This window comes from Cibotium barometz, chromosome 42 (genome assembly GCF_041138505.1).
Source record: "Cibotium barometz isolate CiBa-2024 chromosome 42, ASM4113850v1, whole genome shotgun sequence".
NCBI classification, from domain to species: Eukaryota; Viridiplantae; Streptophyta; class Polypodiopsida; order Cyatheales; family Cibotiaceae; genus Cibotium; species Cibotium barometz.
Genome location: NC_141087.1, coordinates 2382520 through 2449092, shown reverse-complemented (window position 1 = coordinate 2449092; position 66573 = coordinate 2382520). Strand labels below are relative to the sequence as shown.

At 42.2% G+C, this 66573-nt stretch overlaps 1 protein-coding gene across 2 annotated transcripts; it reads right to left on the bottom strand.

Annotated features, from left to right (window-relative positions):
• Positions 1-11394: 11394 nt before the first annotated feature.
• On the bottom strand, positions 11395-51374 carry TRM9 (RNA-binding (RRM/RBD/RNP motifs) family protein). 2 transcript variants are annotated; one of them, XM_086780596.1, is made up of 7 exons: positions 51032-51374; positions 50577-50672; positions 50401-50487; positions 50119-50250; positions 49650-50015; positions 12788-12853; positions 11395-11744 (listed from the first exon to the last, which is right to left on the bottom strand). In XM_086780596.1, exons 1-7 carry the CDS (start codon positions 51326-51328, stop codon positions 11655-11657), a joined length of 1134 nt encoding a protein of 377 aa, XP_086636722.1. In that variant the 5' UTR covers positions 51329-51374; the 3' UTR covers positions 11395-11654. The 2 variants fall into 2 exon arrangements, with proteins under 2 accessions (XP_086636722.1, XP_086636723.1); XM_086780597.1 differs by lacking the exon at positions 12788-12853.
• Between the last annotated feature and the right edge of the window lie 15199 nt (positions 51375-66573).

Here is a 66573-nt window from a genome sequence, read left to right as displayed (position 1 = left end):
CAACAAGTTTTCTTTGCAAGGAAATGAGCAAAAGCAATAAAAGAATGAGAGATTGACCACTAGAATGAGAGATTGACCACTTACTTTAGATTTGCAACAAAACTGGAATCTTCACACTTTCTTGATAAACTTTGCACCAAGATTGGCACAACAACCACCAATATCTTGCAAACTGTCAAGAATCTAAAGAAACTAGGGTTTATGAATAGATTTAGCAAGAAGAAATGCTAATCTAAGTAAATCTTGCATTAATGATAAAGATTAGAGTTTTAAAATCTATTATAAATCTATGCTCAAAATTAAGGTTTTTTTATCAAGATTATTAAGTAAATATTAATCAAAACAAGCTCAAAATCTAACTTCTACAAACTATTATTAATCCTAATTCAAAAATGATTAATCTAATCAACTTTAATCATAGATCAACGATCAAGAACACACAAAGAAATGACTATTCAAAATGTGTAGAAACCTTAATCTAAAAATGATTAAGTACTCTAATCACTCTCAAATCAAAATACCAAGATTAAAGCCAAGAGCTTTGATACCAATGTAATGAAGGGATCTAACCAAACTGAGATATGGGAATGGATCTAAGCCATATTCATGAGAAGCCATATTCATGAGAAGCCATAATCTGTTATGGGAGATTAACATGAATCCAAATAAATGATCGCAACAATATAAAATACATAATCCAAAATCCAAATCCAGAAATGATTAAGTGCTCTAATCACTCTCAAATCAAAATACCAAGAGTAAAACTAAGAGCTCTAATACCAATGTAATGAAGGGATCTAACCAAGCAGAGATATGGGAATGGATCTAAGCCATATCCCCCATGAGAAGCCATGTGTTAATCTATTGAGGGAGATTAGCATGAACCCAAATAAATGATCGCAACAATATAAAATACCAAGTATAAATAAAATAAAAAATTGCTCATCAAGACACAAGATTGGGTCCAATTTTCCCCCACATAAGATAAGCCCACGCTTCCTCTTGTGTTCTTAAATATATTTCTTGAGATAACTTTTAGGGCTCAAAATAATATGCTTTACAAATATGTTGACTTTTTCAAGAATAGCTTGCTTTAAAAATAGCTCGCTTGAGTGTGCAAGCTAAACTACTTAAAAAATAGATGTGAATCTAAAACCATATAGCTATGTACATATTTTTAAAAATAAAATATGCACAAGAGAGATTTCACATGTTCCAAATAATATATACATCATCAATAATTATGGATAGTGCCCAAAATGAATTAATAGCGCCTGTTGACACAAAATCGAATATTATTTGTCGATACTCAAAATCTTTCATCTCAAAATATTCCTGACAACCACCAACTTGCCTCCCTTATTCAATCCAATAATCTGCACTTACATCAACTAATCCAATCAATTCATAAATTAAATTAAAAATATGAACACCCATGCAAAACTCGTATCATCAAGACAATGCAACCAATACTCCCACGCATGTACAAATACACTTCCATGCACATAAAGTAAGCTATCGTCGCTCAGATTTAGAAAGACGTCCCAATCTAAACCTGTTTTAGGAGAATTCATAAAAGTGAAAAACGTGGGAATATATATTCCATGGATTAACTCAAATCCATAAATGTGAGAGTATATATTCTATGAATTAACTCCTCATAACATGCCCTTGGGGTAACAAGCAACTATCCTCAATTGTCATAAAATCATAAATAATTATCATAGGCTATAGTATCATTGTAAGATGCAATCAAGGATGGATAGGGCGAGGGCATGATCAAGTAGCCATTGAGAATCTTCGATGGGTGTCATTTATACTTGACCAAATATTGATGATAAACATTATCTTTTCTTGCTGTTATCTGCTCACGGTCTAAAATAATTTCTGGTTCTATGATTTCAAAATCTTTGTCTAATATTGGAAGGTCATTATATACTAGGGCCTCTAAATGGTTTTAGCAGACTAAGTTGGAAAGAGTTATGAATGCCAATGTGATAAAATATCTAGACGACAAGCATTTTTATTAATTTTTGTTAGAATCTTGAATGTGCCATAAACTCTAGGGACTAATTTCACTACGGGGTGTCTGTACACTTCTGAGCCTTCTTTTTTCTACACGAAACCAAACATGATCACCTTATTGGAAATAAATTGGCTTACATTTCTTATTTTCTTGGTATATTATGTTTGGGATTAGCTATAACTTCATGTATTGTTGTAGTATACGAGTATTGTCTCTAGTGAAATTATCATCTGCTGTAAGAAAAATGTGTGAAAGTCGAGAAGCAGATGGCAGTAATTTCTTACCATACACTTCAAAAAGAGATTTTCTTATAGCTAAGTGTGGTGTATTATTGTGAGAAAATTGTAGCAAATGGAGATGTTAGTCCTAATTAGCTGGTGTGGAGATTATGCAAAACCTTAATAAATCTAAAATGGTATTGTTGATTGCTTTGGTTTGGCCATTGCTTTCAGGATGGAATGCAAATGTTAAATCAATTTTAGATCCTAGATTTGTGAATAAGGAAACCCATTACGTTAGGCCAATAAAAATCATCTATAATGATGCCTCTATAACTAATGTAAGGAGGATTGCGCAATTCTTCTAGAAGCAGTTGTCTAAATGGAAGAGTTATGCATAAATGTTTTTGAAAGAAAAGGAATCCATCATGATATAAATAATTGTCAATAGGCAAATAATTGTTAGAATTCACTTTTAACCATGTATCATGAAACTCAGGATCATTCTCATATGTATCACGCATAGCAACAAAAGAATGTATGTGAAGAATAGAAGTATTTGCAATGGAAGGACATCTACTTAGTACATCAGCTAAAAATATTTTCTTTTTCTGGTTGATATTGAATTAGAGTATCAAAAGTTTGAATAAATGATGCCCATTTAATGTGACGATTAGATATTAAAGGTTGGGTAAGTAGATGTCGTATACTTTATTAGTCTGTTTTAATGAAAAACTCATAACTTATTAAATAATGTTTCCACATACAAAGTGTGAGAACAACAGCAAGTTCTTTATCATAAGTACTATATTTAAATTTGAAGGGTTGCGATTTTCATACACGAGGATGACCATCCTACATAAGGATTGCATCAATATCGAATCCACTGGCATCAGTGACAACAAAGAAGAAAGATCTAGAAAATTCAAGTAATTGAAGGACATGGGTATGTGTCAAAGTATACTTAAGCATGTCCAAGGATTTTTGTTGGCATTTACCCTAATAGAAGACAGTTTGCTTACGAAGAAGCATAGTCAAAGGTAATGCAATCAAAGAAAAATTACAAACAAATTTTCTGTAATAATTGTAAAAACCTACAAAAGAACGAACTTTGATAATATTCTTTGGAGTAGGCCAAGCTTAAGAGTATGGAACATTTTGGGATCTACTCTAGTACCTTCAATTGAGATAATCTGACCTAAATATTCAATTTCCTTTTGGAAAAAACTTTTCTTTGGATTAGCATATAATGGATTTTCTTTCAAAGGTTTGAAGATAAAGGCTAGATGTTATTTATATTATCCTTCATTTTGACTGAAATCAAGAATGTCATCAAAGGAAACAATGTCAAAGTGTTCGTGTTTTAAAAAAATATGGTTTATCATTCTACTAAATGTTGCAGGTACATTAGTAAGACCAAAAGGTATAACAATAAATTCATAGTGTTTAAATAGAGTTTGAAAAGTAGTCTTATATATAATTAGATCTATGCATATGAACTTAATGATGTCTAGATTTCAAATCTATCTTACTAAGTACACATACACTAGAAGTTTATCTAACATGAGGAATAGGATACGTGTTTTATCTTCTTCAAAGCTCTATAATTAATGCACATGTGGTATAGGTTTTATTCTTTTTGTAAACTAAGAGTACTGGGCCACCAAAACTACTAGGTCCTATGAGTCCGCGGTGTAAAAGTTATTCTATTTATCGTTGAATTTCTTTTTGTTAAATTTGATTTTGTCTATAAGGAGCCTTATGAGGTGGTTAACTACCTGGAAGAATCTCAATAGTATGGTCTTCAGGATGAGATGTAGGTAGTCTTAGGGGTTGGTCATCAACAAAAGAGTCTTTGAACTAACCTAGGAAAAGTTGTTGATTAGGTGACAAATAGTCGCTTTAATTTCATTCACATATATCATGTAAGCTTTGTCTTGTTTCCTTAAAGCATATTTGGCTTGAGTGTGTGATAGTAGCGGTAAAAGTTCATGTGTGGTATCACTGTGAAGAGTCAAAGTTTCATTTTGATGTGTGATCCATATTGTATATGTGTCATAATCAATTTGAGGATTGAATTAATGATGAAAGGGCATGCCTAAGATGATCAATGGCATGTAGTGGTGTAGTTAAGAAATCTCTTTTCTCTTTATAAGGACCAATTGCAATCTGTAGTTGCCTAATTTCCTTAGTACAATGGTTTGGCAGTCTTCCAACATTGAGTAGCAAAATGGCATAGTTGGTTACACTTGTAACATGTAGGGCAAGGTTTTTTTACAGTATTAGTGTTGTGACTAATATGCTTGGGTTAAGACACATTGCTTTGATCATTAATAGTCTTTAGATTTTGATTGGAATTTGTGCATGCATTACTAGGTGCTACCCAAGGCTTTCTATTTACATTAAAATTGTTAAAAGAGAATGGTCTAGTAGGAGCACAATAATGACAAGGAAAGGATTATCGATTGTTATTGAAACCTGAGGTTTTTCAATTATTGGATAAAGAGGTATTGAATTGACAAGGGGGTTTGTGCAAACCTCTTTTGCATTCTACATCATAAGCTAAATAAATAGCTTCATTAAGTGAAGTAAGTTTGTCAACTATTGGACAAAGAGGTATTGAATTGACGAGGGGTCTTTTGCATTGTGCATCATGAGCTAAAGAAATAGCTTCATCAGGTGAAGTAGTTTTAAATATGTTTATCTCTGCTTGAATAGTCTCTTTGAGTCTTAATTCATATGACATTGTACTGTATGTTCATGTACTTTTTCAAGCATACAGAGTTAAAGTAGAGTTTGTCAAAATTTATCTATGTATTGTGGTATTGCCTCATGATTGGACATAGTCAAAGTGTACCATGCACAACATTCTTTAAGTAAACTAGGGTGGCAAAAAGCTTGGCTTCACTTTATGTTGAAATTCCACCTAAGGAGTTGGTCTGTCATGGCTTTTACGAAGAACATTCCACCATAACGATGTACGGTCAACCATGTGGTTGGCAACACATATTATCTTATCTCTTTCTAAAAAGGTCTCCTTAGAAAAATAATCATGCAATTGACTTAACCATGAAAGCACAAGACGAGCATCCTTTTTTCCATCAAATTTAATAAAAGAGAGTATGACAACTAATCTTATTGTTCTTTTTGTTTGTTGAACATCAAAAGTAGCTTTCATATTCTTGGTGATGCGTGCATCTTCAGAAGGAGGAGTAGAGACTTCATTACCATTGAGTCATTGTTCGAGAGATGAGGCGTTTTTGTTGTTCATCTTGAAATAGTTACTCAAGAAGTTGAATACAATCTTTAAAAGTTGGTGGTCAAAGTGGAGAATTAGTAAATCTACCATCTCCTACATTAGCATCTTCATTAGTAGTGTTTGGTTGATAGGTTGGTTAAAATCGACACCCGAATCCATGGGTTTAAGATGAAGAGGCTTAAGTTGGTTGGGTTAGGTGGCTAGAAATGTCCTCAATTGATTGCAAAAACTCTCAAAAAATTTACATTTTTAAAGATTTTTTAAGGTAATTTTCTAGAAATTTTCAAGAATTTCCCGGCTCAAAAGGGTATTTTGGGGTAAAAGAATGAGCTATAGAAGGATAAAAATAAATTTAAAACTCTAGAAAATTACGAGATTTAGGAGAAATTTGCAGAGGTTTGTCTAAAGGGATGAGAGTAGATATTTTTTTTTAAAGTTTGAAAACTTAGAGAGGCTGGAAGGTTTTTAAAGTAAAGCTTATATAACTTTAAGCTTAGAGAGGCTCGAAATTTTTAAAGTAAATCTGCTGAGGTTTGTCTAAAGGGCTGAGAGGAGAGATTTTTTTTAAAAAAAGTTTGAAAACTTAGAGAGGCTCGAAGGTTTTTAAAGTAAAGCTTATATAACTTTAGGCTTTAAATAATATAAAGCTTAAAAAAAGCTTTTGAATCTAAAGCTTTAAAGCTTTAGTAAGTGAAGCTTATAGAAAAGCTTCAATCATGTAGCACACAGATGATTTAAAATAGTAACTTAGGAAAAAAATTGCCCGATGTCCACCATTGAGAGAAGAAGGTTAAGTGAAGCCAGAGACAAAGGTGAAGGTGGAATTGGGGCCTCTCGAATGGGGGAAAAACATCGGTGGTGGCCAATCGAAGAGAGGGCACCTTGAATTTTTGGATGGTTTTTGTAGGTGGTTTTGAAAATGGAAAAGTGTTTTTTCCACCTTGTAGAGACTCTTGATAAAAGAATTATGGGTTTTTATTACACATTGAAGGAAAGAATGCTGTTCTTTGAAATCATAGTCTCTCTATGCTTATGATTGAAAATTTACCTTTGGCCAAGCTTCTTTCACCTCTTTTATCCACTAGCTCTTCACCGCTTCCAATGGTTGCAATCACTCTTGGCTCTGATACCATTGTTGTGAGAGGTTGACATGAATCCAAATAAATGATTACAACAATATAAATGCCAAGCATAAATAGAATAAATAATTGCTCAAGACACAAGATTGGGGTCCAATTTTTTCCCATAGGAGTGAGCCCATGTTTCCTCTTGGTGTACTAAAATATATTTCTTAAGATAGCTCTTGGGGCTCAAAATAGTGTGCTTTACAAATATGCCAACTTCTTCAAGAATAGCTTGCTTCAAAAGTAGCTTGCTTTAAAAATATCTTGCTTGAGTATGCAAGCAAAACTGCTTCAACAATTGATGTGAATCTAAAACCATATAGATGTGTATATATTTTAAAAAATGAAATATGGACAAGGGAGCTTTCACATGTCCCAAATAGTATATATATCTTTAATAAATATGGATGGCACCCAAAATGAATTAATGGCACTTGTTGTCATAAAATCGAATATCATTTGTCAACACTCAAAATTGGTCAAGTCAAAATATTATAGACCACCACTTGCCTTCACGAGAAAGCAATGTGCAATATTGCAATAGAGTGAGTTGGAGCTCTGGCTGCTGGAAAAAGAGACGGAAGTTGCTATGGGAGAGTCAGATACCTAGTAAATTTCAGGTTTTTCTCTGTGGAGGGTATGTATGTGGGATTTACCCATTGGCTGCTACACAAAGATTTACTAATGGATCTTATCCCAGGTGTAAAATTGCATTGGAAGATGGCAAACATATATTTTGGGATTGCCCAGCCATCAGAGGTGCATGGGGTAAGATTGGAAAGTGTGTTGAGCAATGCTTAGGAATCTAAGGCCACTGGGGTGATTGGATCCTTGGGAAATGTGCTTTCAATGATGAAGCTACAGAGATACTGTTTAATATTATGAGAGCTTGTTGCTTGTGGGAAATTTGGACCACTAGGAATGTTGTTGCTTTTCAGAATGTATCTCTTGTTGGTATTGATGTGACAGATGTAATGCATAAATGTGTGTGTATATGTTGGTCTATAATTAGTGTGAATAAGTTGAGAAAGGAGGGGATGGATCAGTTAATGCTGAAACTGCATATGAGCATCTCTTGATTCATGCCTCTACTTGGGGAATCTTCAAGCATTCTAGGGAAAGCTAACCCATGGCTCATATTTTGCAGGTAAGTTTTATTGAGGGGGGTTGGAGGACCAGGCTGCCCAGGTTTGGACCTAAAACCAAAAGATGGTACCTTAAAGAAAAGCAAGTGGATTACACTTTTGTAGCTTTCATAGAGCATCCTGTGGGGAGGACCAGACCTATAGTTAAAATTTGGTCTAAAAAGGGAGACATATTGGAAAAAAAAACCCTAAGGGGGTATACCGTTGAGGCTATCATGGAGGCTTGCATTATGCTAGGTTATCAACTCTCAGTGTGAAAAGTAGGGGGCTGGTTCGAGATAGTTTTGGATGTAATTGGTTCAATGGTGTACTAATACATAAACTTTTTTTTTAAAATGTACCTATCGCTTAACGATTCTCTCTCTCACTAGAGGTTAAATCAACATGAGATATATATTATCCTACTAACTTCACTTAAATGTACCTCTATAAGAACCCAAGAAAAAATAAAATTACCACCCTTCCAAAAATATTTATTACCCAAGATTGAAAAAATTACCTTTATAAGAACCCCACGATTACCATGGTGCCTTGCAAAATATTTATTACCCACGATTTTAAAAATTAGAGAATATTCACCAGAGCAAATTTGATATTCTGGCGCTGGTGAGAGATGAAAGCCTAAATGAAGTTGCCCATTAGATCAACAAACCAACGCCACAAGGCAGGCCTTTTCCCGCCGCAACAACCGGTTTGGAAGCCTAGCAGAACAAAGCTCGAAACGCTGCAGTTTGAAAGGATGCACGCCAGACTAATTCGACTGAGAAAACCGAATTATGTCGCCAAAGTCACGTATTTCGCTTTACTGCAAACAATAAGTCCGTAGCAATTTTGTTTTGTCCAACCTTACCAACACAGTTTACTTATTAGCAGCAGCAGGCAGTAGTTAGCTTTGTCGGCGGGGGCAGAAGCCAAATGGTTTTGGTAAAGCCCTCGTCGTATTATTCTAAAAATTGACCCTGCACGTCCAGTGCAGTGCAGTGGTAGGATGAATTAAATGGTTTAATCCCATATGAATTATTAGAAGTAAGGAAATATTAATGCAAAGCACATTTTAGAAAACAAAGTTTGGACACACACTGTAGAAAACAGCATAGTTAAATCTCTTCCCAAAAAAAAAATATTAAAAGAAAAACTTAAGAAGTATCTCTCTCTTCTCACTCTCCACACAACACTCGAGATTTCTCCTTCTCTCTCTCTCTCTCTCTGTCTCTTCTTTGTGGCATCCTGTTAGTCTAATTAAAACCATAAGAATTTTTCTTGGAGTCTTCTCTTCCCATTCGAAATGGTTTGGTTAAAATCAAAGCCTCCTTTTAAGTAGCTAGGAATTTGGATTGATAAGATTCAATGGTGCCATATTATATTAATTGCATAACCCAAATCAAATACGTGCTATCGAAAAATCTATTGTTAAAAAGCAATGCTGGATCCACTCTCTTCTTGTAAGTTGGTCCACCTCTCTAATCTTATAAGGCCCTCTTTTATGAGGAGAAGCCTTGGTTGAGTAGCTTAGATGCTTATGAGGACCTTGTTCGACTTGGATATATTTGCTACAATATTTCCACGTCTAACTACATCGTGGGTCTTTCCATATTCAAAAAATATATATATATTTATCATTAGCTCTTTTACACCATGGTATGAGGAGGAAGTCATATAGCATTTTCTTCATACTTATGCAACTAAAATGGCTCTTTTTCCTTTTCCTGCTATTTTGAGAAGAAGAAGGAGAAGGAAAAAAATCAAAATTTAAATTAGTTGTAGGTTAAACCGAACCTACCTTTTCCTATACACTGCTAGCCCAAACAAGTAGAGTAGTAGATGAGTTAGTAGTATACAAGTAGCTGAATAGGTAGCAAGTTTGGATGGGCTCTATGAAGGCGAGCGCTCTATGGAAGACATCTTCAATGTAACGTGTAGTCTAATGCGAAGTGGTAGGGACAACTTTAGCTACTATTATGACACTATAACCTGCCATTAATTTATTTATAGACTAGTAACGTAGCCCTTATTCATCGTACGAGTACTCAACTATACCTTCACTTCTTCTTCTTCTTCTGCACCCTTTTGTATTCATTTTTGCAATTTTCGAAAGTGAGGGAAGCAAATGCCATGTTGTAAATTGGCATTATTTCATTTGCAAGTTCTGCCTACGTTGCTCGTGGGATATCCTACATTGTGTGTGTGTGTGTGTGTGTGTGTGTACACACTTCGTAATTTCTTCCGTATACTCCCTTGTTATATCAAGATTAGCAATTGAAGCATGATACATGAAGCAAGAATATGAGATGATTTTTTATAAGCACTATCATGGAAAGATAACATGTCCTATTGTTGTCTATCATAATCTAAAAACAATCCTGCAATGTCACTATATAGGAGATGTGCATTTCTCCTCATGTTTGCATCAAAGTAATAACATCACCCCCAACTTTATTATAAAATTTGTAATATCCATTGGTAAGAGTCATCATAAACACCACCGTCATTGTGATTTCTAATATCATGCCCAATCCATTATCACAAACAAATCACTTTTTTTAGATTACCATCAACTTTTTGTTGTCTTTAGGTTTGTCAAGGATGAATTTAGATAACTTTTTTGTTGAAAACATGGATTTGAAGCTATATTTAGACAAAAAACAAGGCGTAGGAAAGCTCAAATCAGAGAAATAGTATTGGATGCGTGCAGCGAAAGCATAGGAGTGCCCTCTTTGGATGGCAATATTCAGAAAACTTCGCCCATTCTTACCATCTTGCTTTCATCGCTTCTAGCTTCAAACCTTCTGTATTACATCACACATGATCATCTCTTTCCACGAGGCCCGGCTACTTTTGTGAGAGATTTAATTGAAAAAGGTGTGCCACATGCATGCACACGCACATGCAGACAAACACACTAACATCCCCCCACTCAGTCCTTACCCTCCTGATGATGAACACATGAACAACAAAACAAGCTATAAAAAGAAAAAAAAAACGTCTTAGCAGGACAAACAAGGGAATCATATCCCTTTTTGCCTTCATCCTTTCTCCACTTATCTTATCCTTAACTTCTTTTGCGTGTCTTCATTTACAGCTTCTTTTTCCATTTTTATTTCACACTCTTTGCTACAGGTACCACATTAGTTTTGGAAGATATACCCTTGCTTGAGCTGTGAAGTGATGATCAAGTCTTTAGCTCCTCAAGATAACTCTCACTAACTTACCATGTTTACTTCCAAGAATAATCAAACTTACCATGTTCACTTCCAAGAATAATCAAAGAGAGCACAAACCTTTCAATAGAGCTTCATCCTTAGGAATGGTGGTATATTCTATATTAGTTCTCCATTACCCTTATTATTTAGGAACAAGTTTCAAAGAATAGCTATCCTCCTCTTCTACTTTTTATTTTTTTGTCAACCATATTGTGTGGGTTTAGGGTTTAGGGTATGTAACAACCTTCCATCCATACTCCTATTTCAAGAGTACCAACTATATTCCTTTTCTTCCTTGGAAGGGTTCTCCAGATTTGGAGAGAAGGGCCTTGAACCTCTTCCTGTAAGGTGGAATCAAGACAAGGAGTTGCCTGAAGGTTATCTCCATAGAGAGAAGCTTTGATAAAACCTTAAATGAAATGCTAAAAGACACTCTGGAGCATGTTGATATTGTAGAATAGACGTTCCCAACATATAGTCTTACAATGTTCTGAAGTTGTTTATGAATTCACCTGGAATCCATAGATATGCAACATGTGATACTGCTTGGGCCATGCAGGAATATAGCGCTTGATCTGCTTGTCAACCATGCCCAGAATATCTCAATCTACTTGGGCCATTCAAGAATCGCCCTTGATCAGCTTGTCAAGCATGCCCAGAATATCTCAATCTGCTTTTCACATCATTCACTGCAGCCAGACCAAGTGCGCGATGATGATTCTTGGGAATCACAAACACTTCGAAATTTGCATCTACAAGGACCATGACGAACCTGAAGCGACAGACGAAAACAATACCGTTTATAAGGTGCAAGTGGTTGGATTTTGTTACGTGCAATGTGGAAGCTTGAGTGATAGGGCATGCAGCGAAGTCTTTCAGTGTTCTACTTTTACTTTGATTCACTTTCAAAGGGAAGGGTAAGAGAATGCACCAACACAGAATTGGTCCCAATAACCCAGTGCCGGCGGGCCCACACCTTTCGGTGTATTTGCTTTATTAATAAAGTTAAAATGAGTAAAATATTCAGAAGCTGACTTGTCCTCAAGGAGGAACTGGCTGATTATGTGTAGATGACCTCCTTTTCCGTTGAACTTGAGTTCATGATTGAATTTTGGGCTGATCAGGAGGCTGGACTTGCACACTCGTGCACGATCTCTGCATGAGTGCGCCGCAGTTTGAGTGGTGAAGAACCAGAAGACAAGACACGGGGCTGGACAGTAAGGAATTGAGCAGAACATGCCCAAATTCACCTTTTGGGAACGTGCATGTTATATACTCATGGTAGTCAACCCACAAGACTATATAACTATCAACTCCATTATGCATAGTATAGATTGCTCTGCAGATCTAGAGATTATGGGCAGCAGCAAATAGGCTGAATTGAGTATTGAATACTGACCCCAAGATAGGCTGAACAAGTACTTACCCACATGCAAAACACACAGCCGGAGCTCAAACCCACAAATGCAAGGGCTGCAAACTTGTGAGTAGGCTGTTGCTGTAAGGGACTCTGTCTTTTTTAGTTTCTTGATCATCGAAAGTAGCCTTGATGATCTTGGCAATGCGTGCGTAAACTTTGCACGGGCTACTGACTCACCTATCTTGGCCTACCTTTATGGCGATTGGTAACTTGTCTCAGGACTAGGGCTAACAAAATGCTCAGCACACGTCTTCGACACAAAACTTCCACTTCTAGAACAATTATGTCCACGTGACACCCAAGTGCAATGAGTGCATGTGACAAATTCCTTTCAACATTCTACATTCATTGAAGTGCAGGCAGCAGCCTGAACACACAATGCATGGAGCCCCAACCTTGCGGAATGTAAACGACACTCGTCTCTGCTTCCTTTGAATCTTTTTTCCACCTACAAAGTCAACCTGCAAGAAATAACACACTATTCAGAGCAATGCTCGAGCATGATAAAGAGCTGTTGCTAAATCAGGATACTCTGTTGCCTTTATTATAAGTCAACAAGATTGCTTCAGGAGTTCAGTAAAGATAATAAGATGCAGAAAAGCACAACCTAGAAGCAGGCAGCGGCATCTACTGATAATACATTGGTGAAGAGGTATAAAATCAGAACCAATTGAGCTTTTGAAATGACACCTGTCCCAAATTCCAATGGCAAGCTGCATATCCATACAAGCTGGCTTGCAACCGTAGGACTAGGACCTGTGGGCTGCTGCCCTGGACCTCATTGCTGCTGTATGGTCCTGTAAGGAGATGTTTTTACATTGTAAGGACTGTACTAATAGAAGTCTCCTGCTGCTGTTTCTGTTTTTTGTTGGGATCAAGGAATTGCTTGTGTGTGTGTGAACCACCTCCTAGAGAGTGGTGGAGTGTATGTGTCTTGTTTGTGTGTGAACCCACTCTTGAGAGGGGTATCAATAATATCTAGATATTATATGTTTGCCACCTCCTAGAGAGTGGTGGTGTGTATGGGTCTTGTTTGTGTGTGAACCCATCCTTGAGAAGGGTATCAATAATATCTAGATATTATGTGTGCCTAACATAAGCAGTGATGTCATTGGGGCAACCTTTGTGACCTATAAAGGTGCATGTAATTCATTGAAGAAATCAATCAATAGTCACATCATTGAGTCGTGTACTTCACTCTCTCTCTCTCTCTCTCGCATTGTCTTCTCTCTCTAAACTCTCTCTCTATCTCTGTCTGCTCCATTGCCATGGCTTTCTTCACCATCAAGCCACCATAGCTCACCCATTTTTAACATGGTATCAGAGCAAATGAACTTAATCAACCTGTAGCTGCCCGACTACAACTGCACGTGACTCGTGAGCCACCTCAGCATCTACTACAGCCTTGCCACTGTCACCATCAACACTCTCCTGTGTGCCACCCAGTAGCTTCTCTGTTCGTTGCTTCCTCTGAGGTGCCCGCTACAACTGCCTTACCTGCTGCACATATACCCTTGCTGCGGTTCCAACACATTGCAGCACTGCCAGTACCTCAGCATGCAAGGAAAGAATTCTGTATTAGAGCACCTCCTACATCTACAACTTACACAACCAAGGATGTTTTGTGTAACTTGGTTGAACATGATGCTAATCAATACACTTAAATACACCAAGATTTAATGGACAACATGCTCAATACAACAAGTAATTTGTTGAATTGACAAGAGACACAATGAGCCGGAACGGCCGATCCCTCCCTCAAATAAAATTTATTGATCTTGGGAGAATCGAGTACATAGTGTCATGGGCATTTCTTACCAAATGTCCATACCAATGCATCTGCTCTCTATTGTTCCACCAACACATGGTAACAACAATCTGCAAGACAGCACGTAGGACAAGAGAACACTACACAGGGTATATGATCATGGAGTCCGGTTCCTCCCTCTTGCTACTTGCTTCCATATTTAAGCATCAAAGCTTACCGATTGCAAGTAGAGTCAACGACAGCAGAAGTCTTCACAATGGAAGCGTTTGGAGTGTTGAAATCTTCAATTTGCCGCAATCCTTTGCGACAAAAGTCTTCAAGAGGATGAAAGAAATCTTGGGAAACTTCCCCTATGGTTCAACTTGAGAAAGAAAGAAAGACTGAAATTAGAGTTTTCAGTCTGTTTTACTACAAAAAGACCAAAAATTACAGCAAAAATGACAGCTGTTTTACTGAATTTCAGTTCATTGGGAGTGTGGGGGAGAGTGAACACCACCTAGAAACACTCTTGAAAGCTTGGAAAACAGATAAAAGTGTAGAAAATATAGCCAAAGAGGCCTCATGAAGGGGGCGCCTACTTCTAGAGAGAGGGAAGAGAGATATGGCGAGCTGTTCACTCTAGGTGTCAAGTAGAGAGGACAAGTGGACTGCCTGTGGATTATAGTTTCTTCTGATATCTTCTGGCAAAAGGGACAGATATATTCGGATATGTGTGGTTTTTCACCATTCCAGACCCTCTACGCGAGCGATGATCTTCTCTTTCCCTTCGAGTGCAGCCCTGGGGACGCAGGGGGCTCGGAGTCGGTGCTTGCCGCTATCTAGGGACAAGCAGTTGAGCTCTCCCACCATCTTCCTACCTTCGCATCACCGACATACTCACCTATCTATGGCCATTGGCTAGGATGGAGCTTGGAGGCTCACGCCACAAAGACCAAGCCGGGGAGATGGTGGCCTACACCCTGGAGATGCTGCTTTTTGTGTTCATGCATATTTCGGTCACAGTACCTCTCCCCCCTTTTTACAGGTATCTCCATTGTGATCGATGGAGTTCGGAGTACGCATACTCTCCAGCTCAGATAGAGTAGCGTCACATGGAGGACAGGATTCGTGTCCATTTGGCGCACCTTTGTGCCAGGACGGATTGTGATTATTCCCCATCCAAACCCTCACCCAGACTCTTCGAGTGGAGGGCAGTTCCAATAGTTCCGCCTCCCACAGAGATTGATATGCAGATAGTCTCATGGAACATCCAGGGTTTAGGGGGGACCTTAGTGCTTTTAGAGACGAGGCGTCCTTAGAGGAGAGCTTCAAAGAGCTACAGTTGGGGGACCTATCGACATTCTCTTCCTCCAGGAGCATCACCTTTCCGAGGGACGCACCCGCCAATGCGCGAAGATTTTACCAGCAGGAGTCACTATTTTGGTCTCCATCCTTGACCCCCTCGTGGACGCAGGGAGGAGTTTGAATTTCTATCAGTGAGCAGATTTTGCTGGAAGTGACAGGCTCATGAGTCATAGTTCCTGGGCAAGCACGGTGGATTACCACTGGGGCCTCATGGAAGGCGGCCTTTGAGGTGCCTTGAATGAGATTAGGCTCACACGTGCCATGCCAGAGAAGCTGTCTACACTCGATTCCTAAGGAGGCTGGTGACAGATTGGAGATCCCCAGTGGAGACCCATCACTCTTCTAGGGACCCCGCCTATAAGATTTTGGCCAAGGCCATTAGTAGGAGACTTTAGGCTTTCCTCCTTGACTTGATTCATGACACTCAGACAAGCTTTGTTTGGGATCAGAGCATTCTAAACAACATCTTTGCCTTCTAGGAGGCGACAGCTTCGGTCAAGGTGCAGCAGCAACACCTCATAGTGCTACTCCTAGACTTCGAGAAAGCTTATGATAGGGTGGATTGGAGCTTTCTGGAGGGCACTATGAGTTGGATGGGATTCCCCGTGGAGTCGATCCGAGGTGTTTCAAAACTTTACTCTGCTTCTCACAGTCAGAATCTCATTCAGGGAGCCTGTGGAGACAAATTTCCCCTCACCCGCTCGGTCCGGCAAGGCTGCCCTTTAGCACCTTATCTTTTCTTATTTGTTGCCGAGGCCATGAGCAGTTTTCTCTCAGCCCAAGAGATGGGACTCCAAGGATTGCGTCTCCCCTTCCATACACAAGATGAGCTGTTGGACTCAGAGTTTGCAGATGATACAGCAGCTTACCTTTCTAGAGATGTGGGGAATCTCCAAAGATTTGCTGGGACGATTCAGATCTTTTGTCGCCCATCAAGAGGGCAGAACAATTGGCACAAGTAGTGTGGTTTTTGGGTAGGCTCTACAGCCGGCCCGACTTGGCGTCCGATTGAGGCTTTCCAGTGGATTCCGAGAGCAGCAACTCGCCCCCCTTCTTCTAAGCATTCACAAGAATGCTTTTGTACTGGAGTTCTGCGACACTCTCCCTAGCTAGTAGAGTGGTGGTGGCGAACCACGTACTCCTTGCCACCATGTGGTACATTACTTCTTCTTGGGCCTTTTCTCCAGCATGTATTGGTCAGGTACAGCAATTGATACGGAATTTCTTATGGACCGGTAGTGACGGGAGGCCTACCAAGGCCAAGGTGGCACATTCAGCCACGACGCAGAGGGAGCCTGGACATCATTGACCCTGCTATTCAAAGTCGCGCCCTGTTAGGCAAGCTGATTGTTAGAGGACTCCTCGGTGGTGAGCCTTGGCAGGACTTGCTCTAGGCCCGGATTTCCGCCGGCACCCTGAGTCTTGGGGGCCCTAGGCTGCCGAGTACCAAATGGATCTTCACAAAGATGCGGGCCTGCAGTTTTAGTCCACCTTTGGCATGACCCCACTAATCGGGAGGAGACTCTGGATGCCCCCTTCTTTGCATACACAACGCAGCTACGCCGCAAGATCCAAATGCCAGAGATTGATGGCACCCCGGCAGCAGCAGCACATTGGCAGTCACATGGCCTCTCACAGAGTTTCCTCTCAAATTTTTGGAAGAGGCTTTGGGACAATTTTCGGCCTAGAAGGATCACCCCCTTTCTTTGGTTGGTGGCACATAGAATCTTGGCAGTCGGCACTTGGCTAGCCATTGGAGGTCAGCCATCAGCTTGTCCGAGGTGCGGCCACCCGGAGGAATCTCAACGACATTGTCTTTGGGATTGCCCAAAGGCTCAGCAGGTTTGGCAACGGATTCTCTGCATCTTCACTATGGACAAGGCCTCGACCCGGATCATTACATGGGGCACAGTCGCTTGGGCCACAAAGGCTGAGGACGACTGTGGAAGACTAACCCTTCAGGTCTCTCAATACCGCATTTCGATAGTACCAATCTCACAGCCCCACCTACAGACCACTGGCGACTAGGCTCATGCCAGAGCTAGGAGATTTGCAACACCATTGCAACCTGGCACATATGGCAAGCTCAATGCACCGAAGCCACTGAGGGTACCCACACTCCGCCAGCAAAGTCTATCAGGAGCATTTGGCTCTACATCATACATACCCCCCGCAATAAGTGGGGGAAGTTGCAGTGGGGCAGGAAGCTTTCTTGAGGCTCTGGCGGCCTGGCCCTTTTTTCACTGATAGAGGTGGTGACCTCACTTGGCATTACAGACCACCTGTGTGGTTGTTCCTCCCCCGTCCCCCTGTATGGGATCATAGAGCGGCCAACCGGAGGAGAAGCGTCTCTTTCCCCTCTTTTGATTACTTGATCCCCACCTTATACATGAGGCGAGTTTGTATCTTGCCCTTCATGGTTGTTTTTTCAGTAACTAATAGAAGGATATTTTCCCCCGGAAAAAAAAAAAAGACAAGTTTAATATCCAAGGTTTCCACACCTAGCAAATCAAGATAAAGTTTCATTGATGAAAGAAAATTTGTGGGGTTTGGTGAAAAGCACCACCACTGCAACCTCGTCCTCCGATGCTAATGCAACCAATGAAGAAGAGAGGGCATATGCCATCATTGCTCTTGGCTTGGGTTATGACTATTTGCATCACATTTATGATCTAGAATCACCTGCTTAAGCTTGGGAAAAACTTGATTTGCTTTTCGGTGCCAGTGCTAAAACCTCAAAGCCATCCTTGAAAATCACTTTCTTTGAGTTGCAACTGAAGATGGGAGAATCTCTTGTCAATAAAATGAGTCGACTATGACTCAACTAGCTACAGTTCAATCTCTAGTAACAGAAGATAGATGGCATGGGAGTGCAAATCCTCATGGTATCTGTGGAAAAAGCAATCATCTTGAAAAAGATTGCTATTCCAAGAAGAACACTCCTAATATTGTTGAAGAGCCTTCCACACAGGAGGCCGCCAACTTTTGTATTGATGATTGGGCTTTTTATGTGACATGCACAAAAGCTCTATGTGTCTTCTTTCAGCTCCAAGCAACTGAATAGGAGCCCTGATGCAACTTACCAACAAAGAGCGAGAGAGAGAGAGAGAGAGAGAGAGAGAGAGAGAGAGAGAGTTGTCTTAACGTCTTCAAAAGGCCAAAATGACCTATGAGACCAAAATGTTACATCATATCCATGAGGTACATTATCCTGGGTACAAAATAGTAATAAAGAAAGATAACAAAAATCTAGAACTATAAAATCTGATCAAGGTACATGAGCAGAGAGCTCTCAGATCACCCTAATACATCCCTCATGGGCCGCCATGACATGGTGCTCAAGGTGGTAAAACTGAGCCAACGCGAGAAGGTCCTGCGATGATGGCCCGGATCCTCTTGTGGTGGCGTGGTCATGGGCATGGGCCATGGGGCCAGGGCTCGAACTCTGCATAACTCAATGGCTCTGTCGAGTGTCACGCCTCTCGCTCGAACTCCTGCACTAGCCTGTGGTCCAGGTATGGTGGGTGGATCGACCCTCTGAGTGCTAGTAAAGAAGTGGGTGAGAGCTCTCTATGCTGGTCCTTGAGCAAGTCCACCTCATCTGGATCTCACTAAGGACTACATGTGTCTGCGGAGCTCTAGAAGAAAAAGTCCCAGGCATCTCTGATCCGGAAAGTCCATGATCCTGGAAAGTGGTCCGAACCCAGCTCAGAAGAGGCAGTGGAACCTCCCTCAAATCTCATAGTATACAGGGCATTGGCATATGTAATGATCCTCTGTCTTGGGCTTTGTGTCATAGAGTTGGCATATCCTATCCTCTGGTGCGGCCGCCTTGGACCCATATCTGGCAGTCTCCACTCTCAGCTGGTGGGACGAGGTGCGGATCTGGCCAATCGCACATCTCACCCCAAAAGATAGGTGTGTGTCCATGTAGCGTGGGCGAATGATGAAACCATCCTCTATCAGGCATAGGAGGTGATCTCTATAGAAGGCCATCTTCGTCCCCAACGGACGACTAGGTGAACTCCATGTCCTCTATGTATCCAGTCTGACAATGTCCTTCTTGATAACCATGTTCCGCTCTGTGCGGCTGAGAGCAAATGACAAGGCCTCTATGCTGTACTGGAACGGGAGGAGTGCCTCCATCTACATGCCATGCATGCCAAACCAAGTGCCTACCTGTACATACCAGCACTCTATATCTCCCTCGAGTGTCAGCTCTCTCTAGTACTCCAAGGCTTGCCGGGGGTATCTATCTAGTGGAAGCTCCCATAGCCTGTGCCAGTATGTCAATGTTTGGAATAGAGCCTCTGTTTCACTATCGGTGCAGCCCCCCATCTCTGCCCGCAGAATCTCATGTGGCACTGATGGCTTACTCCTAATCATGCGCGAGATCATTGCCACTAGGGAGGCCTCCATTGGCTTCCACCCATCATAAACCTCCTCTGTATCTGTCTCGGCCAGCTCTCTCCTCTGTCTCCTCCTGTGGTATAAGCTGGGACCCCAGATGGGGACACCATACAGTAGTGCAGATCAAATAGCCAAAGCTTCGTCCTCAGCTCCTGAAACTGTATCTGTGAGCATTGCCTCTCTAGCGAGCCAAGGGTAGCATATCCACTCATCAATCTAGCTTCAGCCGCCTTCCACATCGAGAACGGAGGTCCAGAAAAAGTGATCCCAAGGTATACATATGAGATAGCATACTCCACAGGCTCTCCACTGTATGTAAACTGTTATGCAGATCTACCTATCCGCTGTGAGGAGGTGTTAAAGATCATGACCTTGGTCTTTCCAAGGTTCACAATGAGATCCCGGTCCTCGCAAAAGGCCCGTAATGCATCCAAATGCCTCTGCAGCCCCTCTAGTGAATCAGAAATAAGAACAATATCATCAGCATACAAGAGGATTGGTATCATGACTCCTGCTAAATGTGCTCCTGGTGTCCTCCCTGTCTGTCTATGTAATCCGAGATCTCGTCAATGTATAGACCAAATAGAGTAGGAGACAAGGGGCAGCCCTACTTCACCCTGATAGAGCTGTGTATGAACTCTGAGTCACCTCCTTGTGACTGACTCATAGAGTGTAATGATCCCTCAAAGCATCTCTGCTGGCATTCCCATATCCTGCAGTCACCTCATCAATCTGGCCCGTAGGACGGTATCAAAAGCTTTGCGCAAAACCACAAAGCAGCAGAGTATATTCGATGCCCGTGAGCTCTCCCCTCCTCAATGATCCCTGGTAGTGTAAAGATATGATCTAGTGTGGGGTGCCCTCTTCTGCCCCGGTGCTCTAAGTCTCTGCTCCTTGGACCATCTACTAAGCTCAAGCTCCAAAATCGAACCATAAATCTTGGCCAAGGTGTGACCAATCATGATAGTCTTGTAGTTGTTGGGGTCCATGGGGTCACCTGCTTTCAAGATAGGTACAATAGTATACGATGACCAGCTGACGGGGAAGCCCAGCCCTCACATAGAGCCCTATTAAACATGTGAACCAGTAAAGGGGCTAGTGTGTCCCTAGCATGAGAGAAATGCTCGGCAAGGAGTCCATCATGATCATGTGCTCTCCCAGTCTGCATCCTGCCAATAGCATCTCTCACCGTGCTCAGGTGAAAGAAAGAGTGTGGGGAATGAGGTTCGGGTGGATGGGGGAGAGTTGCCTGCTCGGGGGCATGGTAGAGAGAGGTGGCATAGGTACGCCAAGTGCCGGGTGAAGTAATCGGAGTTGGCAGGCGATGATCCTGGAAGACCTCCACGCCTCCTTATAGTCTCTCCCAAGAAATAGCTGGTATAGCTCCTATGCAAGCCTGGCTAGGTAGGCTCTCTTCTTCCTCCGTGTGAGATGTCAAAAGATCACTCGCGCCTTGCTGGGTGAGTGGTGGATCCTAGCGTCACCTCCCGATGTAGACGAGCTCAAGTATCATGACATTCCTCGTCGTACACCAGCTATTCTGTGGAGCAGTCCCTCTTGGTGATGTAGGGTGGCTCTGGAGTGCAGGAAGGCAGCTGCAACGGACGTTTACAGGGTGGCTGCGAGTTGTGTGGTAAGCTCATCAAGTGGGATGTGGGGATCAAGGTCTGAGAGGATGTGGTAGACGTGACTAGAATAGATGGAAGAGGTCTCTCTGGTGAAGTGGTAAATCGGGCGGTGATGGAGCAAAGTAGGTGGTTGGGTGGTGTATCAGCATGTGAGGGAGAAGGCCAGGTATGCATGGTCGGCTGCAACAACGATGGGGTGAGGCACATTTGGTAAACTCCGGAATGAGTGGGATCAGAGTGAGGGATCCCATTAGATAGTCCATTGTACTAGCTCCATGTCCAAAGGGGATTCGGGCCATCTAGCTAGGCCATTATAAATGGCTAGCCTATGAGCCCCGTCGAGGGCTAAGAGATACTCTCCATAGTCTGTGTGGGTTGCTGTATCATGTGATGCCCGCTCAAGATACGTACCCACCATGTCAATCTTCTGGTACATGGGATCATCTGGCTCAAAGAAGGGTACCTGTGCACATGCGGTGCGGGCATTGAAGTCTCCAAGCAGGAGGATGTCCCCTAGACTGGAAAACTTCATAATGTCTTCATAAAGGGGCAAGTACAAGGACTCTCCATGGGTGGCATATTTAGAAGTGGAGGGTGCAAAGTAGCACACTACAAGGTCAATCTTTGTCTAGATCCTCACCCACAAAAACCATGCAGCCTCATCCCGCCCAACCACGTGTATCACATGTTGAAGCTCCTCCCTATATAGTAAAGCCACCCCTCCTTGTTGGTCATGACCACTCCCAGCTAGTTCAGGTGTGAACACAGCTTACTCACGGGCACTTTTTCCCTGTGACTGGACACAGGTTTTTTTCCCGTGTGAACACACTTATGTGTGTTGGGCACTTTGCCCTAGGCTTCTTTATGTACTCACATTGTACTTTTCATATCATAATTGAGTACATCTTTTCCAGCACTCTTGAGCTTCACAAGTTCTTCTCTCTTGCATTTTGTGTGTGTGTGTCTGTGCAGGCTTTTTCCCCCATACCCAACATTGGTATCAGAGCCTAGTTACGGTTAGGGTTTGCCCCCATAGCTTGAGTTTCAACCTATTGGCATTAGGGTTTTGCTGTTTAGGGTTAGGGTTGGCAATGATTTTGCCTGATTTGGTGCGTAATTGCATTGAAATTTGGGGATTTTGCAAAAATTGACACCATTTGCAGGTTCTTTATAGACATTTGCAGGCATTCTAGGTGTTACGGGTAGATTCAGTTAACATTGGGGCATTTCCCCCAAATTTTTGGGTGTTACAGCATTACTACTTGTGACCGCCATGTCTGGAACACTGGTGATTTATTTGGTATGCTTTTTGTTGAGGATAAGTTGGATGGCACCAACTATCCTATGTGGGCATACATGATGAAACATGTACTTGTTGCAAAGAATTTGTGGGTTTATGTATCAGGGGCTGATGTCAGGCCCATTGCTCCTGCACAAGCAGCAAGTACTTCAGGAACCATTCATGCAGGTGATGATGTATCTTCAGGTGGTGCTACATCTTCTGCACCTTTGCCACCCACTCCAAAACAGCTCAGATGGGATGCCAAGGATGCTCAGGCACATGCTTTGATTGCCCTTTCATGCAGAAGGCAGGTTATACCACACATTCATTCATGCACTTCTTCTAAGGGTGCATGGAATGTACTTGCTTCTTTGTATCAGGTTCGCAATGAGGTCCGTGTTGCCTATCTTCGCAAGAAGATTGAGTCTGAGCATATGGATGAGGGTGATTCAATGGACAAGTTCCTTACCCGCATCAAGGATTTGCAAGAGCAACTCATCAATATTGATGAGGTCATTCCAGATGGTTCACTTGTATCTACAATGCTTGAGGGTTTGCCAAAATCCCAGAATCCTATCAGGGTTTTGCTACTATTCTTCGTCTACTCATGCAGGGTAATCCAAACTTGTATACCTTTGATGAGTTGGTGGCTCTCTTATTGCAGGAGGAGCAATCTCGTTCTAATAGGACCACTATGCTTTCTGTTGATCAGGCATTTGGTGCCTTTGATCGAAACAAAGGTAAATCTGGGGCTTCATCTAGTGATAAACCTAAGGGCAAACCACATGCCCATTCAGATTCTACCTCGTCTAAAGAGGGTGACAACAAGAAAAAGAAGAGATGCAATTATTGCAGAAAACTTGGCCATCTTATTGAGGAATGTAGGAAGCGCATTGAGAGTGAAAAGAAAAAGAAGCAACAAGGTTTGGCTGCTACTGTGGACACTAAAGAAGAGGCTAACTTTGCTCATGAGGGATATGCATTAGTGGTTACATGCAATTTGCCTGCTTCTTGTATGTCTATCTCAGTGGTACTTTGACACTGGTGCTTCTAAGCACATCACTTCTTGCAGAGATCTATTTGCCAATTTGCAGGATTCACCTCCAGGTGGCATAGTTATGTGTGCTAATGATGCCTCTTACTCCATTAAAGGCATTGACAATGTGGAGCTAACAGCATGTAACGGGGATAGCTTTACTCTTTGTGACACTTTATATGTACCAGGCATCAAGAAGAATCTCATTTCTGTTTCAGCCCTTGCATTATCTGGGTTTAAGGTTCAGTTTTCTGACCATTGTTGCTCAATGTATGACAGCAGAGATTCAGCTTCTCTTATGCTTTCTGGGACATTATGCAATGACTTGTATAAGCTTGATATGTATGACAGGAGTACTTATTCTCATGATGCTATGATTGCATCCACCTCCCGTGTGTTGAGTGACACTGAGTTATGGCATGCTTGGTTTGGTCACTTGAATTTGCCATCTTTTGTACGCTTGCAGAAGCAAGGTATGGTGCATAAGCTTCCTCCTATGCAGGTCTCCTTCAAGCATGTATGCGAGGGATGCATCCTTGGAAAGATGCACAAGAATTCCTTTCCTAAAGATGGGGCTATGAGGGCTGTCCGACCATCACAACTTGTTCATAGTGATCTTTGTGGCCCCATGAGGGCTCCATCTTTTGGAGGACACTTGTACTTCATCACGTTCATTGATGACTACACTCAGTTTTGTTGGGTGTATGGTTTAAAAATGAAGTCAAGTGCCTTTGCAGCTTTCAAAGACTTCCGTCCCATGGCTGCAAATGCATGTGGACACAAGCTTGTCACATTGCGTTCAGATCGAGGGGGGAATATTTGTCAAATGAGTTCACAACATACATGCAGTTACATGGTATTTCTCATCAGTGTACTACCCCCTATACTCCTCAGCAAAATGGAGTTGCAGAGAGACGTAATCGTACACTTATGGAGATGGCACATTGTATGCTCACAAGCAAGGATCTGCCCAGTAAGTTTTGGCTTGAGGCGGTTATGTGTGCCAATTATGTGCATAACCGTTGCCCCATTAAAGCCTTGAAATCTATGACTGCCTATGAGGCATGGAATGGCAGCCTGCAGGATTCCAGTGGTGACTCATATGAGAGTCTTTGGGTGTTTAGCATATATGCATGTGCCCACACAACAAAGACATAAGCTTGATGCAAAGGCAATCAAATGCATTTTCATTGGTTATAGTACTGAGAGTAAAGGATACAGACTCTATGTGCCTAATACACGCAAGATCATTGTGTCGAGATGTTATCTTTGATGAATATGCATCTCAACCACTTGTCTCATGTACCAAACAGCCGTCTATTAGGCCAGAAGATGTGTTTGATACTTTGTTGCCTTTATTCAATTCAAATGTGGACAATGTAGAGCCAGTTTCAGCTCATTTACAGCCACCTATGCCTGCTGAAAACCAGCAAAATCAGCAACTGAACTTGCCCCAAATTGATCCTGAAATGCCTCATATTGATCAGGATACCTTGGGTGATGCATTGGCAGAGGAAGATGCAGATACTAGGAAGTCAAAAATTGTTCCTAGATGGCTGGTTGACACTTTGCGTGATAGCAAATGGTCTACATTTATGCCAGGTCGTACACGTGCTGCTTCTCGCCATGCATCTTCACATTATGTGGATACAGCTCTTGTTGCCACCGCTTGTAATGAGGAACCAATTTCTCATGTTGATGCATTGGAGGATGACCATTGGGTGGCAGCCATGCGTTCGGAGTTGGACTCCATTGACAAAAACGGTACTTGGGAGTTATGTGACTTGCCCCCGGGCAAGCGTGCTATTGGCACAAAATGGATTTTCAAACTTAAGCGTAAGCCTGAGGGTTCAGTTGATCGCCATAAGGCTCGCTAGGTCGCCAAAGGGTATGCCTAACATGAGGGCATTGACTATGAGGAGACCTTTGCTCCCACTTCACGTATGACTACCATACATACTGTTATTGCATTGGCTGCCCACAAGCAGTGGCATGTACATCAGTTGGATGTCAAAACTGCTTTTTTGAATGGCGATTTGCAGGAGGAAGTTTATGTGTCTCAGCCTCTTGGCTTTGTTCAGAAAGGTGCAGAAAGTAAAGTATGTTGTTTACATAAAGCACTGTATGGTCTTAAACAGGCCCCTCGTACTTGGTACCACAAAATTCATGCATACTTGACTGCCAAAGGGTTTCAGAATAGTTCAGCTGAGAGTACACTTTATGTACGCCACACTGGGAACAATGTTCTCATCCTTATTCTTTATGTGGATGACATGCTCGTCTCACTGGCCTTGAAGAGGGTGATATTTCAGCTTTTAAAGCTGATTTGCAACATGCATTTGATGTCACAGACATGGGGCATTTACATTACTATTTGGGCATACAATTTATACCTTTTGAGGGGGGTATCATGTTATCTCAGTGCAGATATGTTGAGCAGCTCCTTGAGCGTTTTCACATGACAGATTGTAAACCTGTTTCTACTCCTATGGAACCAGGTCTAAAACTGTCACTTGAGCGTGCTGGTGAGCCTTTTGATGTTGCCACCTATCAACAAGTTGTGGGATGCCTTATCTATTTATGCTCTACTCGTTTGGACATATAGTATGTTGTTTCTCAGTTGAGCAGATTCATGCATTGTCCAAGCACTATGCATTGGCAAGCGTGTAAGCGTGTCTTTCGCTATCTTAAAGGCACTACAAACTTTGCCTTGTTTTATGGCAGTTCTTCTACACTATGCTTGCTTGCACTCCAGAAAATGACTGGGCACGTTGCTATGACACGCGAGTGTCAACCAGTGGTAACTGTTTTCTTCTTGGTTACTCATGCATCTCATGGCTCAGTAAGAAGCAGCCTACAATGACCACTTCTAGTTGTGAAGCTGAATACAGGGCAGCCTTTACAGCTACTGTGGAATGTGTTTGGCTACGACGCCTTCTAGCCGATCTTGGTGTTGGAACCATTTACACTGACAGTCAGAGTGCTTTGGCAGTTGCACGAAACCCAGTATTTCATGCCCGCACAAAGCATATTGAGGTTCACTATCATTATGTCAGGGAAAGGCTCCATGCAGGAGAGATTGACTTGGCTTATGTGTCTACACATGCCAATATAGCATATGGGTTTACAAAGCCTCTTTCGAGGGAAAAGTTTGAAGCTTTTCGCAAAGCTTTGAGCTTACAGCCTCTTCCACGGTAGTCTGCTACACCGTTCACACCATTCACTTGAGGGGGGGTTTGTTGGTCATGACCACTCCTGGCTAGTTCGGGTGTGAACACAACTTACTCACGGGCACTTTTTCCCTGTGACTGAACACAGGTTTTTTCCCCATGTGGACACACTTATTCTCTCTTGCATTTTGTGTGTGTGTGTGTGTGTGTGTGTGTGTCTGTGTGCAGGAGGCTTCTTCCCCCATACCCAACACTCCCGACCCCCGGGTGCCCCCTGCTCTGCATGGCTGTGGGTAGTGAGCAGACTCTCATCTGAATCCTCTCACCTCTCGAAGCCGACTCCCCTGGCACTGATGTGTCTCTGTGTATAAGACCAAGTCCCTCCCTCTAAATGTCTCCTCGAACAAACCCCCATATGTCCTCAAGGCGTCATTGCAGTTCCAAACCGCAATCTCTAGCTTGGTCTCATAGGTCACCCTCCGTCATTGGGCACGTCGCTCGGTGATGATCACCCTCCAATCTCTGTACACTACCCATTTGCCTACCTTCCGTGCATCCAAGATGCGTGGCATGTACTCCCTCCTGTGTGCCACCTGTGCTAGTGTGAGATCGTCTTCGAGGTAAGTCTTTTCTCCTTTTAGTGCCCACCTTTTGGTAAGGAATGCTTGCCTCGCCTCCAACCCCGCAAACTTGAGGATGAGTACGCATTCCTTGGTGGTGTCTTTGCCCACCCTCCATGCCTCGATGAAGGGGGTTTCAGAGATTTCCATCTTTTTGCATAGTGCTATGGCGCCCTCTTTCGGCGAGGCTCCTTCCTTCCATCCCACCGCTCTCACATTCAATGCCCTAATATTCCTTCTTTTCTCCTCTTCGAGTGTGTCATTGATGATGTTTGGTGATGATGGTGGGTTCCGTTGCTTCTTGGCAACCTCGATCCAGCTGCCCACTTCTTCCACTTAGTTCTGTGTCTTCTTAATCATCTTGGCCCATGTGGTTGCCTTGTTTGCCTTCTTTTCCTCTTGTTCCTAGAGGGTCTTCATTTTCTCTCTAAGTGTATTCAGCTCATCATTGAGGGATGGCTGAATTTCTCCTCCTTCGAATTGAGTACGTGCCCTCAAGTTCTCGTTTTCCACTTTAAGGGTGGCGACTTGGGCCTCTACCTCCGTGATTAGTGAGGCACGGTGGCTGGTTTTTGCGTCCAACATTTGAACCATTTCCTCCTGCACCTTGCTGAGCTGAGTTGCCATGTGTACTTGCATGTCTACCTTCCACCTATCCATTTCCTCTTGCATGAAGGCACGCAACCCACGCATAAGGTCATCACAATCCTTGTTCTCCCCGAGCTTCTTTTGTAGGTGCTCAATGTCTGTATCCTGCATTTTGCATACTTCTCTCATGGTGGTCAAGCATGTTTTGATATGGGGGTCGCTAATCTTCTGTGTGCTCGCCCAAATCAAGCTGTATTTCCTCTCCTTCTCACCTCTAGTCCTTGTTTCTGGCGAACTGTCCATATTGGATTTAAGGGGTCCCCTTTCTAGTACTAATTCTGGTCCTCAACTAGGGAGATGTGATGGGTGTGGGGGGGCGTTTCTCCCGAAGTTTCTTCCAACCCTCAGTACAGTTCACCCCTTTGAGAGATTGGTACAAGTCCTTCTATTGGAATTTGGCCCTTAACATGTGCTCGTTTCTTACGTCTGGTTGTGTATTGGTTAATCCTTTGAGCATCTCGCTCTCGGATTTGGCCAGTTGCAACCTTGCGTAAGAGACGCTCACGTGTTGTGCGGCATTCCTCGTCATACCAATCGTTCTAGGGCATGGTGTGCCTGTGGAGGTCTAGCGGTAGATCAATTGGTGGATGGAAATGCAACTATGGGGGGAGAGGTGTTTAAGATTGTAGTGAGCTAAGAGGTGAGGTGAGGTCAGCTACTAGTGGGAGACTGGGGTCTACATATGTTAGCTGTCGGTAGAGATGGTCGGAGCAAGTTGAGTCGTCCTAGAACTATGCCTTGGGTTCGCTTATATAGGAGCATGGGCCCTAAACTTGGCCCTCCTTTTATTATCAGAACTTTCCCATAGTTCTTCTAATAGCTATGCCTCCTATTTAAATCCTTGCTTGAACCCATCCCCTAGATAGGCACCCAACCTAGGATTCACCCACCCTAGGTTAGTGTCACATGAACTCTGCACTGTAGTGTATGGTGACAAGATGGCTCATAAGCATCGGTGCAACATTGTACATTACTAGTATCCTTTAGGATGATAATTGTCGTATGCCATTACCCCATTGTAATCCTCAATCCACGATAAGTCAGGCACGAGCTACATAGGTAATTCCTCAGCCATAGCGAGTCAGTCAGTCAGACAAGTCCCTTAACCCACTTGAAGAGATTCATTCATGCATGTAGAGTCAGTAGAAACCTTAGGGTTTGCATTAGAAAGCACTCTGCATATTGCATATCATTCATCCATTGCATATAGATCATTGCAGAAGCCTTCAAATAACATCTAGTATTGATTAGCATTTATCTAGCATTTTTTCCATAGTGTCCAACATTTAATACAATTTATCTATCATGAACAAGTCGTGTAGCATAAATAGCTACAGTCGGCCAGCTTCACAGCCAACCGACCAGCACTTGGGAGCATATAAATAGGTTTGCTTTTGCACCATTCCATCATTCATATCATTATTCAGCCAACAAGCCATCAATGCTTGGAGCCTTCAGCCCAAGGAGCATAAGCTATTGGAGCATTCAGCATATCAGCCCTCAGCGTTTCATCCATCAGCACCTAGGAGCATCAACACATGGACATTCAGCCTTCATTCATCAAAACGCAGCATCTACAGCATTCAGCCCTTCAGGACACCTTGCACTTTCAGCATACATACAGTTTTCAGCATACCTATCTTCATCGTTTTGCTACAGCACTTTGGTGAAGGTAAAACTCAGCATCATACATAGCCTAGAAACAGTCCCAATCAGCCCATACCTCAGCCTCAGATTTGCAGCCTTCCCTCATTCCATTGGGAAGAGTGCTAGGCTCGAGATTGGTCATCATTGGTGCTTCTACAGCCATGTACAGTGCAGCCCGACTCTTGGTCCTCCGAGATCTTGCGTTTGGCTTATCATCAGTCCAAAGTCAGTCTCTTCAAAGTAATAAAGCAAATACTATTCCGGTAACGGGATAAGGGGGGCCCTCAGTGGGTGATTCGGGACCCCATATGGTGTACAGTTTCTATCTCTCTCTCAAATCTCTTAAAGTTTGAAGTCATAAAAGTGGATTACTAAACTCGCAAAACTCAGGATACACAAAGGGGGTGTGAGAATTTGTGTGACAGGATCCTTAATTACGAATACTTCTGCTGCATGTTACATTGGTATCAGATTCAGCTTGTCCACACACACCGCATCGTAGCGTGAGGGTATCCTTGGATGGTCAGATTCCATTCCGGCACGACCAACGACTTTAGCATTATGTCTACGTAGGGTGTACAGTTTCTCTCTCTCTCTCTCTCTCTCTCAAATCTCTTAAAGTTTGAAGTCATAAAAGTGGATTGCTAAACTCGCAAAACTCAGGATACAGAAGGCGTTGTGAGAATTTGTGTGACAGGATCCTTAATTATGAATACTTCTGCTGCATGTTACATTGGTATCAGATTCAGCTTGTCCACACACACCGCATCCTAGCGTGAGGGTATCCTTAATTTGTGTGACAGGATCCTTAATTATGAATACTTCTGCTCCATGTTACATTGGTATCAGATTCAGCTTGTCCACACACACCGCATCCTAGCGTGAGGGTATACTTGGATGGTCCGATTCCGTTCCAGCACGAACACCGACTGTAGCATCGTGTCTACAGAGGAGAGTACCCATCAACCGGAAGAAGTCTCCCCCAAACGAGACCTTGCTCCTCCAACTACCGCAAACACCATAGCTCTACTCAGAGCTTAGAACCAGCTTCTCATGGAGCGTGTCCACCTCTGGAGGAAACAACAGCACGTCCTCCTCTGCCTCCAGCAACCCCCGACTACATCTCCCTCTTCTTTCAGATGGAACAACAAAGAAAAGAAGACGAGGTTTGACGGAGAGAAGAAAAAGCTGAAGCTGAAGCAAGAAAGCAACAAGAAAAAGCAGATCGACGGGACTATGAGGAAGCCCAACGCAGGATCGAAGAAGACTGGCCTCAGGCTGAACTCACCGCTCAGGAGCACCAACGAGAGCTCGATCGAGAGCGTATGTTACTCGAGCACCAAAGGGAAAAGAGGCCATGCATCGTAGATATCAGCACCTCTCTTCAGTTTCCCTGGCCTTAGGTGCCACCAGCCAACAGCCCGTGACATCGACTACCATCATTCGAAGTCAACCAAATTTTAGTAAGTATGATGGTAAGTGTGATCATTTAGCAGTTAATCAGTTCATTCATCAATTTACTGCTCATTTTTCCATTAGCTAGGATTACAGATCCTCAGGACAAAGTCCACGTAGCGGCGCCCCACCTTACGAGTGAGGCAGTCACTTGGTGTCAGCATTGGTCTAGTCTTCATACAGACTAGACCACAGGTGTCACAGCTTTTAGCTAGGATACATTTGTTCATCACCTAAAGACCATATTTCTCCCACCCAGTATATGACCGGCCTGGCAGATGAGTTTTATGGACTCAAATAAAACGGGTCACCAGTACTTTAGTTTTCCGGAAAGGTTATAACTTCAGCACACCAGTTAGGGGGGTTATCTGAGCAGGCCAAGATGGATCAATTCATTTGAGGATTAGATTCTAATATCCAGTTCACAGTTTGCAACTTTGAACCCAGTACATATGATTGGGCTTTGACTCTTTCTCAAACTGAAGAAATGAAGATGAACGGAGGCAAGCCCAAACAGTCGTCACAGTCCAGTACCAAACCCCAGTAACAGCAATCTGTTGCGCAGCCTAGAAAAGGTAATGCATCTTCTAAATGAGATTTCATTGTCTCGCCTCTTCTGGGGTGTGACATGATCTTAGGAGTCCGATGGTTTCGTCAATATGAGCCTATTCTTGATTGCGGGCAAGACACTTTCACTAGTTGTAAAGGTTTTCCTAAGCCCGTTATGATTCGTGGGGATAGAAGCATTCTTGGCATCCCATTGATTTCGCACCTCCAGGCCCGACAAGCTATCCGCAAGGGAGCGGAAGGGGCACTACTTTATGTACGTGCTCAGATAGCCGCTACCTCATCGGTAGCAACTATCTCATCTTCAGTCCCGCAGTTAGCAGACCTCCTTTCTAGACATCAAGATATTATGCTTGGGGACGATCTTTCGCCCAATCTCCCTCCATCACGTCCTTGGATCAGAACCTCCTAGAAGGTTCCCCTATTGTCTATCCAAGACTTTAGAGAGCGAGCTAGAAAGACAGTTATCTGAGCTCCTCCGAGCCGGATTCATTTGGCCTTCTTCCTCACCATTTGCTGCACCCATCCTATTTGTCCAAAAGAAGGACAAGTCTGCACACCTTTGTGTAGACTAGGGCATTGAATAAACTCACCATTAAGAATAAGTTTCCTATGCCAAGGATTGAGTACATTTTGGAGCGTTTAGACGATGCAAAATTTTTCACTAAGATCGACCTCAAGAGTGGTTACCATCATGTCCGCATATCCGAAGCTGACATTCCAAAAACAGCTTTCCGGACAGAGCGTGGTCACTACGAGTTCGTAGTCATGCCTTTTGGGCTTACAAATGCACCGGCAACCTTCAATAAAATGATGTCCAGGATTTTCGCAATCCTCATTGGTAGGTGTGTCTTCATCTTTCTTGATGACATTACTTGTATTCTCAACCACTACGGAGCAGCATGAGAAAGATGTGGTGAAAGTCTTGCAACTTTTGCGAGATAATGGGCTCTACATAAACGCCAAAAAGTCTATCTTCGGTGTTAAAGAGATTCAATACTTGGGCTATATCATCGGTTCGGATCGGATTCGATTGGATCCCTCAAAGGTTCAAGAGATCTTGGATTGGGACATCCCTCAGACCGCCCAAGAGATCCGTTCTTTCGTAGGTCCTTGTCAAGCCTACAGCACCCATGTTCACCAATTTTCCAACCTTGCAACACCTCTCACTAGGGGGTGAAGTCTCGTAGACAAAAAGTTTCAGTCACAGACAAGACACTTGATGCATTCCGTGCACTCCAAAAAGCTGTCTCAGAAGAGCCTGTTTTGAAGTTAGCATCTTGGGATGAACCTTTTGAGGTCATTACCGATGCAAGCAATGTAGCCATAGGTACAATTCTCCAGCAGAACAATAGACTCATGGCCTACTACAGTCGAAACTTGGATGTCGCCGAAAAGAATTATTCGGTTTATGACAAAGAGCTTTTGGGTGTGATCATAGCACTCAAACATTGGAAGCCTTTCCTTTATGGACAGGTCTTCACAGTCAAAACAGACTACCAAGCACTTAAGTGGCTTCAAACCATGCCAACTGCCCAGTGGAGTGATCGGCAAGCCAAATGGAGTCAGCTCTTCCAACAATTTGGAGGAATGATCGAGTACATCCCTCGTAAGCATAACCCAATTGCAGATGCTCTTAGTCGAAAGACCAGCATCCAGGCAATGCAGGAGTTACCGTTCTCAAAATCACGAAGGACTTAGATAGCATGAAAGACCAGTATGTCGACTCCCCTGAGTTTGGGACTCAGTACAATTTGGCCCTCTTTTCTGAGCCTGGCCATTATTCAATGCAGAATGGTTGGTTGTTGTTCAAGAACCGCCTCTATGTCATTCGGAAAAGCGATCAGCTCTTCTCCATGATGCCCATGACTCCTTAGTTAGAGGACATAGAGGTATCAACAGTACCCTCCAGAAATTAGAATGGTCCTTTTATTGGCCAAAAATGAGGCGTGATATATATTCACATATTCAAGCCTGTAAGATTTGTCAAAAAGTTAAGGTTCCAAATACAAAGAAGGCTGGGTTACTTCAACCTTTGCCTATCCCCGACATACCTTTCATCGACATTTCTATGGACTTTGTAGGGCCTCTACCAGCATCCAACGGTTCCTGTAACACTCAGTGTTTCACCATTGTGGATCGCTTCAGTAAATTCTGCATGCTCATCCCATGCAAGCATACGGCCACAGCTGAGGACGTAGCCTGTCTTTTTCTCAAACATTGGTAACCCATTTGTGGTTTGCCTAGCACCATTACATCAGACAGAGATTCCAAGTTTACCTCGCATTTTTGGAGGGCATTATTTGAAAACTTTGGAACTAAGTTACAGTTGTCTAATGCATTCCATCCACAGACAGACGGCCATACGAAAATCTATAACCAGTTGGCCTTTGATGTTCTCAAGTCATATTGTCATGACCAGCAGTCCAAATGGGAACATTATCTTCCATTGGTCTAAGCCATCTTGAACGATACCCATTCATGCAGTGTCAAACGAACACTGCATGAAGCAGCCTCTTTGGTTGCCGTTTCTCTTCTCTTTTGACGAGATTGGTGTGTCCATCTCTCAAGGCTAACAAAATGACGGAAGCATTTTCTGAAATCATTGAGTCAGTTAAGGACCACTTGACCAAAGCACAGAAAGCTTATAGTAGCAAACATGCAAATAAGTCTAGACGAGATGTCCACTTCAAGGAAGGGGATTGGGTCTATCTGCGCATCATGAAACAGAGATTGAAACAAGTGGCCAAACGTTGTCCCAAGCTTTCTTTCCGTAGTTTTGGACCTTTCCCAATAGTTTAAAAGATAAATGATGTCTCCATGAAGTTGAAGTTGCCTAACAGTTGGACAATGCATGATGTTTTTCATGTTTCTTGGCTAAAACCATATGTTAGACTAGAAGTATTTGATGTTTCAGATGAACAATAGCTAGACGTGGTAGACAAAGCAAAAGTCATCGAACCTGATCAGATCCTTCTTCATTGTTGGAAGCATGGTTCCGATCAACAGATACGTCAATTCTGTACGAAGTTTCGAGATTGAGGTACCCACGAAGCTGTTTGGCTTGACGAGGAGTTCTTTAAAGAGTAACCCCAGTTGTTGGCGGACTAATTGGAAGCCATAAACATGCTGCCAAGCTACGCAGGAGGGAATGTCACATGCACTCTGCACTGTAGTGCATGGTGACAAGATGGCTCATCATCATCAGTGTAACATTGTACATTATTAGTACCCTTTAGAATGATAATTGTCGTACGCCATGACCCCATTGTAATCCTCAATCCAGGGTAAGTCAGGCACGAGCTACATGTCTAAGTTCCATGTTCACGTCCAAGTTCCATGCTTATGTCCAAGCTTCATGTTCCATGCCTAAGCTTTATGCCCAAGTTCTCCATGTGCAAGCTCTATGTCCAAAGTCCAAGAAACACTCGCTTATCCCATGAGTAATCTCCACAACTCCTATAGCCATGTCCATGAAGAAAACCATGGAAAAGCTCTTTCTCGCAAGAAAACTGATATTAAACCTGTTTCAATGGTTTTTGGGAGATAAAAACATCCAAAAAATAATTTTTAGGGTTTTTGGAGTAGTTTAGGGTTTTTGATATTTCTATCCGTACAGCTCTGTACACACATCCGTATCGCCCATGCATATGCCCATACAAGTCTAGGCATGACCGTACATCTGAAAAGCAAGTTGGAGAAAGTGTTGATGGCGAAGAAGAAGCTCTCCGTGATCATAATGATGCCCACACACACTCCACTATCTCCTTCAATCTTCAATGATCTTGTTCATGGTACTACAAGAGAAGTCCAATCCTGTTTATACTTGTAATAGACCCTGCTTTTTGCCAAAATGCCTTCATGCTTTTGCTTTGCCTTTTTATGCTTTGCTTTTCTCTTTTTGTCTTTGCTTTTGCTCTTTTTACTTTTATTAATAGAATATTACTCAGCTTTTGGTGCTTTGCTTTTATGGCTTTAAGGCCTTGCTTTCTGTTTCAAGGTACTAGCCCCATCTGGTGAGCTTGTGCATCTGGTCTTTCCCCATATCTGTGGTGTCATTTGCACATCTGGCAACATCTCAATGCCTTTTCTTTGGCCAATAGCTTTGTTCTTGATGGTAATTCTTCATGGCTTGTCACATGTGTTAGAAAAAAAAAATGCATAATTACCTCCTGCAAAAACTAGACACAAGCTGGTCAACAAACAAGTATGCATCATTCGCGTCTATTGGGTATTATCCACTAGAGCATGTCCAAGTAACCATTATAACCAGAATAATGGTCAGTATCAATACAATATATATATATATATATATATATATACAATGAAGAGAGCTAGAGGCACAATCCCTCAAAGACGTCCATATTTGTTTTTCAAATACATCTAGACCAACCATTTCTTCATAAGCTCGAAGTATATCTAGATAGTCCTAGAAGAACTTCTCTGGCATCCATTTCACATCCAATAGCGAATAATTCTCAAATTCCAAGAGAAACTTTCTAACCATTGTCTTTCCTCTTTTTCTTATCGAATGAAACACAATCTCTTCTGGCTCTTCCACCCCTGGTGGATCCTCCAAAACAGGCTCCTCTGGGGGTAACCTGTACATGGTTTCAATAAACTATCATGGAAGGCATTATGTGTCCAGCAATGATCTAAAAGGTCCAACCGATGATCTTCTTGGTAATTTGAAAGGTCCATATATCATCATTCCCTGACTTTAGCAATCCAAAGATGAAATCCATAGCAATACTCTCCCATAGAACATTCAATGGGTGCAATAATCATGCTAGCTTTTGTTGGTCACACTTATCCTTCTGACAAACCAAAAACTCAATGTTCTATACAAGGCCAATAAAAATAGCTTTCCAAAGCTTGAGTTATAGTCAGTATGCTTCGTTGCCCTGCGTAAGGTGGAGCATGGCTTTTTTTTTGTTCACTTTTGGCCTCGAATCCTTTAGTGTCACATAAACGGGTTTGCATCATAAGAAAAACCCTTTTTGATGACATAGAAAGTCACCAAATCTTTATTCTATAATATGTTCCAAAACATCTTTGAAGTCTTCTATGGTAGTATAAGGATCCTTCATCAAAGTGAAATCCATATGGTAACCCGTAGAAACCTCATGGCTCAAGGCTCTCCGAGATAATGCATCTGCTACCTTGTTGTCTTTGGCGTTCATAGGCCAGAGCATGGCCTTTTTGATTCAAGACTGATCCAATGCACGCTCATCATGTTCAACCACAAAAAAAGTCTAGAATATCCAACACTCGTCTTTTGCTAGCATAAAGTCTCAAGGCTTCAAAAGGATTTTGTTTCAGCTTTGGTCCACAAAGATCCCATGGCTTTATTTGTCACGAAACATGCAATGGGCTAAGCACCACTGCAAACCATTTGTCGAATTTCCTGGCATGATGTCAATCTGATGATCTTTCGATCTCTCTGGCTTCTTTGCCTTCCTATCCCTTACATGTCTTAAAGAAACTACATCTGAAAGAGTAGGCCTAGGAGTAGCTAGGAGTAGCTTCCTTGTCTCCTCCATGATAAATAGAGCGGGTAGCTCTAGATCCTCGTGCAATGGCACCTCCTTTGGCCCGAAGATAGGCTTTAGCATCTCCAACTCCTTCGGCTTCAGTGGCTCGATCCTTGATAAAATCTTTAAACATTTGAGCCCTTCTTTGGTCATGTTCCCTCTTGGTTCTCCAAGCAAGGAATTTTCTCAAAAATCATATGAACTGCTAAAAGTCATGGTACTCTTTTGATGACCTTGGTTCCCATCAAGAGTTTCTATATCAACCTCATGGTTGTTTCCATCTTGAAGTCCTGTATTGGCCTCATAGTTGTTCCCTTCAAAAGGCCCTTGATTTCCCTCTTCTCACGACATGGCTCTGTCACCCCAGGAAAGTTTCTTCAAGAGAAATCTTGCTCTGATACCACTGTAAGCCCAGTGGGGCATGCCATGACAGACTCAAGCACATGTCCAAGAGATAAAGATATAGAGAGAGAGGGAGAGATAGAAGGGACTAGGGATCTTGCACAGTACACCACATTGAGCGGGGAACAGGACCCACTCCCTTTTAGGAATTTATTCAGGAACAATCCACGGGCACACTGGCCAGGATCAATACAATCATTGAATACAAAACAAACAGATATGCCGATGTAGAATATCCAAGTCGATGTCAATGTCAAGCACGAGATCTCTAATGCTGAGCACACCACGGGGATGACCCATAAGTATCCCTCACCGGGCTAGTATCAAATCTAATATCCAAATCCGAATCCAATAAATCCAAGTCCAATGAATCCAAATCCAAATCCAAGTCCAAGTCCAGATCCAAGTCCAAGTCCAAGTCCAAGTCCAAGTCCAAATCCAGGAGCAAAAGCAAAGGCAAAAAGAGAAAAGCAAAACATAAAAAGGCAAAGTAAAAGCATGAAGGCTTTTTGGCAAAAAACAGGGTCTATAAAAAGGATTGGACTTCTCTTGTAGTACCATGAACAAGATCATTGAAGATTGAAGGAGATAGTGGAGTGTGTGTGGGCATCATTATGATCATGGAGAGCTTCTTCTTCGCCATCAACACCTTCTCCAACTTGCTTTTCAGATGTACGGTCATGCCTAGACTTGTATGGCCATATGCATGGGTGATACGGACACGTGTACGGAGCTCTACGGACAGACATTTCAGAAACCCTAAAATTGCTCCAAAAACCCTAAAATTTGTTTTTTGGATGTTTTTATCACCCAAAAACCATTGAAACAGGTTTTATATCAGGTTTCTTGCGAGAAAGAGCTTTTCCATGGTTTTCTTCATGGACAAGGCTATAGGAGTTGTGGAGATTACTCATGGAATGAGCGAGTGTTTCTTGGACTTGGACATAGAGCTTGCACATGCAAAACTTGGGCATAAAGCTTCGACATGGAACATCAAGCTTGGACATAAACATGGAACTTGGACATGAACATGGAACTTAGACATATAGCTTGGACTTGGACTTGGACTTTTTACTTTTATTAATAGAATATTACTCAACTTTTGGGACTTTGCTTTTCTGGCTTTAAGGCCCTGCCTTTGGGCCTTAGAGCTGCTTTTTGAGAAAGCTCCTTTTCGTTTTTTGGTCCAGCTCAGTCTCCTCTTTCCAATGGTGCCCTTGGCTCACGGTCAACCCTGTTTGACTTTTGCTTTTTCTTGCTTTTTGACCAAGAATGGTGCTTTTTTTAATCAAACTTTGTGGACCCTGTCCCCATGTCTTCTTCCACCTGTCTGGTGTCCGGCATGGATTTCATCATGTGAAAAAAGCTAGGAGGACCAAATAGTTACGTCTTCAAAGCCAACCGACCAACACTGCACTTGGGAGCATATAAATAGGTTTGCTTTTGCACCATTCCATCATTCATATCATTATTCAGTCAACAAGCCATCAACACTTGGAGCCTTCGGCCTAAGGAGCATAAGCGATTGGAGCATTCAGCATATCAACCCTCAGCGTTTCATCCATCAGCACCTAGGAGCATCAACGCATGAGCATTCAGCCTTCATTCATCAAAACGCAGCATCTACAGCATTCAGCCCTTCAAGACACCTTGCGTTTTCAGCATACCTATCTTCATCGTTTTGCTATAGCACTTTGGTGAAGGTAAAACTTATCGTCAATCCAAAGGCAATCTCTTCAAAGTAATAAAACAAATACTATTCCAGTAATGGGATAGGGGGCCCTTCAGTGGGTAATTCGGGACCCCATACGGTGTACAGTTTCTATCTCTCTCTCTCTCTCAAATCTCTTAAAGTTTGAAGTCATAAAAGTGGATTGCTAAACTCATGAAACTCAAGATACAAAAGGCGGAGTGAGAATTTGTGTGACAGGATCCTTAATTACGAATACTTCCGTTGCATGTTTCAGTTAGGTGCCTAGAGTGGATGTAACAATTCCCATGTAGGGTCTCCTGAGGCTTCACGGGTTTCTTGCCAAATCCATGCTCTAATACTAATGTAAGGTCTCCATAGACCAAGTCCAAGGATAACCGAACTTAGAACCGAAACCCTAACGAGGTTTTATAGATCCGAAATCCTACACAACGCATGACCGCAATAGATTGTGGCTAGCGACTCACCACCAGCCCAAGAGTCCTCCGAACTCACCTCCCCGAGCCTCGGGTCCAATTGTTGCAGCATGCTTGGTACCGATAGTCCCAACCCCTACCACTAGGCCGAACCACCCACCTTGCAACTCCATGGCCATGAGGTCTTGCACGCCCCAAGTAGCCGTCCTGTCTACTGAGTGGATACCTCAATAACTCAGAAGTGTCCCCAAGGTCACTTCTATAGCAATAACGTGGCTATTATTGGCCCTTGCTTTATTTATAAGCTTTTAGCCATTATTACCCTTAGGCTATATTAACTATAAGCTATTACGCAATCTAGACCTCATCTTGCTCGCACCCTTCACCCACCTGTGAACCCTCTACGTCCCCACGCCCCAACTTGACGGGGCAGGCTACAACTGCACTTCTTCTTCTTCTTCACCACAAGGGGTGCTTTTAGCCATTATAAGCCTTAGGCTATTAACTATAAGCTCTTACGCAATCTAGACCTCATCCTGCTGGCACCCTTCACCCACTTGTGAACCCTCTACGTCCCCACGCCCCAACTTGATGGGACTGCACTTCTTCTTCTTTTCCACAAGGGGTGCTGAGGGCTCTCTCTCCACCCAACCATAGCCCAAAAAGACACACCTCCAAGATTGGTCCCCAACTCTTTTAATAGCATATTGCTCCACATGTGCCCAGCCACTCTCAATAGTATCCGGCCACTCTTGAGTCCACACCTGATCTTTTTGGCTCCCCTAAACCCCGCCCATGCCTTGCCCGAACGTTCGAGCTCTCCAGGCTCCCACTAATTCCGTTGTCATGACATTACTCCCCCCTTAAGAAGAGTTTTCATCCTCGAAAACGAAATTCGGAAACCTCTTTCTGAGTGTGCTTACCTTTTCCCAGGTAGAACCTTCTTTTGGTCTTATCCTTCCACTTGACTAAACACTCCTGTCGTACAAAGTGTCAAGTTCTTTTCTCTTGCTAGGATCTCTTGATCGATGAGATTATCGTCATCACCCAACTTTTTTTTCAATCTACTAACATGAAAAACTGGATGAACTTTAGAGCTTTCTGGTAAAGCTAACTTGTAAGCAACACTACCTACTTTTTTAAGTATTGTAAATGGACCACAATACCTTGGAGATAGCTTCGGACTTCTCCTCGTTTTCAAAGATCCGGAATGTGCTACGCTTTCCCCTTTGTGTTGCCTACTACACCCTTGTCGGGAGGTCTTTGGGCGCCACAAGCAAAAGAACTCCGATTGAGGAGCTTTTTTTGTGGGAGAGGAGCTTAATGACCGAAATTGTGTTTCATGCCCGTATAGACCTTCGTTTTTCAGTTCACGGGCGTTCATTCACGGGCACTGTGGGTAGATTTCGATTCTCTGCAGAATTCTATTTTTGGTACTACAGGAAGAGCGATTGATTGTGCAAAGACTTTGTGTACTGCAAAGAGGTCATATAGTTGCTATTGGGTATATGTATCCAAATTGGGGTCACTAATTGTGACAGTTTGGGTGTAATACAGTACCGATGTAGAGAATACAGCACTTGTGCAAGTCAAACACGAGCGTTGTTTTTAGTGAGTTTGTGGTGCAGACAAGGTGTGAGGCGTGGTATTTTTGGGATTCCTATCCAGCCTCACATGGTGCTCTCAAGGGATGCTTGGAGGCCCCGAATTCTTTGCCTCTATATGGGAGTACCTTGAGGTGGAGTAATGTGGCCTCTCTTTGTTTAGATACAAGATGGCTTGTGGGCAAGGGATCCCGCACCTCGGATACCCATAAGTCTTTTCTCTCATCACTCTTGTGATCCCATTGTAATCTCGTCACGTGTCGGCATTGAATCAATACAAGTTTTTGGGTTGGAAGCCCGCATTTGGGTGATATCATTTTCTATTGTAGCTTGTACATTTTTTGTCATATCTCCTTCATACAGTGTCCGTTTTCGAAGTTCTAGTACTCAAAACGACCGGCTCCTCGTCCTCTTCAAGACGAGCTATAGGTCTTGGTGTGCAGCATTCAGCAAGTACTCTCTGTTTTCAGTTTTGTACTGGATTTTCCTAGTCCCGAACGGGAACTCGCACCCAGAACGCGACCCAAGATCACCGCTCCGTGACACTTGGTATCAGAGCAGGAAACGCCACGTCGCGTTGAGTTTGATCAAGACTTATGCCAAAGGGGAAGACCACAGAAGGTGGCCACCTCGACGCAGAAGAAGCCGCGAGAATTGAGGAAGAAGTAAGGCAAGAAAGAGAGATAGAGCTTGACGCCGAAGTAACAGCGTGGATTCAGCGTGGATGGCACAACAGACATCTCGAGTCAAGAGCAATGGATACTCACCAACACCAAATGGATTACTCAAGGGATCCAGGGCTGAGTTGGCAAGATCACCAAGATGACGGACTGAATCGCTTCGTCGCCAAGACAGATGAGGTCGAGGTCCCCTCCCAGACGTCACCACACAAGACGGAATGACAGGAGGGACTCAGAGTCATCAGATTAGGGGTACGGAAAGTACAAACCGTTACCCCCGGAGAAGTATACTGGACAAAGAGATTCAATGGTGGTGACAAGGTGGATCCATGAGACAGAGGATTATCTCACCATGAACAAAGTGGCTCATAAACACTGGATCCGTGTGGCGTCACGACTGCTATCAGGGGATGCATACACATGGTTTCTGGCAGGTGAGGCAAAAAGACCGTAGACAAGATGGGATGATTTTACCAAGGACATGGCCGAGTATTTTGTACCACGGAATGAAGTCTTCAGGGTACGCGATGAATGGCGTAACCTCAAACACGCAGATGAAAAACTGCGGGAATATATCAACCAATATAGGCAACTTATGCTGCAGATTATAGATATGCATTCTACAGATAGATTACACGGGTTCCTGTTCGGATTGCGTGATTGGACCCGTAGAGAGATCGAGAAGCAGGAGCCTGAAAATTATGATGCGACACTCACAATGGCGGAATGGCTATCCGACACTGCGAGCAGAAAGTGGCAAAGCAAAAACAGTGCAACAGGAACAGGAGGATGGAATGGTGCCAAGCCTCAAAACAGGAATGATAATTCTCCCAAGGAGAAACTTCTGGGACAAGTACAAGCGGGGCAAGGTCGAGTGGATCTTTCGTACCCCGAACCTATGGGAGTAATTCCGGGAATAGAAACTTTGTGCCGGGGGGGACACCCCTCCCCGGGGAGGGGGACACCCCAGTCAACCAATATAGGAGGATTTTCCAATACTGCAAGGCGTCCTCTTCCTCCGCCGACACGACCGTGCAGAAGTTGCACAGGCAATCATTATGACATTGAATGCCCTCGTCGACCCTCACAAATCCGGGTTACCACCGTTCAAGCCCAAGGGCAAGAAGATAATTATGAACAGATGGATCGACTGAGGATCACCGAGATTGAGGATGCAGAAACCTCGTCTCGACGAGGCGATAGCCCACCAAGGGTAGGGGCCGTGCAGGCAATACCAAAATGCATGGCAGCATAGTTATCGACAGTGCAAAATGTGTATTTTGAGGCAATGTGAATGGCCTTGAGTAAAACATCATGTTGGATATGAGAGCCACCCATAATTTCATCACCCCAAAATGTGCCAAGAAACTAGGAGTGAAGGTGTGCGACTCCAATAAGCTGTCAATGTCATTTACACAAGGGCAGGATGACAATGTAAAGATGGCATACAATGTGCAAATGCAGGCAGGCGCATGGAAAGCGCGTCTAGATTTCATAGTTGTGCCCATGGATGCCTTCGAAGTGATTGTAGGGCTCACCTGGGTCGACAAATATCTCATCGCCTTTATGGGACAAGGTGTAAATAACATGATACTGGATATGCAGGGTACAGGAGTCACTGTGCCATGCATCCGTCCTCACTCGGGGGATAAAACAGTCAACAAGAACATTGGAGGCAAAATCCACAGCACCCCAATGTATGCAACAGGGTCGGGTAAGGCTCAAACAGTGACAGATTGCCGCGGCAAGATGCCGGAATGGTGCATTGCCAAGCAAGCAGAGAGGGCAGCTAAGCAAGGCTGCCAAATACATTTATGCGTAATGAAGGTCAGGGATGCACAGCAGACGAAGTGCAAAATTGGTGAAGCAGAAATACACGAAGTGCTAAATGAGTTCCAGGATGTCTTGCCCGAGAAATTGCCAACCGGGTTACCGCCGAAACGATCGGTGGATCACAAGATCAAACTCTTGCCAGGGCATAGTCCTCCAGCTAAAGCTCCATATAGGATGGATGCTACAAAGCTCAAGGAGCTCAAGATACAGTTGAACGAACTGGCCGAAAAATGGAAAGGTGCGCTCCAGCAAGTCGTCGTATGGTGCACCTGTGCTGTTTGTCACAAAGAAGGACGGGTCAACCAAGTTATGCACCGATTACAGAGTCCTCAATAAAATCACCATTAAGAACCACTACCCCGTACCAATAATGGAGGAGCTCTTAGACCAACTGGCGGGAGCGAAGTACTTCAGTCGGATCGACTTACGATCTGCATATCATCAGATACGAATCGCCGAAGACGACATTGAGAAAACGGGCATTCGCACAAGGTATGGAAGCTACGAATGGCTGGTGTTGCCGTTTGGGCTAACCAATGCCCCGACACCTTCTGCACAATGATGAATGATATCTTTAAAGATTATTTAGATGAGTTTTTGATCATATATATAGATGATCTCTTTTTATACAGCAAGACCTTGAGTGAACATAAAGAACACTTAAGAAAGGTCTTCCAAATGTTACGGCATCACAAACTGTATGCCAAGCCAGAGAAATGCGAATTGGCAGTCACTGAAGTGGAGTTTTTGGGCTTCGTGGTCAATCAAAAAGGGGTACAAGTAGACCCCAAGAATATCGAGGCAGTGGTGAAATAAAATGCACCCCGAACTGTGCGTGAAGTTCGCGGGTTTCACACAATTCTACTGAAAGTTTATCAAAGATTTTAGCAAAATCGCCACCCCACTCACTGATATAACTAAAGGCATCAACCTTTTAGGTGGACAGATATAGAAAAGAGCGCTTTCGAAAAGATAAAAGTCACAATGTGCAGCACCCCGGTGCTTAAGCTCCCAGAGTTCAACAAGGAGTTTGAGATTCACACGGATACATCGGACGGGACCCTTGGAGGAGTTTTATTACAAGACGGGCACCGTGTCGCGTATGAGTCACGCAAGTTCAGCGATGTAGAACGCCGATGGACCACACATAAAAAGGAAATGCAAGCAATGGTTCATTGCCTTAGAAAGTGGCGTCATTATGTGCAAGACAAACACACGAAAGTTCTTACAGATAACATATCTCTAAAGTACTTTCAGACGTAACCCAAGTTGTCACCAAAACAAGGCAGATGGCAGGACTTCATCGCAGAATTTGACATAGACATTATTCACAAGCCGAGGAAGCAAAACTTGATGCCAGATGCTTTAAGCCGTATGCCACAGTTGAATGCATTGAGTGTTGCAAATGGGGCACTTTTGGACAAGATCAGAGATGCTCAAAAGTTAGATGCAGCAGTCATTCGCATGGCCACGGAGTTGCAAAATGATACCTTAACCGTGGGTTTATTTGATTTCAATGATGGATTATTCTACGCCCACAAAAAGGTGTATGTGCCCAATGACCCGGACCTCAAAGCCATGCTACTTTGGAAAACCCACGACTGTAAGCTGGCCGAGCATGGTGGGCAGAAGCGCTCGCTCGAGCAGCTTCGACATCATTTTTTCTGGCCACGTATGACTGAGGATGTCATCGAATATGTTCACACATGCCCAACATGTCAACTCGTGAAGGCACAGCGAGTCAAACTGGCTAGTTTTACTGCAAACCATGCCCGTCCTGTCAAGGCCGTGGGACATTGTCAGTATGGATTTTATTGTGGATCTCCCGGAGTCCCATGGATACAACACCATATTTGTGATAGTGGATTATTTCTCGAAGCAAGCACACTTCATTCCATCTAAACCACACCTCACGGCGTATCAGACTGCAAAGCTCTATTTTAGTCAAGTATTCAAATATCATGGGTTACCAACAGCTATTGTGTCAGACAGAGACAGCAGATTCATGAGCAACATGTGGAGAGAATTGTTCAAGTTAATGGACACACAGTTGCGCATGTCTTCAACATATCACCGCGCAGACAGATGGTCAAACGGAGCGAATCAATCAAGGCATAGAAGACTACATTCGCAATTATGTTCGTGCTGATCAAAAGGATTGGGCGAATTACCTAGAAATTTTAGAATTTCATTATAACAATTCAGTGCACAGTGCTACCGGGTATATGCCGTTTGAGTTGGCCACCGGTAAAGAAGTCATTACACCTCTCGCAATTGCCACAGGAGATGTGCATGCCGAAGATGCAAATGCAGAGGATTTTTTGCAGAAATGGCAGAAGAGAATGCGGGTTGCACAGCAAAATCTAGAACAAAGCAAAGTCAGATATGTCAAGCATGCTAACAAAAAGAGACGTGATGATGAATTTCATGAGGGAGACTTGGTCCTTGTTAGTGCCCAAAACATTGCACTGCTTGTTGCCAACCTCACGCCGAAATTCAACCATCGCTTCTATGGCTCATACAAAGTGCTCAAATCTTACAATGGAGTTATCTATAAAATAGATCTGTCCGCAACAGTGCACATACATAATGCATTTCATGTCAGCCTACTCAAGAGGTTTGTTTCCGATACCAGGTTTGGTCGCCATGTACTAATGCTTGCAGATGGTGCCACCCCCACCGTTACGCCTTTTGAACCAGAACTCATATTGAAATCACGGTTCCGGCGAGGAACGCCAGAATTCTATGTTAACTGGAAACACCGTCCCATGACAGATTGCACATGGGTGCCAAAAGGGAAAATGATTCAAATGGCACGTCCGTTGGTTCTGCAGTTTTATAACATCGTGCCCGTTGAGGATGATATACAGCCAAAATAATGGCTTGAAAGGGACTTCAAGCTCTTCAAAAGGGGGGTGTATGTGAGGCGTGGGATTTTTGGGATTCCTATCCGGCCTCACATGGTGCTCTCAAGGGATGCTTGGAGGCCCCGAATTCTTTGCCTCTATATGGGAGTACCTTGAGGTGGAGTAATGTGGCCTAGCCCGACCTCTCCTACCTTCGTTTAGATACAAGACGGCTTGTGGGCAAGGGATCCCGCGCCTCGGATACCCATAAGTCTTTTCTCTCATCACTCTTGTGATCCCATTGTAATCTCGTCACGTGTCGGCATTGAATCAATACAAGTTTTTGGGTTGGAAGCCCGCATTTGGGTGATACCATTTTCTATTGCAGCTTGTACGTTTTTGGTCATATCTCCTCCATACGGTGTCCGTTTTCGAAGTTCTAGTCTCAAAATGACCGACTCATCGTCCTCTTCGAGACGAGCTATAGGTCTTGGTGTGCAGCATTCAGCAAGTACTCTCTGTTTTCAGTTTTGTACTGGATTTTCCTAGTCCCGAGCGGGAACTCGCACCCAAAACGTGACCCGAGATCACCGCTCCGTGACATGCGGGAACCTTTTAAAACACTTTATCACCTTCCTCAAAGATGATTTGTCTACGATCTTTGTCTACATAATGTTTAGCATGGTCCTGTGCTCTCTTAACATTATCTTTCGCGATTTTCGTCATCTCATGGAGATCTTGAAGAAAATCTTTAACCTTTTGTATCTTTTCTTTCTCAATGTAACATGCCGCAGAAGTCTTCGTATCGGAGGATCCTGTCACACAAATGCTCACACCATCTCCTGTATCCTGAGTTTCGCGAGTTTAGCAATCCACTTTAATACTTCAAACTTTAGAGAGATATGAGAGAGAGAGAGAGATGAGAACTGTACACCGTATGGGGTCCCGAATTACCCACTGAAGGGCCCCCTATCCCGTTACGGAGATAGTATTTGCGTTATTATCGGTGTAACTGACGATAAGCCAAACGCAAGACCTCTGAAGACCAAGTGTTGGGCTGAACTGTGCACTCTTGTAGAACCACCAAAGATGTCCAATCTCAAGCCTATGCACTCTTCCCAATGGAATGAGAGAGGGATGCAAAGCTAGGGCTGAGAAAGGGGCTGTTTGGGACTGTTCTAAGTCGTATATGAATGCTGTAAATGAATGAGAATGCTGCGTTTTCCCTTTACCAAGTGGCTGGAGCAAAACGATGAATGAATGCATGCTAAAAACTACATGGATGCAGAAAACGCAAGGTTTACTAATGGCTGAATGCTGTGAACTGATGGCTGAATGCTGAGGACTGATGCGTTTGCTGATGGAGGGCTGAATGCACAAGCGTTGATGCTCCTCTTGTTGAAGGATGATACGCTTCTCCAAAACGCATGGATCTAAGGTGGATGCAAGGCTGAATGGGATGCGCCTGAATGCTCCTTGGCTGAATTATGAGATGAATGAGAGAATGGGTCAAGCCCTCCTATTTATACTAGCAATGTTGCTAGTCGGTTGGCACTAGATGCTGGCCGACTGCTCTATAAACATTAAATGCTTAATGATGATAAATAAATGCTGAAAATGATGAAAAAATTACCAGATAAATCCTAGATGCTATCTGAGGTTCCTGCAATGGTCTAGATGCTATGCATGAATGATGTGCAATATGCAGGATGCTTTTTGATGCAAACCCTAAGGTTTCTACTGACTGTATATGCATGAATGTGTCTCTTCAAGTGGGTTAAGGGACTTAGACTAACTGACTGACTATGGCTGAGAATGACTTACGTAACTCGTGCCTGACTTATCCTGGACTGAAGGTATACAATGGGGTCACGGCGTATGACAAATATCATCCTACTGGGTTCTAATAATGTACAGATGTTGCACTGCTAATGGTGAGCTAGTTTGTTACCATGCACTACAGTGCAGAGTGCATGTGACACTCGAGGCCAACGGCCATGAGGACTCTACACTAGAGTCTCATGCTAAATGTCTGGCACAGTTGTTAGCAAATCAATATAGGCAATACACATCCAATTGGTTTGCTTCTTAATTATGCTCGTAGCATATCCCTTTTCGATTTGATTGACTCTCTTGGTTAGACCATCACTATGGATGATTAACTGTACTCAAGCTTAGCATAGTATCCAATATTTTGAACACAGTATGCCAAAACAACTATTAAACTTTATATCACTATCGCTTACTATATTGGCAATCAGTCCACATATATGCGATTGATATGCTCAATGAATAGCCGAACTAACTCTAGTACTCATTGTCTTTTTTGTTGGAATGAACCAACACTTTTTAGTCAACCAATTCCTGATTATCCAAAACTGGGCGGGCACACCCACAACAGAGGCCCTAGTGTGTAATGTACACACAAATGACTGCTAACACATGTCTTAAGCGTCGTAACCAGTAACATCCACTGACAGGCCTCATCTTGGAGTGGTGATCCTATTTTGCAATGCCAAATCCAAGGCTTAATTCTTAACCAAATAAATAGCACATGTCGAACTCACAAATAGGGTACAAAGAACAACATATTTCCCAAGCATCATCATGAAACCAACATCGGATTTCAAAATTGAGTTAAAGTTTGAAGAAAAACCTTGCGGTGGGGAATGTAATGATGCCACCTATATCTCGCCTCATCAAGAAGCACCAAAAGCGATCTTTCTGGAAGGAAAATGGGCCTGCACTGAATTGGACTCTTCCAATTCTTACCATCCAGTAATAACTCGTGCTGCTCGTTTGAGTGAGGACCTCCATTCATAAAACAACTAGCTTTCGAGCACGTGTCTCCCTGAAACTCCCCTTCCTTCTCTTCAAGCACTGAAGTGTCTGCCTCTGTCTCATACTTTCGAAACTCCATGATACAGGGCCCAGCCAAAGAGAGAGAGATGATAGCCCCTTCAAAGGCAGAGTGAGTATCGATATGTGGAGATAGTCCCACTCCAGCAGGATATTCGTTTACCTGTTGATCATTGGGAGAGAGCATTTCAATTATTGACCATTTGTGATCAGCTTGTTGAAACACCGCATTCAGAACACGGCTGTCACTTTGGCAAAAGACTCACCGTGAGTTGATCTATTGGCACTGAATCTTCCTTTGCATCAATCAGATGTGGAAGTGCAGAAATCTTTTCAACGATAGAGTCGGTAAAAACTGGCAGCTTGCCCATCCTCTGCATGATATCTACATTCCTTATCTGCAAATTTGGCGTCTTTATCCATGATTAATAGATGTCCACAAAAGCAAACAAATGGAGAATATCATGTAAAAGTGCATAAAGCATTGGTTCAACCGAATGTACAGATTTCAAGTGTGAGCATGCTTAAGAGATGAACTGGAAGTTTACCTTGTACTGGAACTCATATCCATAATGCTGCACTCTCCTCTTTGAAAGAATCTGCCAGGACCTCTCATCCACAGCTGCAAGGAGTTCCTAAAAACTTCAAGAATGTATGATTGCTTTAAAAAAGCCCGACTCCAAAGAGCCCAACCATCAAATCTACCTTGAACTTGCATACCAACCTGTTCTACATCCTCTGCAATAAAGTTTTCAAATACGAAAAGCCCAGGTATTCCTGTCTCTGATGCTGCTGTAAAAACAGGTAAGGGTTTGTTGACCTGTAAAGACATGGTTTCTGTAAGAGTAGCTTACTCGTGATTGTTCTTGATTGATTACAGTACTTGACACATAAACTAGTCTAGCAGCATTGCATGCATAGATAAATTTGTACCTGCATAAAACCATATACATGCCTACACACATACAAACATGTATATACATACAAATATGAGCGGTTATTTAAGGTTATCTTCTTGACTTAAAGGAGAATACATCCTATGATTATTCCCATTAGATACTTAGTTCCCAAATCTGAAGAAGAAGAGGGCATCAAATCTCCGACTCCCTACTCAAGCATGAGAGGAAGTGCAATTTCCATAGAAGACACCAAGATGAGGACAGTTGTTTTGAGTGGTACCTTTGGTGGTGGTCGGGCAACGGAGTACTGAATGTGGAGGACACGGTTTCCGAGGGCGCTGCAAGGGAGGCCATGAAGGGCCGCCCGCGCGGCCAGAGCGTGGGCGGCGTCGTGGAAGGTGACGATGACGCGGCAGCCGGTGGCGTCGGCGAGCTGAATATCTGCAAGGGGGCCGAAGCTGGCGAAGGCACGGCGGATGGTGGCCAGCGGCAGGTCCAGTGCTGGCCCACAGTTGGCCACGAAGAGGTGGGGAGACGGCGCGATCGCGGAGCTGCTGGCCGGCCTCGCAAAGCCCATCTCTACGCCTCACGCATATTACGGTGGAGACCTGTTAAGTCATATTCCCAAATAGACATTTTTGGCCTGCCATCTTAGTTGTCGGTTCCTTAAAGCAAAAATAATCATTTGTGGGTCGTTTCAAAGGTTAGTTAGGCTTCTTTTCTTCTATTGGCTGAAAGAGTCGTGAGGATTAGGTTTTCGAGGCTTTATAAAGGGATGCTCTTCCATCAAGAAGCTTGGGCCTTGTGCCCCACAAATTCTGTGTTGCTACTTGGGCCGCGTGCCCCTCCATCCACACCTTGCAGCTTGGGCTTGCACCCCTCCACCCACTTCCTGTGCAGCACTGAGCTTCTCAATGATGAGAATGCTCTTGTGTCTCTCTATGATGTGAATCAACAAACCTTCATGCTGACGCATCCCTAGTAGGGGCGGGTTGATGCTAATTGTTGAGGCTTTCATGCCAATGATGCTTTGATTTGCTAAGCTCTGAGGGGCAGCCTATGCACCTAGTCCATGGGCCTTCATGCTAGCGCATCCCTATTAGGGGCGGCCTAAATGCTAAGGCCTTGATGCTTTTGATTCGCTGCTTCTACTCATTTCAAATAAACTGTGTGTGTGTGTGTGTGTGAGAGAGAGAGAGAGAGATCAGGAGAAAAATTTTCTGAGAAGGATAAGGTTAAATGTGCTACTAATCATTTGATAGGCAGTGTAGCTCTTTGGTGGAATGTTATTAGGCAGAGCAAACGCAAACCAAAGTCATGGAAAGACTTCCAAAAGCTGATCAAGAAGGACATGTGATTACATGTGATTACATGTTACAAATGCGACAAAGAAGGGCATTATACATACGAGTGTCCAGAAAAGAGAAAGAATCGAGTTATGGTCGTGAACGTGGTTAAAAACGAAGACAAAGACGACCAACCTAAATAAGAGGGTACTCCCAACCATGATTTCTACCACTAGAGAGGTAAGCCTAAAACTCATACTTATGCATTGTTTAATTTTATTATTATTATTAAAAATTTAGTTAAATTCAAATATAATGGTCAAGATAATGCAATGATTGATATGTACTTTCTATACACGCGGAAGAAAATACATATTAGACCATTCACCTATCAGGACTTGAGTGAACTAACAATGATACACATATGTTTTTCGACTGATCACCGAAGAATATGTGTAACTTATTGTTATTTTACATTCAACCTTTAAACTCAAACACCTCATTTAAAACACCTTCTTCAAATTATTTTCTTTTCTATTTCAAATAAGGTTAATCAGGTGTCTGTAAGAGAAACTTGTATTAGTGTCTGTAAAAGATACTCGTATTGGTGTACATGAAAAACACTCTTTGATGTTTGAGACAGATAATCTAAATGATATTTATCTACGATGGATAACTTATCACAATCTAGTGTTGAGAGGGATTCTATCTGTGTATGACGGATTTATATTCTGACTCTCTTCACTTGCTAATTAAATACGCAACTGAGGTCAGTTGCAACCTGAATAAGAGAGAATATTATGGTAATTAATTTATTGGGTGATCAAATAAGTAACAAGAATATCTTGGGTGACCCAAGTGTGATTAAGTTGGTTGTGAGTGAGTCCAACCAGCTGTGACACGTGTGAGACGTGTGGTATACTTTGTGAATACGTGTGACGCGTATGAAAATATTGTGAGTGAATCCAATGTAGGAGTTTGATTGTGAGTGAGTCCGATCAACTCTAAGATACGTGTGACGCGTGTAAAGGTTATGTGAATTTGATCGTGAGTGAATCCAATCAACTGGCACGTGTGATACGTGTGAGGATATGTGGGAGTGAATCCACTTAAATACACAATGACATTGTGAAGATATGTGGGAGTGAATCCACTTAAATACACAATGACATTGTGAGTGAATCCAATGTGGGAAGAACAATTAATGTGTTTGATCGCCTGTGTGTGCTGCTAATAGTTACAACTGAGGACGGTTGTCTTCTCAAATGGGAGGACTATCATGGAAGTGAGATTTTTCAGAATATTTTATCATGGGAGTGAATCCAATTAATTATGTGTGATGCATGGTTCATGTGTGAAGCATGGTAGTGAACGATTTCCATTTGTTAGAATTATTTTTGTGAGTGATTCCAAAGTGATTGTGATCTAACATTGTGGGTTATGTTGAGTATAGATCATGAGTTCGAGACGACCAAGGTGGACATTGGACGAGATTATCTAGCCAAGCACATGTGTGCTAAATATTTAATTTTGAATGGTTTGGCCCATTGTACAAGGTTTATTTTTTATGAGATACTTTAAAAGCATTGGACTAAGGTTCAATTTTGGAAAAAGCTATGTTATTTATGGCTCCAAGGGATAAATTTTTGAATATGATTTAAATACCACGTGTGGGAGTGGAGCCACACACGTCAGAGAGAGAGAGAGAGAGAGAGAGAGAGAGAGAGAGAGAGAGAGAGAGAGAGAGAGAGATTGCACCCAATCTTGTGTTCTTTGATTTTCATGCTCTTGATTTATGCTACGATGTTATGGTTTATTTCTTTTATTATTGTCCAAGAGAAGGATGGTATGCCCCTAACCCCATAACTTCATAACAACCATTTGAAAAATGGAGCTTAGAATTTATGGGTCCCATTAGCCCAATCGCTAAGGGAACCCATGCGTTCTTTATCATAGTCACCACCACCACCGACTACTTCATTAAGTAGGTTGAGGCCAAAGCTATGAAAATAGGTGGCACAAGATCTACCACCAAGTTTCTCTATGAACATGTAATTACTCTAGAAACAGTAAGCAATCGTAGTATGCATTTTATAAATGATGCAAAGAAATGCTTATGGTGCATAGAAAGTCGACATTTACTATCCACAAGGCGAACGACCAAGCCAAGAGCACAAACAAGACTTTGTGTACCATTCTCACGAAAATGGTAGAGGCATCCACACCAAAAGTGATTGGGAACATAGTTACACTCTGCTTTTCACATAAAGGTTCATTGCCTTAAAGCAACTAAGTGAGCACATCTACATACGAATTGATGGTTGAAAAACTACATCGCAAAAAGCAGTGGTTTGAAGATTAACTAAAAGATAAATGCATGAAGGTAGGGGATATGGTACTTATGTACTACATCAAGAACATCAAAAATAAAAACTCACGTACAGATGCCAAGGTCCCTATGGAGTCACATAAATTGCTCCTCAAGGCACGATAAAGATAGAGACCCTGGATGGGAATGAGATAGAAGCTTATTTTAATGGTAGTAAAAACGCTTCTCAGGACCTCTCACCCAAGACATGCTTGATCATATTCACAAGAAAAAAATAGGGAAACATGAGGAGACAATAAAAAACAAAGGGTACGCCTCGAGGGGCGATCACTTGAAAAAAAAAGAACCAAAGGTTGTAGCCCTAAGTGTATAGATCTTTATACAGGTAGCCAACTCCAGGATGCAACTAAAATCAAAATAATGGTGGAAATTGCTCACCTTGAGCTAGAGTTATCCAAAAAGACCACCTCTACCTTGGTTGACATCAAGGATAGTCAGAACATTTTGTCTTAGGAGATGCAGACCTCATCACGCCACCCACCTGTATTAATTCTTAATCCATGACTGTTGATTGATTTGAAGCAAAATTTTGCATTGAAACTAAACCTATATCTTGTAACTTTTGTATTCCCCCTCTCCTAGGTACAAGGAAATCATCCTTAAAGGGGATGGACTGTGGCCCCACTGATTGTGTGGTCACTTGGTGAAAGAAGAACTCCAAGCCTCACATCACAATGTCCTGATGCTTGGATATCCCACCATGTCTCCTCATTCTGACTGGAATAACATAAGATTTCCTATGAAATGGTTACCATAAACTTGGTGGACACCCTTGGTAGGACACCCCAACCCTTCGACATCCCAAGCCCCGTCCTTCCAGATTCATACCAACACCTCAGGTAACCCCTAATACTCAACACTACTCTAGCCTCAACATGTTAGTCAAACCATTATGGCAATCTGAAACCTCACCGATAGAGATAAAGAACACCCCCCAAACGTCGACCACAATAACTCTTCGTGGACGTCATCAAGAAGAAGTGGGTACATGAGAGTATCGTAGCTAGCCAAGGAAAGTACAACACCAAAGCAAAGTATTGGCAGCCATCAACCTATGAAAACAAATCTACCAACAACAAGCAGGAACCTTGAGAAAAGAAGTTTTACACTCTACCTAAGTCCCATTGGATCCCTGCCGCCGTCAAGGTATTAGAAGCTTAAGGTTTCTATGAGGGAAACCCTTCTATATGAGTCCCAAAAAACTTATTGTCCACACCCCAAACTCTAAGCCAAATAGAGTCGAGTGAGATGACCCTAACACCCAATGCCATCTCAATAGTCAACACTTTGATGGATCCCCTAAAAGGTTCTAGAAGCTTAAGGCTTCTCTAAAGAGAGCTAGTTCAAATTGTAGGGGATCCCTTTAGAGGAAGCTCAAGGCTTCTCTAAAGGGAGACCCTACAATTGGGTTCAAAGGTCAAAGAAACCCATGTCATAGGGCCCCTACAAACACACCATCAAATGTCAAATCCAAGATGGAGTGGATTCCCAAAGCCATGCCTATTGTGATTCCACCCCCAAAGTTTTAGCAAGAGTGGAGAGTAGTGGCTTCACCTTGACTTGTATGTGGCTTGCACCATGAGGCGCATCACCAGATGGTTGCTTATTCTTTTGGAATTTGATTTCACTATCACCGGTGTAAAAGAGACTCATGCATGTCCATGATGATCACCTTCTAGAATTCCAAACAGAGAACCCCCTTTAAGAATGGAAGATAATCCTCTCGATGCTTCGTTGTTTAACATCGTCACTCACTTCTTGGCCAATGGATTTCCAATTGACTATCCCATCAACAAGGATAGAGTGAGACATCTCATTAGCATTAGAAAGGTGGCCTCCTATTCATTAATAGCAAGAATGTTTTATAAGAAGGGTCATGATGGCATCATAAGGAAATGTGTTCGTGAAGATAACTTTGTCACCATTTTTTAGCAAAGCCCATTTTAGCAAAGGACACTTTACCACACAGATACGATAGCCAGTAAGGTTCTCCAAGCCAGACTATGGTGGCCTATACTCTTTGGAGATGTAGGTGAATTTATCAACAAATGTTACAATGAATACCAAAGGTTTTCCATGGACCAAGAAGGATGGTATGCCCCTAATCCATGTAAGTTTGGAACAACCATTTGATAAATGGGGCTTAGACTTCGTGGCTTCATCATAGTCACCACCACTGACAAATGGGGCTTAGACTTCACATGGCTTCATTATAGTCACCAACTGACTGGGATGGTATGCCCCCAATTGGCCCTTGTAATTTTGGAACACCCATTTGACAAATGGGGCTTAGACTTCGTGGCTTCATCATATTCGCTAAGTGGGCTAAGAGATATACAGAATGCTCACGTGAGATCTAACACCAAGTTCCTCTATGAAAATGTGTTTACTCGTTTTGGTTTCAACTAGAAATAGGGAGCAATCACAATAGACATTTTGTAAACGAAGTGGTGGAGTTCTTGCTCAACAAATTCATTATGGTGCATAGAAAGTTGACATCTTACTACCCACAAGCAAATGGCCAAAGCTGAGAGAACAAACAAGACTTTGTGCACCATTCTCACCAAGTTTGAAAAGGCATTCACTAGAAGTGATTGGGAGTATAAGTTGCACTGAACTTTTTTTTAGGAGGGGGGGACTACCGTAACACCTACAACGTGGCTATTAATAACACACTTTTCCAACTTGCATTCGGGTTTCATGCAGTCAATGAAACACTTGGTTCCAAGCCTCCAAATTGTAGAAAGAAATAACTTGGAAGGAAACCCTCTCACAAAGAGTTTAGTTACCTTAGAGCAACTAATTGAGGAAAAGATTATGATCTATGTACGGATTGATGGCTAAAAAACCATGGCACAAGTAGTGGTTTGATGACCAACTAAAGGAAAAATACATGAAGGTAGAAGACATGAAACTTATGTACAATGTTAAGAACACCAAAGGCAAACTCAAGTACAAAGGCCAAGGTCCCTACCAAGTCATATAAATTGCTCTTCAAGGTGGAGTAAAGATAGAGACCCTAGATGAGGCTGAGATGGAAGGTTATTTCAATGGTGGCAAGTTGAAACACTACAATAGAGCTCTCACCTAGGACATGCTCTACCAAATTTACAAGAAAAAGGGGGAGAAACAAGAGGTAGACAACAAAAAACGAAAGCAATCACCCAACAAAAAATAACCAAAGATAGAGACATTGGATGGGGTTGAGATGGAGGGTTATTTCAATTGTAGCAAGTTAAAATCCTCTCACCTAGGAAGAAAAAGAAGGAGAAATGAGAGGTAGACAACAAAAGACGAAAGCGATCACCTAACAAAAAAAAGAACCAAAGAGGTCATAGGTCCCTAAGTATGCAAATCTCTATACATATAGTTATCCTCCAGGATGTTGGTTGAAACCAAAACAACAATGAAGCCTGCACGGCCTGCTCAGCTTGAGTTAGAGTTCCCCTAGAAAGACCACCTAGCTTCATTATTGTTTTGGTTGAAACCAAAACAACAATGAAGCCTGCACGGCTTGCTCAACTTGAGTTAGAGTTCCCCTAGAAAGACCACCTAGCTACATGCTCAACCTTGGTTGACACCAGGTCTAGTCACAACATTTTGTCTTAGGAGACGTGGACCTCACATAATCTATAGCTATCCTTCTCGTAGTAGACAAAGCTGGCCCACCGATTATTTTTAAGCAAAGTTCTTCATTAGAACTAAACCTATGTCTTATAAGTTTTATGTAACTCTTCCTGGTAAAATGAAGGAGTATCATCCTTGGAAGAAGGGGATGGATTGCATAATCACTTTTTGCTGGGTACAATGAAAGAGTGTATTATCCTCCTAAGGGGATGGATTATGACCATTGATTCCATAGTCATCTCGAGCTTCCCCACATAATGGTTATTGTACCCTTAGTGTGGACAAAGTGCTATGAGGAGTTAATTCATGGAATTTTATACTCTTGCGTTTCTCGTGTTTATGAAATGGAAATTATTAAAATGGTATTTTTGTTATGTGTTTCATTTATCATGGATATTTATTTTAAATTATTGTTTGCATGATTAATGACTTACCCCGCTGCAAGGTACTAGTCGCACCGTGTTGATTAAATAATCACTGGATATCATATTTCGCATGTATTTTTGATAAAGATCAGTGGTGGCAAGACTAGTGTGAGCGATCTGACAGATCAGTGGGGCAAGACTAGTGTGAGCGATCTGATAAGCACTGCAGATGTGTACATACTTTTTAACGACATTATATTTTTGTAGTAGATTTATGGTCGTCATTATTTTGGATTTATGGGCGTCATTATTTTGTAGCCAAATGGCAACACATTTGTTCGTATGGTTTATTTACCCTTTGTAGGTTAATGGACCACTTTATTTAAGGTTATAGTAAGTTTCATGCATAAAAGCTAGACTTTTCTATTTTTAAGAGCAAGGTCCAAAGTGGAGCGTAAAAACTATTTTTGGCTCACAAGTAATGCAAAAATATATCTAAATGCACTTGTTTAAAAGCATGAGCCATCAAGCAAGTGGGGGAGATTTTAACCCATTTTTGGTGTCGTGCATGTTCTTCTTCGTCTTTGTGTGTTGTAGCAAGTTGGATATATTTTATTCTATGATTTTGAACAAGCAATGAGAGAGAGAGAGAGAGAGAGAGAGAGAGAGAGAGAGAGAGAGAGAGAGAGAGAGAGAGAGAGAGAGAGAGAGAGAGAGATGGGGATTACTTTAATTATTTTTGTGTAAGAGGACCATCATACTCTTGCAACAGTGGTAATTAGAGCCAAGTACAAACCAAAATCTTGAAGCGATGAAGCCAAGGACGAGTGGGTGGACAAGGAGGTGAAGAAACTAAAGAGGGAAAGGCCAAATCAAAGTTTTTAATCAAGCCTTGCAAGCTAGAGGTAATTTTATACATTGGTTATTGTCCAAAGGTCCATATAGGAGGTGGAAAACCATTTATGGTTTTACAAATCCTCTTCTCAAAAATACAAAACTATCTTCCTCTACACTAATCAGCTTCTTAATCGGGCAAGCATAAGAGGTTTCAAATCCGCTCAAACATGATCAAAAGCTTCAATTTCACCCTCTCCAACAATCATGGGCTGTAGGTGACTCCAAATTTAAGCCCTCTTCTCCACAAATTCATTTTTGTAAAAAACCATGGTTTTGAAGCTTGCACAATACAAGCTTACAAGTTTTTAAGCTTAAAAAAGCCCATAAAAATTTATTATTTTTAGTTTTTTTTTCTAAATCGCATGTCAAAAAATTCAATAACTTCTCTGAGAGTTTCAAGTTTTTATCCATATTTTTAAAGAGTTTTTTCAACCTTATTATCTATTTTCTAAAAATCAATTTAGCCTAAAACCCCTCTAAAATGTAGAAAAATCTATAAAAATCCCATCGAATCCTATAAATTTTTCTCAGATTCTCCATTAGTTTTAAGCTCATTTCATGTGAAAAGTAATTTGTGAGACTCACAATTAGTGTTCCTAGTGCCAACCTCTCCATTATCAATTCTAGCATCGAGTGAATCCTTATGCATCCTCTCTACAATGCCTACAAATCTTTATTTTGTAGTGGTCACACCGAAGCAACTTGGTCATGGTGGTATTATCTTTCTTCGTTGGCTTATATAAAACAAGGTGAATCTCTATCTAGATTTGGCACACGGTGTCATTTTGATAAGCTCGGTCGTGATTTGTATTGTGCAAACGAGGTAAAAAATTTTCCAATTTCATCAACAAAATTCACATTGAATCCTCCTTCAAGAAATGATGATTTCCATATCAACAACACTCATGGTTTCACCAACTCCCCACTTCCAAAGCCGAAGTTGGATCAAAACTTTATTTAATCTAAGCTCAATTAGAAGAAAACCAACAAACGACGCATGTATGCGTAATGCTTATTCGAGTATGAGAAGTGCACTTGGGCCAAGGATTCTCAAGAGAAGGACTGCATCACCAAAATTTTGAAAGCAGCTTTTAATATTCAGCACGCACACAAGCAATCCAAGATAAGTCATCACTCTTTTACTTTTGCAAATTTTCATTGTAAAAAGGATGGCCGCTCTATTCTTTCCTGGTTAAGCCAGTTTGATGATTATTTTTTAGATGAAAGTTTCGCAGAAAAGGATAAGATAAAATGTGCTACTAATCGATTACATGGCAGATAAGGCATCCTTATGGTGGAATGTATTGCAGCATGCTGCTCGATAAACCAACCACTTTGGTTGATTTCCAAGACAAAGTTAATAAGTATTTTCTACCACTGTAGTTTCATCTACAAGCACGTCGTGCATTGAGCAAGTTTTCTCGGAATGATCGTCACACTGTATCTCAGTATACATAGCATTTTTGATAGACTTTACGACATCTTTGCATGTGTGAGGATGTCCCTGATGATATTTGCAACAAAAATATGAAGATGGTACCAAAGAAGGTATACAAGTAGAGGTGAATAGGTTTAAACCTCATTCTGAAGTTATTTCTCTAGCTCACAATGCAAAGAAAAAGATTCACTCCATTGGTAAATTTGTTCGGCCTATGCAGGGTCCTCTCCCATACAATCATCAATCATCTTTTATGGGCAATAATCGTCCATTTAGGCGATCTTTTCAATCCGATTATTTCATTTTGAATCTTATTATTAATCTTCAAAATTCATATGCACCCACAATTCCTTCTAAAAATGTATGTAATGGGATAATTTCAAAGCCAAATCTTCTGAATTCAAACCCCAAGCCTAGTCATAATAGCACCCATAATGCTTCACTAAGACCCCCTAGACCTGGTGTTATTTGTCATCGTTGTCATCAAAAACCCAGCCACATTGCAGTGAATTGCTACTCCAAGTTGCCACCTCCAAAGAAACCAATTGTTGTAATCCACTACATCGAAGAAGAAGCTCGTGAGGCCAATTGCATCGTCTCTCCAAATTGGACCAAGGAAATAACACCCACAATGCTTCACCAAGACTCCCTAGACCTGGTGTTATTTGTCATCGTTGTCCAAAACCTAGCGGTGAATTGCTACTCCAAGTTGCCACCTCCAAAGAAACCAGTTGTCATAATCCACTACATCGAAGAAGAAGCTCGTGAGACCGATTGTGACATCACTCCAAATTCGACTAAGGATACTCTTCATGATGATGTTAATCAAGCATCAACTGACCCTCCACATATTCCCCAATCTTTCCATTCCTTATTGTGCATGAAAGGATCCATTAATTGTAATCAAGTTTGTGTTTTACGTGACGATGGAAGCTTGCATGATTTCATTTCTAAAAAGATTGTTCAATAATCACAATTCCACACCTCTCCTTCTACATATAAAGTTAAATCTACATTTCGAGAAACTTGGGACAATGGTACACGTGAAGTTAAAAGTCTTCAAATTTAGATAGGACCATACAAAGAGCATCGTAATTTCTTAATTGCACCATTTCATTCCACGGATAGTATTCTTGGCATGCCATTTTGTGACCACAATCCTAGCATACCACACTCACACTATGCAATTCACACATAGTGGTGCATTGATTTCTCTTTCTAGTGATTCTTTAACTGAACTTTTTCCATTGATTACACACACTCAAGTAAAAAGTGCACTTTGGAAGGAAAACAATGCATACATGATTTATGTGATAGAGGTAGATAAAGTCATTCAATTGCTCATTGCACACTAGTAATGCTTTCTTGATTCTTTTCATGATTGTTTTGGTAATGATTATCCACCTAACTTACCTCCCTCTCGCTCTGAGGATCACAAAATAGAACTCATACCAGGTAGTCAACCATCACATCGTGCACTTTATAGATAAAATCCTTTACAACAATAAGAAATTCATCGTTAAATTAAGGAATTGCTAGATAAGGGCTTAATTCGACCTAGTAGTTCACCATTTGTTGGAGCCCCTGTCTTGCTAGTTCAAAAGAAAGACAAGACCTATTGAATGTTTGTAGATTAGCGTGCATTAAATAAAGTGATCGTAAAAAATTATTACCCTATTCCTAGAGTTGACGATTTGTTTGACAAGTTAAAAGGTGCAAGTGTCTTTAGTAAAATATATTTAAATCAAGATATCATCAAGTGCGTATAGATTCTCTTGACATTTATAAAATTGATTTTTGCACTCAATTTGGTCACTATGAATTTCTAGTAATACCCTTTGGCCTTACAAATGCACCAGCTACATTTGTTTGCATGATGAATAGAATCTTCTTAAATCACTAAGATTTTATGCTTGTCTTTTGATTAAATTTTTATATTCGGTCACTCTTTCAAAAAACACGAGGATCATTTAAGAATTATTTTCAGACTTTTATAACAGAACCAATTGTATGTAAACCCTAACAAAAGTTTTTTCTTTTAAACTGGAATTGAATATCTTGGACACATTGTTTTCATTAATGGCATCCATGATTACCCTAAGAAGATAGGCCCATTCCAAAAAATGTCAATAACATGAGATCTTTTCTAGGGCTCTCAGGCTTTTATAAGAAATTTATGTAGAATTTTTCTCTCATTGCCTTGCCTTTGAATTTATTACTCAAAAAGCAAACCGTTTTCCATTGGGGAGACTACCAACAAAAGTTTTTTGATCATCTCAAACATATTTTGACTCATGTCCTAGTCTTACAGCTATCCGATTTTGCCTTTTTCATAGTTGTCACACTACCGATAATGAATCCGGCATAGGAGCTACTTTAATGCAAGATGATCATCCCTTGGCAATTGGGAGCCAAAAGTTAAAACACTCTAAGCGTAATTATAGTACCTATGATAAGAAACTTTTGGCTGTAGTACATGCTCTTCGCATGTGGAAACACTACCTTGTGGGTTCAGAATTCTTGATAAAGAGCGATCAACACATTATTAGACACCTTCTTAGTCAGCCCTTGATCTTCGACCGCTGTCATATTAAATAGGCCTCATTCATTCAAAGCTTTCACCCTAGGATTCAGTATCAACTGGGTCGTACTACTAATGTTGTTATTAATGATAAGAAACTTTTGGCTTTAGTACATGATCTTCGCATGTCGAAACACTACCTCATGGGTTCAGAATTCTTGATTAAAAAGAACCTAAACTTGAACTCATCTCCACATTTTTATGGACCATTTAAGATTCTTGAGAAAATTAATGCAATTCCCTCTTATTGGCATATGGTATGGGCTACCACACCTCCAAGAAGGAACTCAATGCAATTCCCTCTCATTGGCATATGGTATGGGCTACCACACCTCCAAGAAGAAACTCAATGCATTCACCTTTGGAAAGAGCAATAGAACATAACTGTCTCGTAGGGCACTTACTAATGCTTCGAGCTCGTGTCCCTTGAGGTCTCCAAGCTCACTTGAGAAGCTCCAATTCTCCAAGATCCACCTCCACGCTATCACTGTAGAGTCGCTCACACCACCACACAAGGCAATCACTTCTCTCACTCCTCCATACATGCATACATGCATACAACATACAAGTATAGAGAAGGCAATTCTCTCACTCCTCCATACATGCATACAACATACAAGTATAGAGAAGGCACATGTGCTAGAATGCTCTCCCTCAATCTCTCTCTCAAGACAAAAGCAAGAACTCTCATAGCATAAAGGGGAATTGTGTCCATTCATTATGAGAAAATGCCTTATATACAATTGGCCCTTATTCACACTTGGGCACCCAAAACTTACTTAATAACTAAGGCCTTGGGTGGCCAATATCTCATTAGTGCCTTTGCATGACACCTATTAATGTCCTCAAATGGAGGAGCATATTTGTTAATCCAAAATGGGACTAACATCTCCCCCTACCTGATATAGGTTCTGTCCTTAGAACTTGTTACCGAGGTCTAAAGACCTGGTCCTCGAACTCGGACGATAGAAGTTATGGCATGACTGAAGCTTTTTAAGGGTTCTTCTAAATGTAGCGTGTGATCTCCAGAACCCAATGCCAACCATATCCTCGAATGTGACATGCATGTATGCTCGTAGACACCTTAGGCAATGATAATATAACATCATGCCTCTATCACACTAGGTCCTTGATTCATGTCGAATTGCAGCTGATCAGCACCATATCCATCATATCTTTCTTTGGGTTGATCTATGAGGACCACGATCAGTTTCAGGAATCGGACACTGGCTACAATTGCAGGGTCTAGAATACGACGCCATGCATGTATCCAATTCAGCAATTGCTTTCTTTGCTCTCCTATATCTATAAATGTTGTTTGTTAGCAAGAATATAGGAAAGTTATAGCAGACATGTGAATCTCTTTGATTTGCCTCTTGAAATTCCAATGGTGTCCACCTTCTTTTTAGTGGCATGTATAAAGGATCCACTCTCTGTGTCGGTGGTGCACACATATATTGATGGCTATATTCTGGAATGGTAAGGTACTCTTTCCTCCAATTCGGCTGTATACCGAAATCGTCCAGTTTGAGGTTGGCATCATCTGTGACAATGGCTGTATAACCCCCTCTTGTGTGGACTAGATTAGCCTTTCTCCACCTCTACGGGAAGCAATAATTGATCATAAATGTAACAATTTTATTTTTCCAAATAGATCTACCAAGTGTGGGTTTGCTAACTTTGTATGTCGTGCCACATTTAACCATAACGTGCCCTCTCTAGCCAAAGGCAATAGCTCTTCTAATTCTGGTCTTGGTGCTCGAAGAGGGTATGGCACATACAGCTGCTTCATTGGTGTAACATCCGAATAGGCTTCGGGTAGAATCCACCTAGTAGGTTTAAAAGGTGTTATTTGCATTAACACCTTGAACATTAACTTTGGCTTGAGTACAGGATTCCCAGTTCTTATTAAACCTTCGTACACTGTAGCAGACAAAGACTCAAGATAGAATCATCAGTAGATGACTCAAGTGTATCTTGTGGTAAAGTGTGACTAACCTCTTGAGTTGATCGTGTGGAGACAGGTCTGGTGCTGGCAACTCCTCGGGGGCGAGAGTGTTAGTGGAAAATTCTAAGGGTTGAGAAAGAAGTCTAGAAAATATACAATCGGCTTGAGATTTGTCAGTAGGTGGGGCACTTGGATATGGATTAAGCAATTTACTTGTAACATTTGAATATATAAGGTAAGTAGGATTAGGTGATGAACTTGATGCTTCTTTTCTTGACCCTCTCCGGAACTAGGGGGTAGGTGGCTGGGTTTGTAGAGCTTCATAAATTCTTGCAGCTCAGTGATATCCTCCGGAGATATGTTAGGATACTCAATATATATTTTATCAAAATTGTAAAGGACGATGGTCAACATGGCTTCTAGATGTTTGTGGATATTCTGATATAGTTTAAGAATACCAAAAAGATGATATAATTTAGACTCATATAGATTTAAATGTTGGTGAGTATTATATACTTCTAACCACCCATGGCTTATGATCCATTGGTAACTGCGAGCTACAACCTCATAGTTGGCTGGTGTTTCAAGAATATCATCTGGAACAAACAGTTCTAATTTATCGACGCTGTTGTCCAGGATGTTTGATTTTTTTAGCACATGACACCAACTATGAAGGTTGAGCACAATGGGGTGCAATGGATAGAAGAAAATATCTTTAGGATCAGTTTGTACTAGGTCCCCTCGAAAAATTCCCATGATGACAGTAGGGTCAGCATCATGCTCTTTATTTTGTTTAATAAGTGTTAGGAGCTCAGGTCATCAGACAGATTGATATCATATTAGAGTAAAGAGAGGGTTAGTGTAGACAAAAAAAGAGTCAGAGTTTGAGGAGGGGCCCAAGGAGTTACTGGCAAATGAACCTATCTCCGAGGCTTGCTCAAGGAGTAGTCGCATCTTGTCGGTTGGTTCTTGTCTTTGGCTGCGTTCCTGGATTGCCCAGCGGCGCTCCAACTCTTGTATGCGTGAGTCCTTGGTGGTGAGAAGATCAAAAATACTTATTTCTCGTACCATCCTTGCGGCATCCAATTCTTCAAATCGCCTTGTTGCTGCCTCCTGTGCTCGTCTGGCTCTGCAACCTCCATTCCTTGAGCCTTTGTAATCTTGTGAAGCCTTTCTATGGCCAAGGCTTGACTTTCTTAGAGCTGCTGTGTTATTTGCATCATTGCTTCTTTGTGTGTATCCATCATCTTCTGCATTTCGAATTTGTTGGTGTGCTGATGGTCTCATTGAG

Excerpts from the sequence above, each read along its gene's own strand:
- TRM9 (XM_086780596.1), bottom strand. The coding sequence starts at position 51,328 with ATGGGCTTTGCGAGGCCGGCCAGCAGCTCCGCGATCGCGCCGTCTCCC. Across the intron at positions 50,673-51,031 it reads TTGCCCGACCACCACCAAAG|GTCAACAAACCCTTACCTGT; the intron begins GTACCACTCAAA and ends ATGTCTTTACAG. Across the intron at positions 50,016-50,118 it reads TGCCAATAGATCAACTCACG|GTAAACGAATATCCTGCTGG; the intron begins GTGAGTCTTTTG and ends AATGATCAACAG.